This window comes from Trachypithecus francoisi, unplaced genomic scaffold, assembly GCF_009764315.1.
Source record: "Trachypithecus francoisi isolate TF-2019V2 unplaced genomic scaffold, Tfra_2.0 Lachesis_group11, whole genome shotgun sequence".
NCBI classification, from domain to species: domain Eukaryota; kingdom Metazoa; phylum Chordata; class Mammalia; order Primates; family Cercopithecidae; genus Trachypithecus; species Trachypithecus francoisi.
Window position 1 is genome coordinate 97,084,199 of NW_022681456.1, and position 72,089 is coordinate 97,156,287.

General features: G+C 37.9%; 4 long non-coding RNA genes and 3 pseudogenes across 4 annotated transcripts; 3 read left to right on the forward strand and 4 right to left on the reverse strand.

The window, feature by feature from the left end:
* Positions 1 to 2,902: 2,902 nt before the first annotated feature.
* On the forward strand, positions 2,903 to 26,033 carry LOC117090303. Its single transcript, XR_004439968.1, has 4 exons — positions 2,903 to 2,912; positions 7,961 to 7,968; positions 24,446 to 24,450; positions 25,953 to 26,033. It is a non-coding gene; the product is annotated as an uncharacterized LOC117090303 (long non-coding RNA).
* Positions 8,585 to 23,943, forward strand: LOC117090300. The gene is made up of 3 exons (XR_004439966.1): positions 8,585 to 8,597; positions 13,056 to 13,063; positions 23,821 to 23,943. It is a non-coding gene; the product is annotated as an uncharacterized LOC117090300 (long non-coding RNA).
* LOC117090297 lies at positions 10,262 to 26,624 on the reverse strand (annotated as a pseudogene).
* Positions 19,308 to 21,231, reverse strand: LOC117090296 (annotated as a pseudogene).
* LOC117090298 lies at positions 24,821 to 25,661 on the reverse strand (annotated as a pseudogene).
* Positions 26,625 to 28,304: 1,680 nt separating the features above from the next.
* On the reverse strand, positions 28,305 to 35,906 carry LOC117090299. Its single transcript, XR_004439965.1, has 3 exons — positions 35,897 to 35,906; positions 28,658 to 28,660; positions 28,305 to 28,422 (listed from the first exon to the last, which is right to left on the reverse strand). It is a non-coding gene; the product is annotated as an uncharacterized LOC117090299 (long non-coding RNA).
* LOC117090302 lies at positions 30,215 to 52,449 on the forward strand. Its single transcript, XR_004439967.1, has 3 exons — positions 30,215 to 30,446; positions 47,106 to 47,110; positions 52,436 to 52,449. It is a non-coding gene; the product is annotated as an uncharacterized LOC117090302 (long non-coding RNA).
* Positions 52,450 to 72,089: the final 19,640 nt, after the last annotated feature.

The window sequence follows — 72,089 nt, forward strand, 5'->3', positions numbered from 1 at the left end:
GAAATCATCCACATGCAATCTTTAAGATCTTAAACGCTGACATCTCTTTTTCTGACTATACCATTTGTTACCCAGATATCTAATGTCCAGCTATGTTTATATTCGTTGTAAATTCCAGCTTCTAAGAAATAACAATGCTAAATTATTTTAAAAACATATACAATTTTTTTCTTTTGAGATAGGGTCACCCTGTCACCCAGGCTAGAGTACAGTGGGGCAATCTCAGCTCATTGCAACCTCTGACTCCTGGGATTAAGTGATCCTCCCATCTCAGCCTTCCAAGTAGCAAGAACCATAGGTGTGCACCACCACACCTGACTAATTTTTGTCTTTTTTGTAGAGATGGCATTTCGCCATGTTGCCCAGACTGGCTGCCAACTCCTGGGCTCAAGCGACCCACCCACCTCTGCCTCCCAAAGCGCTGGGATTACAGGGGTGAGCCACTGCATCCAGCCAAAAAAGATATTTGAAAGTAAAAAATGTCCATTAAAACCAACAAAATATATATTTATAGACAGGAATGAAATCTCATTCATTTTTACTCCTCCAATCCTGCTTCCAGTAGCAAAACATCTTTCTAAAAGTTTGAGACACCTCGTTTTAAAATTTGGCTTTTACAGATTTTGGAATCAATTTACAAATAATATCTAGATTCTTAATCTAATTTTACTTTTAACTCTTTTTGGGGTCGATTAACCTTCCTTGTTTGGCTTTATTAGCTTCTCTAATCTGCTTGGACAGAGCAGCTTGTCATTAATGCTATAGATGAATAGTATAAGAATAATCTGGGAGTTTATTAAAAATGCAGAATATCAGGTCCCATAACAGATGCATTGAATCAGAATCTGCATTTTTATAAGATCTCAGGGACTTTATTTGCATATTAAAATTTGATAAGCATTAATTTTTGCCATATTTCCACCATGCTCCTAAAAAAGGTAACCACAGTGGTGCCAAGCACAAAATGTGAATACAAATCAGCATAATACAAATTCTGCCTTCACCACATACAAGTCTACCCCAATTTATTGAGCTTTGCAGATACTGAACTTTTTACATGTTTCTAAAAGTTTTTGGCAACTTTGCCTCAGGCAAGTCTGTGGAAGCCATTTTCCAATAGCAAGTGCTCAGTTTGTTCTCAATTTTTAGCGATAAAATATTTCTAAATTAAATTGCATACATTTTTTGGATATAATGCTACTGAACACCTAATAGACTACAGCATAGTGTAAACATAACTTTTACATGCACTGGAAAACCAAAAAATTTGTGTGACTTGCTTTATTATAATATTTGCTTTATTATAATATTTGGTTTATTACAGTGATCTGGAACAAAATATGCAATTTCTCTGAGTTATGCTTGTATTTATTTCATGACCGTGAAAAAGTTATTTCATCATTCTGTGACTCATTGTATGCATCTATAAATTGGATGAACAATTATGGATGGTATAAAGATTGAGCGAGGTCATATGTATAAGTATACTAAACTGTACCTGGCACATAGTAAATATACAACAAATAATAACCACTATTATAATGTTTATATTCTCCTTCTGAATGATTCGATCTTATGATCCCCCAAACACCCTTAATTGTACGTTACTTAAAAATTTCCCTTCAAATCACTGCAACAAGAGAGAATCTTTAATAAATGATGTTGATACAACTATCTATGTGGAATAAGATAAAATATAAAATTAGATCCTCCATACCTCAGACCACACACAAGAATAAACTCCAAGTGAATTAGGGAATTAAATGTTAAAAAAAAATCCTACTAGAAGAAAACATAGGTGAATTATTTTTAAATATCAATTTTGGGAAAACCTCGCTAACCATGACACAAAATCCAGAGACAATAAAAGAAAATGACAAATTTGACTACAAAAACATCTCAAAATTGCAGGGACACAAAACTGTTAAAAAAGTAACACAACTGACAAGCTGGGAAAAAATACTTGCAACCTATATTACATAAAAATTGCTAATATTCCTAGTATGTAGAGAACTCGTTCAAGTTGAGAACAAAAAAAGACCAAAGCTTGTTTAAAAAAAGGGGGACAGCGCATGAACAGATAATTATTAGAAGATATAAAAATGTCCCATGGCCGAGGCAGAGCTTGCAATGAGCCAAGATGGCACCACTGCACTCCAACCTGGGTGACATAGTAAGACTCTGTCTCAAAAAAAAAAAAGTCCCATAGCCACATGAAGTATATTCAAAGTCACTCAAAATTAGAAAAATACAAATGAAACAACACTGAAGTATGACTTCTCATTAATAACTTGAAAATTAAGATGTATGGCATGGCAACATATTCTGTTGCTTAGACCCTGGGGAAACCGGTACTCTCATACATTGCTAGTGAGAATGCTTACTGGCACAAATCTTCTGGAGGGAAATCTGGCAACATCAAACAAAACTACATATGCAGTTAGCTTTGGACATAGCATCCTTATTTTTAAGAACATATCTCCAACAATATAAAGATATGTATGTACAAGAGTATTTGTTGATGCAACGTGTGTAATTTCAAAATAATGTAAACAACCTCCAACATACAAAAGTGATTCCAAAAATTGTGGTACATTCCAAAATGGAATATTATGCAGTTGTAAAAAAAAAAAAAAAGAGGAATATCTATGAATTCATGAGGAGTGATTTACATGCTTTATTTTTAAGTTGAAAAAGGAAAGTGCAAATTGTTATGCTACATTTATGTAAGAAATAAGAAATATAAATATACATGTATCTGCTAACCTGTACAGAAAGAAATACAGAAAAAAAAAAAAAAAAAACTAAGAACTATTGAGATTGGGGGGTAGGAACTAGGTTAAAAGAACAATAGTGTAAGAACAAGTTGAATGGGCTCAAGGAGATGTACTCTGCATACACCTTTTTGTATAGTTCTCAATTTTAGAATTATGATACTTCACTTATTCCCCAAAATAACAATCATCAGCATCATCATTGAAAATGTGGGAGCAAACCAAAATGAAATAAAAACAATAGCGCATTGATATGGTTTGACTGTGTCACTACCGAAATCTCATCTTGAATTGTAGCTCCCATAATTCCCACATGTTGTGAGAGGGACCCAGTGGGTGATAATTGAATCATGGGGGTGATTTTCCCCATACTGTTCTTGTGGTAGTGAATAAGTCTCACCAGATCTGATGGTTTTATAAGAGGAAACCCCTTTCACTTGGTTGTCATTCTCTCTTTGCCTGCTGCCATGTAAGATATGCCTTTCATCTTCCGCTGTGATTGTGAGTCTTCTTCAGCCACACGGAACGGAACTCTGAGTCCATTAACTCTTTTTCTTCTTTATAAATTACCCAGTCTTGGGTACATCTTTATCAGCAACATGGAAATAAACTAATACAGTAAGTTGGTGCTGGTAGAGTCAGGTGCTGCTATAAAGATATCCGAAAATCTGGAAGCAGTTTTGGAACAGGGTAACAGACAGCAGTTGGAACACTTTGGAGGACTCAGAAGAAGACAGGGAAATGTGGGAAAGTTTGGAACTTCCTGGAGACTTGTTGAGTGACTTTGACTGAAATGCTGATAATAATATAGAAAATGAAATCTAGACTGAGGTGGTATCAGATGGATATGAGAAACTTTTTGGGAACTGAAGTAAAGGTTACTCTTGCTATGTTTTAGCAAAGATACTGGCAGCATTTTGCCTCTGCTCTGGAGATTTGTGGAATCTTGAACTTGAGGTGATTTAGGGTATCTGGCAGAAGAAATTTCTAAGCAGTACAGCATTAAAGAGGTGAGTTGGATGCTGTTAAAAGCATCCAGTTTTAAAAGGGAAATAGAGTATAAAAATTTGGAAATTGTGCAGCCTGGTGATGTGATAGAAGAGAAAAACCCTTTTTATAAGGAGAAATTCAAGCCAGCTGCAGAAATTTACATAAGTAATGAGGAGCCAAATGTTAATCGCCAAGACAATGAGGAAAATGACTTCAGGGCATGTCAGAGACTTTGTGGCAGCCTCTCCCATCACAGGCCCAAGGGATAGGAGAAAAAAATGATTTCATGAGCTGGGGCCCTAGGCCCTCATGCTGTCTGCAGCCTAGGGGACTTGGTGCCCTGTGTCCCAGGTGCTCTAGCCATGGCTAAAAGGGGACAAGGTACAGCTTGGCTGTGGTTTCAGGGGGTGCAAGTGCCAAGTCTTGACAGCTGTCACATGGTATTGAATCTACAGGTGCACAGAAGTTAAGAATTGAGGTTTGGGAACCTCTGCCTACGTCTCAGATGATGTATGGAAATGCCTGGATGTCCAGGCAGAAGTTTGCTGCAGGGGCAGGGCCCTCATGGAGTACCTCTGCTGGGGCAGCGCAGAAGAAAAATGTAGAATTGGAGCCCACACACAGCATTCCTACTGGGACAGCACCTAGTGGAGTTGTGGGAAAAGGGCCACCATACTCCAGACCCCAGATGGCAGATCCACTGAAAGCTTGCACCATGTGCCTGGAAAAGCCACAGACATCAGCACCAGCCATTGAAGGCAGCCAGGAGGGAGGCTGTACCCAGTAGTTCTGCCATAGGGCAGAGTTGCCCGGGATCATGGGAACCCATCTCTTACATAAGTGTCACCTGGATGTGAAATGTGGAGTCAGAGGAAATCATTTTGGAGCTTTAAGATTTGACTGTCCCATTGGATTTCAGACTTGCATGGGGCCTTTAGCCTTCTGGTTTTGGCCCATGTCTCTGATTTGGGATGAGTGTATTTATCCAATGCCTATATCTAGGAAGTAACTAACTTGCTTTTGATTTTACAGGCTTATAGGCAGAAGGGACTTGCCTTGTCTCAGATGAGACTTTGGACTGTGGACTTTTGAGTTAATGCTAAAATGAGTTAAGACTTTGGGGGACTGTTGGGGAGGCATGATTGATTTTGAAATGTGAGGAAATGAGATTTAGGAGGAACCAGGGATAGAATGATATGGTTCGACTGTTTCCCCACCCAAATCTGTCTTGAATTGTAGCTCCCATAATTTCCATGTGTTGTGGAGGGACCTGGTGGGAGATAATTGAATCATGGAGATGGTTTTCCCCATACTGTTCTTGTGGTACTTAATAAGTCTAATGAGATCTAATGGTTTTATAGGAAGAAATCCCTTTCACTTGGTTCTCATTCTTTCTTTGCCTGCTGCTATGTAAGATGTGCCTTTTTCCTTCCACCATGATTGTGAGGCCTCCCCAGCCACATGGAGCTGTGAGTCCTTTCAACCTCTCTTTTTTTTTTTAATAAATTACCCAGTCTCAAGTATGCCTTTATCAGTAGCATGAAAATGGACTAATACACACATGAACTTAACTATACTAAAAATGAATAACATCAACACACAATAAGTTGTCCAGGAAAAACACTAACTTAAGTACATTTGGAAAACTTTACTTTGACTATATACTGTAAGGCTAAAGACAAAGAGAACTGAACACAAATATTGCACTCCAGTTAGTACATTTGCTTTTCAAAGGGACATGTGTTAGCAATCTTAAAATACTTTTACATGTATTCTAGAATTGAGAAAAAGCATATTGTGAATAATATATAATAATTTTCTAAGTACTGGATATTGAAATTACAAAAGAGAAAGAAAAGCTAGAATTAATCCTGTGCTCTTAAATTGGAATTTGAGATTTTAGTATAAACTCATAGTTTTTGAAACTGATAGATAGATAGATAGATGGATTGATAGATAGATAGACAAATAGACATAGGAATAGATACTGAGGTAAGTGTATATATGTAGCAATTTTAAAATATGGCCACAAATTATTTGATATTCTTCCTTTGAAAAAGCAGAACATTTCTCTTCCCTTGAGTACAGACTGTGCTTAATGACTCACTTTTAATGAACTGAGAATGTCAGCAGAAGTGACAATGTGTGACTCCGAAATTAGAACATAGAAAGCACGTGGTGTCTTCCATTTCTCTTCTCTTGAACATTTTCTCTGAGAAAAGCCTCTGCCATGTCATGAGAACACTCAAGCAGCCCTGTGGAGAGGCCCATGTGTCAAGGAACTAAGGCCTCTTGCCCTAGTCAGCAAGAAACTGAGGCTTTTTTGCTAAGCGTAATGTCACATGAGTAAACTATATTGGAAACAAATCCTCCAACACTGGATGAACTTTCAGTTGACTGCAGCTCAAATTGATATCTGTATTACAATCTTGTAAAAACGGAGTCAAAGCCACCAAACTAAGGCACTACCAGATTTCTGACCCACAAAAACTATGAGAAAATGTACTTTTTAAGCTGCTAAAGTTTGGGGGTAAGTGGTTATGCAGTAATAGCTAATTAATACCAATATTGACACTAGGAAAGGGTGCTGCCATAACAAAACCTACAATGTTGGAATGACTTTAGAATCAGGCAATAGGTATAAGCTAGAAGGACTTTGAGAAAAATGTTGGTGAAAATCTAAACACTATTTTAAAGATTGTGAGTAGAAATCTGATGGCTTTTGAGAAGGCTGCCAATGAGGGCTTAAAGAAAGTGAGAATATTACTGGAAAGAAAGGGAGTCTTGCTAAGCAGTGGTGGAAAGTTTTGTGACTTTTTTTTTCCGGTGGCAATGTGGAAAGTAGAAAATGTGCCTAAGTGCTTTTAGCTAAGGATTATTTCCAAACAGAGAGGTGAAGATGTACCAGATTTCTTCTTGCTCTATACAGTAAATTTTAAAAGAAGAGAGACGAGGTAAAGTGTGGCTTGTTAACAAGGAACCAGAATTTGATAATTTTGAAGATTCTCCAGATGGCAAACAATATTACACATAGGAAATGGCTTCAAGATCAAATCAAGGGCATGACAGGGAATATTTGGTCTAGGGATAAAGCTAGAAATAAAGGGTAGGACTCTATAATTCATGGGATGACCTTAAAAAAAAGGCAGTATCTCAGAAAACTGTTCCGTCAATAAGTCTTCTTAAAAGCCTAATAGTATTGACCCTCAGAATTTTCAGCAAAAGGTCAAAGTAAAAGATTAACAAAACAGATTTTGGGGTTAGCTTTTATTTAATAAATATCAGTATGATTTATAGAAGATCCACATGTTTTTAAGAGAATTATATTGGTATAAATTGAGCTAAAAGGGAAAGAGGCAGACAATAATATATGTACAAGCCATTTAGACCTCAAAAACTTTATAACAGCAGACATTGGCAACATTTTGTGGTATTTTTATTTACTATTTAATGTCACACTCCTTCAGGCACAAAGATACTCACAGGGCAAGTGTAGATCCTCACAGGTGCCTGGGGCATGATGTGTCCAGCTTCAACTCTCCTTATGCAGAGGCCAAGCCCACACTGCAGGTAGAGGGCAGTAGTGGTTCCTAGGTAGGACATGGGAGTGGACAGCTGAGAACCTCTCCTAGGGAGGTGGGGTGGTGGCACGAAGTGGGATTAAATGTGGGCCAGCGATGCAAGTGCATGCTTCATTGTCCTGTCAAACTTCATTTACAAAACAAAAAATTTAATAACAAATTTATTTTATTTTATTTTTGAGACAAGGTCTAACTGACCAGGCTGGAGTGTAGTGGCATGGTCATAGCCCACTGAGGCCTTCAGCCTTGACCTCCCAGTCCCAAGTGATCCTCCTGTCTCAGCCTTCTGAGTAACTGGGACTATAAGAGTGCACCACCATGTGTGACTAATTATTTTTGCTTTTTTTTTTTATAAAGACAGGGTCTCACAATATTGCCCAGGATAGTCTCAAACTTCTGTGTTCGATCAATCCTCCCACCTTGGCCTCCCAAAGTACTGGAATTACGGGCATGAGCCACACTTCTGGATGACAAATTTATTAAGAATATAAAGATACTGACCACAGAACACTAAATCCAAAATGTGAGGTCCCCTCACAAAGAGTGAATGATGGCACATTTTTTTGTGTGTTGGAGAGAAGAGGATCAAGGAGAAAACCATGTGGCATACCACAGTTTATTGAGTAGAAATATATATAACAAGAAGACTAAAAGGATTGGTCTGAGAGACTGAGGCAGAATGAAAAAAAAGGTAGAAGCAGGAACAACAGTGAATTGAGATTTTCCAGGAAAAGATAGTGTTTACTGGTGCTTAATGCTGCAGAGTGGTTAAATAAAATGAGTACTGATTCTTGCCAGAAGAACTACCATAGAGTCATGATATAAAAGCCTAATTGAATGGATTTTATGGGTAAATGGGCATATCACAGAAGTAGAGATAGCTCATGGAAACTGTTCTTTTAAGTTTGACTATGAAAGAGAAAGATATAATCCTAATCCGAGAGGGGCTTGAACATGTTGTTGAGTGTAGGGAAGAGACCACTGGAGAGAGAGCCTAAAAATAAAGGTAAGGGAATAGTGGATGGAGAAAGAATCTAAAGCAAGGAAAATGTTGGATCCCACAGTGTAGTGTTTTTTTTTTTTTTTTTTTGCAACCTCAACCTCTTGGGCTCAAGGGATTATCGTGCCTCATCCTCCCCAGTAGCTGGTTATTGTGCCTCATCCTCCCCATACATTACAGGTGTATGGCACCATGCCTGGCTAATTTTTATATTTTAAGTAGAGATGGGGTTTCACCATGTTGGCCAGGCTGGTCTTGAACTCCTTACCTTAAGTCATCACTCCACCTTGGCCTCCCAAAGTGCTGGGATTCTAGGTGTGAATCACAGCACCCAGCCCACAGCATGATTTTTAACAAACAAAAAAGAGAGCACAGGTTTCCATCTGGTACAGATTCCTTTTTAAATATGTGGTTAGGAATTTGAATAAATCTAACTTGATAATGTTAATTTTCCTGAAGGACCAGAAGACAAAGTCATTTTCTAACTGTGAAAGGAATGAGGATATGGTGAGGAGCTTTAAAGGGTTATAAACATTTTAGAATAGCCATATTGAGGAATTGAGGAGGGGATTAGGATCTATTCAAAAATTGACAAATAGCACTGTGGCCCAGCTGATCTAGAAAACATGATAGTGGAGGTACCACTGTTTGAAGAAATGAGCTTACACAAAAGACAAGTAATATAAGGCATTTTTTACTTATATTACTATATATATGACACAGGTCAAAAACAAGCAGAAAAACAAAGTAAGGGAAAGCACCACAACAAAAAAGCTTTCCTTAGATTGTATTAAGTAGACACTTGGACGCCAAGTGACCCCATCTCTAGCACAATAATATAAAAGGGAAAATATTATGGATTCTTTGTTCCCTGACCTGGAGGGTTCCTCAATTCTAGCAAACTTCCTAACTTCAGATGCAACTCAGGAGGATTAAAAAATGTTCCCGGAAGCTGTGGCCATTCAGTCACCTTACATTCTTATCTGGTGAAGAGTCTGTTGTTTCTAGTCTACTTGAACTGAAGTGAATGTAATATTAAACTAAATCAGAATTGTCATTTTTACCAAATTCAAACACAGATGAGCCCCCCATCATGTAGCCTAGCTTAGATGAATAGAAATGGAAGTCAAGACATGAAGAAGAGGTGGACAAGAAGACAGTGGGGTGACAAAGTGTTGGAGAATTTCATGAGGTAGAAAAATAGCTATGGACAGAATGAAGAAGGAAGATTTCCAGGGGAAGAGAAACAGGTGGCCAGAATCTGAATTATAGTTTAAGATTTTAGGAAGTGACACTTAATGATAACACCAATAGCGTTGGGCTGCTGAAATAAAAGAGACATAAAAAATTACTGAAACTCTAGAGGTCAAAAAGCAAAAATCAGAGTATTTCATATAAATTGACCACATGAATATTGACTCCGGGTGCTAAAACTTCCTTTGGTATTTGGATTTTTTTTTTCATTGTAGCCTAGATTTTTCTTAAAAACTAAGTAAATGAACAGACAAATACTGAAATGTTTTCTGTTAGTCTAATTTCCTCTATTTCCTTTTCAGGAGCAAAGCCCAGAAAAATTGTTATAATTTCTAAGTCAATACAAAAATCCCTTATTCTTGGCCCATGGAAACAACATAGCACACATCTGGGACTCATGATCTTCATTATTCCATAAGGTACCCTCAACTTATTATTTCTTTTTCTGTCTTTCTTTTTCCTCTCTTTACTATTGTCAGATATTTCCTCTGTATTATGCAGGCTTTACTTTTTCTAGTACTCCAAATCCCAAATTTAACCCTTTAGGAGTCATTTTCTAGATCAGATTTGACTGCAATGCTCATATATTCATTATTTATACTTTGTTACCACTTACACTTTTTTGCAAAATTAAGAAAAATACCATTTTTATTTACACAAAATATGTGTTTTGATTTACTTTTTCTCTTACAATTGCACCCAAACTATTAAGATTTATAACCTCATGTTATTTTCTCATGCCATAGAACTGCTTAAACATATTTTTCTCATATTCTCTGTAAGGAGGCTGAGGGCATATTTGTCACTGATATTTTCTGTCCTTTTCATTGTGTTTGCCATCCCCCTTGCTGTCATTTCAGCATTATTAATAGTGAACTACAGCACCAAAAGAGGTCAGGTCCAATACTTACAAATGTTTTGATTGCATTTCATTTTCATATGGATCTCTGTCAGAAAAGTCATCATTTTTCCAGGAACTAGATCAAATTATCCCAACTAATTTAAGACTTGCTCTTTCACACTATCCCACATATTCTCCTTTTTTTCTGAATGGAACTCCTTATTTCAGTCTGGTTAATCACTGGACCATTTATTCAATAAACATTGACCACCTCCTGCCTGCCAAACCCTTGCCAGCACTGGGAGTATAAAGGGAAAGATAACACAGATCCTCCCTCAAAGAGATCTCAGTTTATTAGGGAAGACCAATATGTAAACAAGTGTTTGCAATACAACTTAAATGTAGTTATTAAAAACATTGTTGTATCATGGTTATTCATATAATTATGTTCTTTCTCCCAAGAGATTATATGCTCCTGTGGGCAGCAATTTCTACCTATTCATCTTGGATCTGAGAGTGTTTAAGCATAGTCTCTGGCCAATGGTAGACACTCTCAGTAAGTGATGAGAATCCACAAAGCTCCTCCAATTCTACCCTTAATTAAACTGAATTTATTAATATTTTAAATATAAATCAGCTTTCTAAACATGTTTCATTACCATAGAGGCATATATTTCTACCATTATGATTCAGCAACTATACTCCTAGTAGGAATAACTGCTGCAGTGGGTACACTGCCTTTATTTCTTCAGCACACTTAGTCTGTATCCCATCACCTTCTGCCTCCCAGCCCAGGCTATATGTGCCATTATGGGCTTCCCTTTCATCCAGGCTTCAGATTGTAGATGATTTTCAGGTTGGATATCTTACTCTACACAAATCTTCCATTTACAGGTCATTAGACCTCTAGTTCTACAACAGCTCTAATGATGGGAAACACAATTGTTGCTTCTCTGCTTTCATTCTCCCCACACAATGGAATCTACTCAGAGTGGCCAGGGAGCCCTGCATCTTCAATAACTGAAGTCATTTGTGGCCTGTAGTAGTTAAATGAAAGAAGGAATTATACGGTGGTCTCTTCCATTTCCAGACAGTTCTAATTTTTATTCAAGGTTTTAAAATTTCAGAATAAGAATAGACTTTAATATTCCACTACTTTATAATAAAAGTAAAATCTGCACTTGCTAAAAAATTAAAAGGTTACAGACAGCTATCAAAAGACAGAGGGGATCTTTTCCTCACACTTGGCTACATGAGGAGAGATTTTCCTCTAGGGGCAACACTGATTCTATTTTCTCCTTTACTCATTCTGCTCTTGAAAAGACAAAATGAACTGTATTGATAAATATGGCTGGAATGAATGGCATGTTTGGCTTAATTCTACCCTCCTCTTTCCTCTTTGGGTCTTTCCATCTTCAAGGAACAGACTGTTCATTGGTTCTCAGGGTGGTTACTCCTGCAGGTGGAAAGGGGTTGGAATGGGAATGGGATTTACCTGAGTAAGCTTGTTCTGAGATTCATTTAGCAGACATATTTGAGCCTCATATTCAACAACTTCCCCCACATGGACCTTTATCTATGTGAAAGTGGGATTTTTTTTTCCTTCATTATTATTTTGTTTCTCAAATTACTGATGGCTTTGTATAAAGAAGGCATCTGTTATCTCCCAACAATGATAATAACTCACCCAATCTGAAAAATAGTCCTCTTTCTACATTAAGGAATAATATGTATTCCCTTCTAAGAAAACAATACACACATATGTATTTGTATTTATATCAATTTTTATATACAGGTAGGATCAGTAGGATTGTATCATTGATTGTGTCCATCATTGTAAAATAATTCATTTTGCGTGGCATATTATATCTTAGTGAGCTTTCCATAACACTCAATGTATATCTATAGCATTTTATTTTTTGTTGTTGTTGTTGAAATGCAATCCAAACTTGGTTTTGTAAAACCAACTTGAGGGCAAGTAGTACTAAAAGCCCTTTCCTAGGCTGCTTCTCTTTTCTCATCCTATTGCATATGGCAACTTATCTTCTCTAATTACCTCTTCCAAACACTTCTTTTTAATATCTCAAATGTCCTCCGAAGCTATAACAATATTATCACTACAAAGATTCCCTCTGCAAACCATTTTATGCCACTCTTCAAGCAATGTCAGAATAAAGGAAGAGTTCTTTAAGAGTAGGATCCAGATTTTATGCATGTTTGCATTTCTTATCACAAAGACAAGAACATGAAAGTATGCATTTCCTTCAGAAAAACCTTATAGATTGCTTAATGCAGCATTTTCTCGTCTCTTTGTACTTTCAAGACAACTTTAATGTAGACAATATTAAAATTGCTAAAAAGCACAAATGAACCAAATACAATTGTACCTTAATCACAAGATCCATATTGCATTGGAAGAAACTGCATCCATCTGGGAGCGATACACAGCTTTATGCCTTACACTCACAGTCCTATGGGTAGGACTGGGTTTCAGATCCATGTTATTTAACATGGACTATTTCAGATCCACGTTACCTTCAAAAGTGTTCCTGATCTAGGACTGGAAGTAGGGATTTAATAATTTTATTGTTCAGTCTAAATAACTTTTCAGTAAGAAGGTTGAGTGAGGAGATTTCAGGGAGATAATTTGGAGACTATTTAGAAAGACTCTGTGCAAATAATATCAATAGTAACACCAGCAGACATTTTTTTAGTACCATTTAATAATTGTATTTAATTTTTACTCTCCCTTTTAGGTGTTTTATATTAATAACCCCCCTCTGGGACAGAATTTATTAGTTCTCTTTTTATGAAGGAGACAATAAATCTCAAAGACTTATTGCTGCATTAACAAGGGACATAGTCAAGATTTGCACTTAGGTTTACCTGGCTCTCCAAATTCATTCTGTTTGTATTGGAGAACAGAACAGTAAGCCACGTGTTAAAAAAAAAAAATTTAAGAAATTATGAAAGAGCTCCATGGATATAAAAGAGAATCAGGTAAAGTTAAAAGTTTCTATAATTTATGTGATAATCCGTTAGTTTAGGGCCCAGCAAAGCACTTCACACAACTTGACGTTTAATAAAGGTTTGAGACTTCCCCTTTTCATGCCTATATCATTATTAGCAGCAAATATTTAAATGCTATCAAATGTTTTTCCAAGAAGGGAATATCAAACAACAAATTTTAAAAACATTTTTGGAGTAATGTGTAAGGCATTGAAAATACAATCCTGAACATGAAAACTATCCCTGTAGTTAAATAATTTAAAAACTCATAAAAAGGATTAGAGGCATATCCTTTTAAAAAAATCTCCATTTTATAACTGAGATGACAGAGAAGCTCGGAAAAGGCTGTGACTCTAAGAGAGTATTTCACAGAAGAGATGGATTTTGAGTTGAACCTGGAAAGAAGAGCATAGCAAAGGCATGGGGCAAGGTTGGGAGAACTAAGATGTGTTTGAAGGACAATTTGGATACAACAGAGGGAAAATTCATGTTGGGAGTAAAAGAAGAAAGATACAAAGAGGTTGACGTCCATTTTTATCCCTTTTAGGATTCTCCCTGGTACCCAGAAGACATCTTCTGTTTCTTTCCTCTCTATTGTCTTTGGTATATGACCGAGAAATTTAAACCAATTTGTGTATCAGGATAAGCAAAATACCAGAAAGTTAGCTAAGCTATGAAAATTACATGACCCAGTTCTAAAGCTAACCACAAATGACTTTTGGATTTTATACTATACTCCATTATTCATTCACTCTCTCCCCTCTACTATGAAGATTTTGGAGAAGTGCCTGTGTATTACAAATGAAAAGGTTTCCAAAAAGAAAAAAAAAAAAAATGAAAACAACAAGTAGCTGCTTTCTAACACCACCACTGTATTCTCATACAAGTATCAAGCACCTCTTTTTTTTAAGCTTATCATTTTGTGAAACATTTGCTTATAGAATAGTTTCTTTGTGGCCTCACATGTTGTAGTAATTAGGAACAGTAGTTTCCGTTCAGGAGAGCATGAGGTAATAATGGCTTTCTGGAAGCAAACTCAGAAATAGTCACTGTGCCCAGCAGAACTCAAAACAGGCAGGAAAGAACTCAGGAACCACACAGGCAGAATCCCTACTTTTGTTGTATCTGTTAATGGGAGGTATGTGTGTGTGTGTTGGGTTGTGTGTGTAGGGATGAGAGTAGATTTCACTTACAAAAGCAAAACTACAATAAAAAACCATTTTTCTTTGTGGAAGGAAAGTTTTACATCAGATTTCTGCTTATCCTGGCATAGGAGACTGAGAGAAATTTGTTAGAGAATCTTTCACAACACTAGCTTTATGCTCTCACCTGATCTCACAAAGTACATTTCAGAAACCCAGATGGGAGCTTTTAACCCCTGGTGTGCATAATCAGCAACATGTTTAAAGGGATATATGGCCCCTTGCCTGACATTCCTTTATTCTATTGACATTGATCGATTTAGGCTTTTGAACTGTCCTCAGTCTCCAGCCCCAAAATCAAAGACTCTTCTGTGTCTCAGTGTTGAAGCACATTTTTGAATTGAAGAATCATGAACTCCCAACCTTTTTTGCCTCTTTTCCACATTAAAATTTTAAAATTTCCCCCCCAAGGAGGCATTCAACACTGTTGCTGTCAAAATAATTGTTGTATAATTCCTTTTCAGGATTATTTATTGAACTGACATTTCAGTATTTTCCTTCCTCTTTCAGAAATTGATAACAGTGTGTCACAGAGACTCAGATAATACATGGTGCACATTGAAATACACATTTATTGATCTAGTATATTAAACGTTGAGAGGACGAATATACAAAAAGACAGTGGCCAGCCTATTTGACAATAGAATTCTGACCTACAAGTTTTAAATCAACTAGTCCAAAATAGTCAGGACTTGGTCAATAACTACCAGCTTGCCTAATGTTTGCTTCCTTTTCCAACTCAGAGCCAGAGAAAGCCAAATATGCTCCTCTAACCAGTCACAAAAGGTGCCCACTTCCACTGCACCTGCCTTCAGCTTGCCCAATGTTAACTATCTCCAAACTGCATCCCTGAAGACTTCCTGTCTTTTATTCTAAGGCTTCTCCACTCCCTGGCCTGACTTTGAATTTACATCAAATTCAAGTGATGTGGCTGACTGCCATAATATAGCAAACTCTGAATAGATAGCCTCTGTTTTTTCTCACTTGAGTTTTCTTTGTTTATGTCCAGAATGTTGTTAACTTAAGGACCTGAACCTATAAGGTCAAACAGCCCTGTAGGTACCTTAGAACACATATTAGGTCTTGAAAATAACTTTCAGGCAGCAAACATGAATTGCTCTTGTCTATCTGCCTTAGAAACAATTAGACTAAAGGTAGTAAGAAATAGAAGCCAAGTTATATTGTTACTCTAACTTGTGTTGATTTCTACTTACATCTTTTTTTAAAATATTTTTTATTTTGATAAATGTTGGGGAAACAGGTGGTATTTGATTACATAAATAACTTCTTTAGTAGTGATTTCTGAGATTTGGGTGTACCCATCACCCAAGCATTGTACACTGTATCCAATGTGTAGTCTTTTATCCCTCACTTTTCTCCTACCCTTTCTCCCAAGTCCCCAAAGTCCATTGTGCCATTCTTATGCTTTTACATCCTCACAGCTTACACACTTAGCAGCTGGCAGAACCCCCACATTGGCTCCCTGACTGGTAGGGTGAGAGCTTTCATGGTGGGAAAGGCCAAATGGAAGCCATTCAAGCTGTCTCTACCTAGAAAAATAGTAAATCAAACAATATTGTATCCCTGTAGGGATTGTGAAGATTAGTGCCACCAGCAAGGACTTGAAAGACACAGGGGTGATGATTCCCATCATATCCCTGTTCAACTCTCCCATTTGGCCTGTGCAGAAGACAGATGGTTCTTGGAGAATGACACTGAATTATTGTAAGCTTAACCAAGTGGTGACTCCAATTGCAGCTGCTGGACCAGATGTGGTCTCATTGCTTGAGCAAATTAGCACATCTCCTGCTACCTGGTATGCAGCCATTGACTTGGCAAATACCTTTTTCTCCATTCCTGTCCATAAGGCCCACCAGAAGCAATTTGCCTTCAGCTGGCAAGGCCAGCAATATACCTCTACTGTCCTACCTCAAGGGTGTATCGACTCTCCAGCTTTGTGTCATCATCTTATTTGGAGATTTTTTTTGCTTCTGCAAAATATCACACTGGTCCATTACAATGATAACATTATGCTGATTGGATCCAGTGAGCGAGAAATAGCAAACACACAGGATGTATTGGTGAGACATTCTCATGCCAGAGGATGGGAAATAAATCTGACTAAAATTCAGGGAACTTCTACCTCAGTAAAATTTCTAGGGGTCCATTGGTGTGGGGCCTGTGGAGATATTTCTTCTGAGGTAAAGGATAAGTTGCTACATTTGGTCCTCCTACAACCAAGAAAGAGGCGGGACTGGCTTTCTGCGATGGGGTCGGGTGCATACCAGAGATAAAAGATACCAAATGCATGGAGAGCTCCCGTGACTGGTTAATAGGGTGATAGACCCGGGATCCATCGAGATGTCTTATTTAAGGGGAACGTGTGGGCGATCTTAGTTCTATGGCCCTGAGGTTAGAACCAGATGTCGGATACAGTTCACTGTAGCTACCCTCACGAGTTATGGGCCCAGAGCGAGGAGAGTAGCACTCTTGTGCGGGATATTGATTTCATGGAGGATGGTGAACAAGGGACATCTAACTGAGGGGGGTATCCGTGGTGACAGGAAATTATTTGACTTAAATGTGCTATGTCCAGCAAAGGATGTAATGTACTATGTACGATAAATAAAGTGCTAGGTCGGTTGATATTCTGGGGGTTGTAGTTGATCTTTGAGTCTTGAAGTTATGTGTTATAGTTGATTAATTCATTAGAGTTCTTGCTTGTAAGCATGTTATTAAGCGTGGTTAGTAGGTGTGTAAAAATATGTGCTATGTACAGTCAAGCATATATAGTACTATATAATATTCATGTTGGCTAGCAGTAATGCACGAATTACATAGGAGCATGTTAAAATAAATTAGTACTTAAGTTGCACTTTAAAGTTTGCACACCATAGAATACAGAAAGTAGTTCAAATTAGAATGCCAGTTTTGAGTGTTGGCAGTGAAGTTAGGTGCTTTCTTTCTGAATTGCCCTAGGGAGAAGTTTCCATTTCCAGTTTACAAGACTGGTGTATTAATTTATATTACAAAGGCAGGTTCATTTGAGTAGGTTGTTTTCTGTTAGGGAGGCAAGTGGTATCAAGACTAGAATTGTGGTGAACTATATCATGGATGCTATTTGTCCAATAATAATAAAGGGTTGATTTACTGGTTAACCTCTGATTCAAGTAAGGGGAAGTAGAATTGTGATTAGGAGCCATAATAGGAATTGGCTAAGTGAGCGGAACGCTATGCTTTGTTGTTTAGATTTGTGGAGTATAGGTATGATTGCTAGGATGAGGATTGATAGGAGGAGTGCTAATACTCCCCCTAGTTTGATAGGGATGGACCATAGGATTGCATATGCGAATAGGAAGTACCACTCTGGTTTGATGTGTGGGGGAGTGCTTAGTGGGTTGGCTGGGGTGTAGTTATCCGGGTCGTTTAAAATGTCAGGTGAGAATAATACTAGTATTATTAAAATAAGAAAGAGAAGGGCTAGGCCTAAGATATCTTTGATTGTGTAGTAGGGGTGAAAGGTGATTTTGTCGGAGTCAGACGAGATTCCGCAGGGATTATTTGATCCTGTTTCATGTAGAAATAGTAGACGTAGAGTTCTGAGGGTCGCGATAATAAAAGATAGGATGAAGTGAAGGGTGAAGAATCATGTGAGAGTAGGATTATCACAATGAGTACCCTCCTCAGACTCATTGAACAAGATTGGTTCCGATGTATGGAATTGCTGATAATAAATTTGTAATTACTGTGGCACCTCAAAATGATATTTGGCCCCATGGGAGTACGTAGCCTATGAAAGCTGTTGCTATAGTTATAAGTAGAAGTGCAATGCCGATGTTTCAGGTTTCTAGAAGAAGGAATGAGCCGTAATATAGGCCTCGGCCTATATGTAGAAAGAGGCAGATAAAGAATATAGAGGCACCGCTAGCATGGAGATAGCGAGTAGTTCAGCCGTAGTTTACATCTTGGGTAATATGTGCGATTGAGGAGAAGGCAGAGGAGGTGTCTGGTGAGTAGTGTATTGCTAGGAATAGGCCTGTGATAATTTGTAGGATTAAACAGGTTGCAAGGAGTGAGCCGAAATTCCATCGTATAGAAATGTTGGATGGGGTGAGTAAGTCAATGAAGGAGTGATTGATTATTTTTATGACTGGATTAGATTTGCGTGTTGGAGTCATTAATGTTTTTGTAGTTGAAGTACAACGATGGTTTTCCATATCATTGATCATGGTTAGAGTCCATGTGGAAACGATGACATACATTTTATTTTTATTAAGTGTACTATTGGTTATGGGGTTTGTGGGATTTTCTTCTAAGCCCTTTCCTATTTATGGGGGCTTAGCATTGATTATTAGTGGTATGATTGGTTGTGTAATTATTTTAAATTATGGGGGTACTTATATGGGTTTAATGATGTTTTTAATTTTTTGGGAGGTATGATGGTTGTTTTTGGTTATACTACTGTGATGGCTATTGAATAGTACCCTGAAGCATGGGGTTCAGGATTTGAGATTTTGGGGGGTCTTCTGGTGGGGTTAGTGATGGAGGTGAGATTGGTTTTATGAGTTTTAGGTTATGATGAATTAGTGGTGGTAGTTAACTTTAATAATATAGAGATTTGGGTAATTTTTGAGGGAGAGGGACCGGGGCTGAGTCGAGAGGATTCTATTGGTGCGGGTGCTTTGTATGATTATGGGCGTTGATTAGTGGTGGTTACTGGTTGGACATTATTTGTTGGTGTATACATTATGATTGAGACTACTCGAGGTAAAAGGTTATGTTATTAGGAGTGGAATTAGGATGAGAGGGATAAGGAAGGAGGGAAAGTAGAATTTAATTATACCTTTTTGGGTGGTTGTGGTGATGGAAGTGATAATGTGGATATGTGAAATCGTTTTAGGTATAGACTTTTCTAGTCAGATTGAGTCTAGTAAAAGGGAAGCTAGATTTTGGCTTATGAGTGGGTCTTGGTAGGGGACTCTTCGATGGATTGTAGTGGGAAAATATCCTAGTATGTTGAAGAATTTGAATATGTGTGATGGTGTGTATATTTTGAGATTATTGGTTATAAGGGTGAGATCTAAAGCTGCTAGGAAGCCCAGAGCAGTGACGTACAGGGCTAAGAGTTTTAGGTGGTGAGGTATTGTTGATTGGGGGAGTGTAGTGGGGGAGATGTTGCTGGTAATGAGAAATCCTGCGAGTAGACTGCCAATTGTGAGGTGTTTGATTGGGTTTAATAGGGTTGGGTTATTTTCGTTAATGTTAATTGAGGTTGGGAAGCGAGATTGTCCTGTTAGGGTGAGGAGAATAGTTCGAGTACTTTAGGCGCTTGTTAGGGAAGTGGCAATGAGAGTGATAGACAGGGCTCAGGCATTGGTATATGACGTGTTTGCGGTTTCGATGATAAGATCTTTGGAGTAGAAGCCTGTGAGAAAGGGCATGCCTGTGAGTGCCAGGGTACCAATGGTTAGGGAAGTTGAAGTGAGGGGTATTGTTTTAAATAACCCTCCTATTTTTCGGATGTCTTGTTCGTTGTTTAGGTTGTGAATAATAGATCCGGAGCAAATGAATGGTATAGCTTTGAAGAAAGCATGAGTGCAGATGTGTAGGAATGCTAAGTATGGTTGGTTGATGCCAATGGTGACTATTATTAGGCCTAGTTGGCTTGAGGTGGAGAAGGCTACGATTTTTTAATGTCATTTTGTGTTAGGGCGCATACTACTGTAAATATAGTAGTAATGGCCCCTAGGCATAGTGTAAGGCTTTGAATTAACGTATTGTTTTCTATTAGGGGGTGGAAGCGGATAAGTAGAAACACCCCGGCAATGACTATGGTGCTGGAATGCAGTAAAGCTGACACTGGAGTTGGGCCTTCTATGGCAGAAGGTAGTCAAGGGTGGAGGCCAAGTTGAGCTGATTTTCCTGTTGCTGCTAAAAGAAGGCCTATCAGTGGGAGGAGACTTGAATTGGAGCCTAGGATAACTACTTGTTGGAAGTCCCATGAGTTATAATATAGGAGAAATCATGTTATGGCCAGGATAAAGCCAGTGTCGCCAATGCGGTTATATAAAATTGCTTGGATAGCTGCTGTGTTGGCGTCTGTTCGAGCGTGTCATCAGCTAATTAGTAGAAAGGATATAACTCCTATGCCTTCTCATCCAATGAAAAGTTGGAAGAGGTTGTTGGCACTAACTAGAATTAGTATAGTGGTAAGGAAGATAAGGAGATATTTAAAGAATTGTTTAATATTTAGGTCTGAGCTTATATATCATAGTGAGAATTCTATAATGCATCAAGTAATAAATAGTGCAATTGGGATAAATTTTATAGAGAAGTAATCTAATTTGAAGCTTAGTGTTAGTTCTATTGTTTGGATAGTTATCCAATGTCAGTTTGAAATGATTGTTTCTTGGTCCAGGAGAATGTATAGGGCTGTGGGAAGGAGGCTAATAGTAAAAGTAAATATTATAGCTGTTTTTACATAGTTAGGGTATGAGTGTTTTTTGTTGGGGTTAATAAGGGCAATAATAATTGCGAGGATTAGGGAGGTTAGGGTTATTATGGTAATGGAGGTGCGCATGGTTATTACTTTTATTTGGAGTTGCACCAATGTTTTTGGTTCCTTTTTTTTTTTTTTTTTTTTTGAGGCGGAGTCTCACTCTGTCGCCCAGACTGGAGTGCAGTGGCCAGATCTCAGCTCACTGCAAGCTCCGCCTCCCGGGTTTATGCCATTCTCCTGCCTCAGCCTCCCGAGTAGCTGGGACTACAGGCGCCCGCCACCTCGCCCAGCTAGTTTTTGTATTTTTAGTAGTGACGGGGTTTCACGGTGTTAGCCAGGATGGTCTCGATCTCCTGACCTCGTGATCCGGCCGTCTCGGCCTCCCAAAGTGCTGGGATTACAGGCTTGAGCCACCGCGCCCGGCCGTTTTTGGTTCCTAAGACCAGTGGATAACTGCTATCCTTTAAAAGAAAGCTGCCGGGCGCGGTGGCTCAAGCCTGTAATCCCAGCACTTTGGGAGGCCGAGACCGGCGGATCATGAGGTCAGGAGATCGAGACCATCCTGGCTAACACGGTGAAACCCCGTCTCTACTAAAAAATACAAAAAACTGGCCAGGCGAGGTGGCGGGCGCCTGTAGTCCCAGCTACTCGGGAGGCTGAGGCAGGAGAATGGTGTAAACCCGGGAGGAGGAGCTTGCAGTGAGCTGAGATCCGGCCACTGCACTCCAGCCCGGGGACAGAGAGAGACTCCGTCTCAGGGAAAAAAAAAAAAAAAGTTAAGAAAGCTGTTTTGTTAAATACGGAAGCATGGATTAGCAGTCCTTGCAAGCTTTCTCGTTAAATAAGAAGTAGTGGGCTTCTGTAATTAGATTCGCAATCTAATGTTTTAGTTAAACCATATTTACAAGGGATGAAACCTAGAATAATATTGGGGTTGAGGGATAGGAGGATAATAGGGGAAAGGTGCATAAATATTAATATATTTTCTCGTGTAAAGGAAGGCTTTATGTTGATGATATGATATGTAAGTATTCCTCGTTGTGTTGTGGTAAATATGTGGAGGGAGTAAAGGGCTGTAATTAGTATATTGAGTCCTATAAGTATGATGGTAACATGTGATCAAGAAAGTGAAGTTATTATTACAAGGAGTTCTCCTGTTAGGTTGATAATAGGGGGTAAGGCGAGATTAGTGAGGTTTGCTATAAACCATCAGAAGGCCATTAGTGGGAATAGGGTTTGAAGTCCTCGAGAAAGTATTATAATGAGGTTATGGGTTCGTTCATAATTTGAGTTTGCTAAGCAGAATAGTATAGATGAAGTAAGTCCGTGGGCGATTATAAGGATAATTGCGCCAGTGAAGCTTTAGGGGGTTTGAATGAGGGAAGCTATGATTACCAGAGCTATGTGGCTTACGGAGGAGTATGCGATAAGTGATTTTAGGTCCGTTTGTCGAAGACAGGTTGAGCTTGTTATGATTATACCTCATAGAGATAGTATAAGAAATGGGTAGGCTATGTATTCTCTTAAGGGGTTGAGGATTGAGGTAAGTAGTATTATACCATTAAGAGTACTGCGGCAAGGACATTGATCCGGCAATGGGGGCTTCAACATGGGCTTTAGGGAACCATAAGTGTAGGTGGGTATTTTTACTATGAAGGCTATCATGCATGCTAGTCAAGTAAGGTTATGGGATCAGGTAGTTGTTAGTTTTTGAGCCGTAAGTGTTAGTAATGTCATGTTTAGTGAGTCTAGGTTATTATAGGTGTGGATTAACATGATAAGTAGGGGAAGAGAGCCGGCTAGTATATAGAATAGGAAATATGTGCTTGCGTTGAGGCGTTCTGCTTGGTTGCCTCATCGGGTGATGATGACTAGGGTGGGGATGAGGGTAGTTTCAAATAAAATATAGAATATAATTAATTCTGTGGTTATAAATGTTAGAATTAGGGAAATTTGTAGGAGAATTATTATGGAAAGATAGAGTTTTTTTGTGGGGGGGATTCATTGTGTAAATGGTATTGACTTCCTATGATTATGAGAGGTAAGAGTCAGGCAGTTAGCACTAGCAGTGGCGTTGTTAGTGGGTCGGAAGATAAATAGGTTGAATAGCTAAGGAGGTTGTTGTTAGTTTGGTTGAAGAATAGTAGGGGGATAAGGCTGATAATCAGACTGTGTGTGGTCAGATTGGTTCAGATTATGTTGTTTTTGGAAAATCATGTTGTTGGCAGTAGTATAATTGTGGGGATAATTTTTTTAACATTGAAGTAAGCTTGGGTTGTGGACATAATCTAGGCCATATGGGTTAGAGATCGAGACTAATAAGGCAAGGCCTACTGCTGCCTCACAAGCAGCGAATACCAATAGGGTGATAGGTATAATATTAGCTAGGGAGAAATGCACGTTTGAAGCTATGAGGGTACTTATAATAAAGAGTGACAGTATTATTCCTTCTAGGCACAGTAGGGAGGATATTAGGTGTGAACAATAGATTAATACACCTAGGAGTGAAATGGTAAATGCTAGCGCAATATTTATATAGATAAGGGACATTTGGTTAGTATGGTTATCATAATCTAATGAGTCAAAATCATTTGTTTTGTTTAAACTACTTACCAATTCAGTTCAATCTAGTCCTTTTTGAGTTCATTCGTAGGCCAGACTAAGAACTAGAATAATAATTAATATGATGGATGATTTAATTATTATGGGGAGGTTTGTTGTTTGGAGGGCTCATGGTAGGGGTAGTAGTAAGGTAATTTCTAAATCAAATAATAGAAAGGTGATGGCAACTAGGAAAAATTTTATGGAGAAAGGAATATGAGCAGAGTCTAGTGGGTCAAAACCGCATTCGTAAGGATTTGTTTTTTCTGTATAAGAATTGAGTTGAGACAGTCAGAACATGATGATTATTAGTAGCAAGGTTAAAAGAGTGTTAATTGTTAAAGCTAATACCAGGTTAATTATTATTTTTCAAATGCTATCAAAACTAATTGATTGGAAGTCAACTGTACTAATTGTATTAAAAGAATAGGACCTTCATCAATAGATAGAAATATAGAGAAACAGTCAGACAACATCTACGAAGTGTCAGTTCCAAGCGGCGGCTTCAAAGCCAAAATGGTGGTTTGATGTGAAGTGATATAATAGTAGTTGATGAATAAGGCAGATAGTCAGGAATGTGGATCCGATGATGACATGAAGTCCGTGGAAGCCAGTAGCAATAAAGAATGTTGAGCCGTAGATGCTGTCGGAAATAGTAAAGGGTGTTTCAAAATATTCTGAGATTTGTAATAAGGTGAAGTAGATGCCTAGTAAAATTGTAACGAGTAGGGCTTGGATTGTTTGTTTTCGATTGCTTTCTATTAAGCTGTGATGGGCTCAGGTGATTGTAACTCCTGATGCAAGTAGTACAGAGGTATTTAAGAGGGGTACTTCTAGAGGGTTTAGAGGGGTAATGCCTGTTGGTGGTCAGTATCCTCCTAGGTGTGGGGTGGGAGCAAGGCTTGAGTGGTAGAATGCTCAGAAGAAGCTGGCAAAGAAGAAAATTTCTGAGATGATAAACAAGACTATTCCGTAACGAAGACTTTTTTGGACGGGTGTTGTATGGTGGCCTTGATAGGTACTTTCTTGGACAATATCATGCCACCACTGATGTATAGTTAGTATGTTGGTTAATAGTCCTAGTGTTAATAGAGTGGTGGAATAAAAGTGGAATCATATAATTAAGCCAGATGGTATTAGGAGAGCTGAGAGGGCTCCTGTTAGTGGTCAGGGACTGGGTTTGACTATGTGGTAAGCATGAGATTGGTGAGTCATTAAATGTTGTCATGTAGATAAAGACTGACTAAGAGTGTAAAAACATAGGCTTGGATAATAGCAACTGCGATCTCTAGAATTGTTAATAATATCAGGAGTATGAAGGTTAGTGAGGTAGCAGGGAAGTTAATGGCTGATAATGCTAGTGCGGCATTTCCAATCAGATGCATTAGTAAATGGCCTGCTGTGATATTAGCGGTTAGGCGTACAGCTAGGGCTACTGGTTGAATAAATAAGCTGATAGTCTCAATGACTACTAATATGGGAATAAGAGGTGTGGGTGTACCCTGTGGCAGAAAGTGAGCTAAAGAGCTTTTAGTTTTAGAGCGGAGACCTGTAATTACTGCACCTGCTCACAGGGGGACTGCTATAGCTAGGTTCATAGATAGTTGGGTGGTAGGTGTAAATGAGTGGGGTAGAAGTCCGAGGAGATTGTTTATGGTAATAAAAATAATAAGAGATATTAGTATTAGACACCAAGTTTGTCCTTTTTTACTGTTAGTTATTATTATTTGTTTTAGGATGAGTTGAATTAGATTTTGTTGAATAGTAATAAGTCGGTTGTTAATGAGGCATTTGGGAGTTGGAAGTAATAATATAGGAAATAGAATGATGGATACTGCAGTAGGTTGATCTAGGATTATTGGAGTTGTGAATGGGGTAAATAAATTTTCATTCATTTTAATTGTCAGGGGTTATTGTGGGGTTTTGTATTAGGGTTTTTTGTGATGGGGTAGTTAGTAATTTGTGTTCAATAGTTTTAATTGTGTGATAAGATATAGTGTGGGGAGTACGGTTGTGATGATTATGAACCATGTAGATGTATCTAGTTGAGGCATTTCACTGCAGAGAGGAATTGTTTCTCTCAATCTTTAACTTAAAAGGTTAATGCTGGAATAGCTGTACAGTGCGTCTGTAAGAGTATTTTAAGGAGTTATGGGGGGGGTGGAAGTGTAGGGTAGGAGGTGATAAATCTATAGGGTAAGCACGGGTCCTATTTCAAAAATTTTTAGTGGAATTAATTCTGCGACAATAGGCATAAAGCTGTGGTTGGCGCCGCAAATTTCTGAGCATTGTCCATAATAAACGCCTAGTCGTATAGCATTAAATGTAGTTTGGTTTAGGCGCCCAGGAACTGCACCTATTTTTAGGCCTAGTGTGGGGATAGTTCATGAGTGCAAGACGTCTTGAGATGTAATTATCACACGGACGGGAGCTTCAACTGGAAGAACCACTAGATTGTCAACTTCTAGAAGTCGAAGGTCTCCTGGGTTTAAGAATAATGGGGGGAGTATATAAGAGTTAAAGATTAATCCTCCATAATCTGTATACTGGTAGGTTCAGTATCATTGATGTCCAATTGACTTAATAGTAAAGGAGGGGTTGTTAATTTCATCTGTTGAGTAGAGGATGCGCAGGGATGGGAGGGCGATTAAGACTAAAATGATCGCGGGTAAGAGAGTTCAAATAGTTTCCATATCTTGGGCATTTGTAATGTTAGTGTTGGTTAGTTTTGTTGTGAGTGTTGAGAATAGAACATATAAGACTAGAAAGCTAATTAAGGATACGATTATAAAAGCGTGGTCATGAAAGGTGATTAGCTCCTCTATAATAGGGGATGTGGCATCTTGTAAACCTAGTTGGACTGGGTGAGCCATATAAAATATATAGAGTTTAATCTATAATTTAGCTTTGACAAAGCTATGAAATAATTTTTCTAATACCTTATTGAAAAAGTTATAGGGGCTATAGGATTGGCTTGAAACCAGTTTTAGGAGGTTCGATTCCTTCCTTTTTTATCTAGTTTTGATATAGGTTGGTCCTTCAAATGTGTGGTAGGGTGGACGGCAGCCATGCAACCACTCTAGGTTAGTAGAGGGTTGTTCGATTAATAGAACTTTGAGGCAAAGGCTTCTCAGGTTATGTAGATTATTAATATTACCGCTACTAGGAAAATGAAGGAGTCCATAGATGATATAATATTTCATGTGGTATAGGCATCAGGGTAATCAGAATAGCATCCAGGTACTCCGGACAAGCCGAGAAAGTGCTGTGGAAAGAAGGTTAAATTTAGCCTATGAATGTAATGGTGAAGTGGGTTTTGGCGCAAGCTTGGTCTAGTGTATGGCCTGAAAATAGGAGGAACCAGTGAATAAACCCCCCTATAATGGTGAACACAGCTCCTATTGACAAAACGTAGTGAAAGTGGGCTACAACATAGTATGTGTCCTGTAGTACGATATCTAGTGATGAGTTTGCTAATACAATACCGGTTAAGCCCGCCACGGTAAAGAGAAAAATAAAACCTAAGGCTCAAAGTATTGCAGGGGACCATTTGATATTACCTCCGTGAAGTGTAGTAAGTCAGCTAAAGACTTTAACGCCAGTGGGAATTGCAATAATTATAGTGGCGGAGGTAAAGTAGGCCGGTGTGTCTACATCTATGCCTACCGTAAATATGTGGTGAGCTCACACAATAAAGCCTAAAAATCCAATTGACATTATAGCTCAAACTATACCTATATACCCAAATGGTTCTTTTTTTCCAGAGTAGTATGCCACAATATGAGAAATTATTCCAAACCCAGGCAGAATAAGAATATAAACCTCAGGGTGACCGAAAAATCAAAATAAGTGTTGGTACAAGATGGGATCTCCTCCTCTGGCAGGATCAAAGAAGGTAGTGTTAAGATTACGGTCTGTTAGTAGCATTGTGATGCCGGCAGCTAATACTGGTAGAGAGAGGAGTAGTAGGACTGCTGTGATTAAGACTGATCAAATAAATAGGGGGTTTGATATTGAGATATTGCAGGGGAGTTTATATTAATGATAGTCGTGATGAAATTGATGGCCCCCAAAATGGAGGAAATGCCTGCTAGGTGAAGTGAGAAAATAGTTAGGTCTACAGAGGCTCCTGGGTGAGAGAAATTTCCTGCTAAAGGGGGATAAACTGTTCAGCCTGTCCCTGGCTTCTACTATGGCGGATGCGAGTAGAAGTAGGAAGGATGGAGGGAGAAGTCAGAAGTTTATATTATTCAAGCGGGGAAATGCTATATCGGGAGCGCCGATTATTAGGGGTACTAGTCAGTTTCCGAAGCCTCCAATTATGATGGGCATAACTATAAAGAAAATTATAACGAACGCATGGGCTGTAACAATAACGTTGTAAATATGGTCGTTGCCCAATAGGTTGCCGGGTTTACCTAGTTCAGCTCGAATAAGAAGGCTCAGAGCTATGCCTGTGATTCCAGCTCATGCGCCGAATAGCAGATACAGGGTTCCAATATCCTTGTGGTTTGTCGGGAATAACCAACGGTTGACGAGCATAGGTGGGGAAAAAGAAAAGGTAAAATGGCTGAGTAAGCTTTAGGCTGTAAATCTAAGGACAGAGGTTAAGTCCTCTTTTTACCAGCCCCGAGGTGATTTTCATGTTGAATTGCAAGTTCAAAGGAGCAGCTTTAATTTCTGCCGGGGCTTCTCCCGCCTTTTTTTCCCTGCAGCGGGAGAAGTAGATTAAAGCCAGTTGATTAGGGTATTTAGTTGTTAACTAAATTTTTGTGGGTTTGAGTCCCATTGATCTAGCAAGGGCAGATCTAGCAAGGGCTTAATTAAAGTAACTGATTTGCGTTCAGTTGATGCAGAGTAGAATTTTGTAGTACTTATATATTCCAGAAATTAAGTAGGGTCTAACTTACTAAGGGCTTTGAAGGCTCTCGGTCTTATTTAACCTAAATTTCTAGAGAATAGCTAGGGTTAGTGGAGAGATTGGTAAAAGGAAAGTGGTAAGGATAATGAGTAGGGGGATAAGAAGTGTAGGTTTTTGTGTTTTCGAATTGTCATTTTATTTTTATATTATTGGATGTAGGAAATAGTGTTATGGAGGTGGTGTAGATTAGGCGTATGTAGAAATACAAGTTAAGTAGGGTTATAATAATTATGATGATAGGAATAATGAAGTTGTTTTTTGTAAGTTCTTGGATAATAATTCGTCTGAGCAGGAAGCCGGTTAATGGGGGTAAGCTTCCTATGGATAAGAGGGTAGATGATGTTAATGGCATTAACCAAGTTAATTTGTTTCAGGTGCGAGATAGTATAAGATTTGTGGTGTTTGAGTTTAGGTTTAAGGCTAGGAAAGCGGTGGTTGTTAGAATAATATATACAGCTAGGTAGAAGATTGTAGTGTCCGGGTTGTATGCTAATGTTATCATTATTCAGCCTATGTGTGTAACTGAAGAGTATGCTAGAATTTTACGTAGCTGTGTTTGGTTGAGGCTCCCTCAGCTGCCTACTATGATAGATAAAGTTGAGAGGGTTAGGAGAATACTTACATTAGTTGATGGGTGGATTTGATATATAATTGAGACAGGGGCTAGTTTTTGTCATGTGAGGAGAAGTAGGCCGGAAATTAAGGGTGTTCCTTGGGTGACTTCTGGAATTTAAAAGTGGAAGGGGGCTATTCCTAGTTTTATAATGAGGGCTATTGTTATGATTAGAGATGAGAGTTGATTAGTGTTGCTTATTATGGTTCAATGTCCGGAGAATAGGTTGTTGGAAATGATTGCTATCATGAGAATTATAGATGCGATGGATTGTATAAGGAAGTATTTAGCAGCAGCTTCTATGGAGCGGGGGTTTGTTTTCTTAATTAGAATTGGAGTGAAGGCCAGTATATTTATTTCTAGGCCCGCTCAGGCGAGGAATCAGTGTGAGCTTAGTGATGTAATGAGAGTGCCTATGATTATGGTAAGGTAAATAATAAGTTGGGCTAATGGATTAATTAGTATGGGAATGGTGTGACCAACATTTTCGGGGTATGGGCCCAATAGCTTATTTAGCTGACCTTACTTTAGGATGGAGTGTGGTAGGTAGCACGGAGAAATTTGGGTTCTCAGGAGTAGGTTCGACACCTATAATCCTAGAAATAAGAGGGTTAGTACCTCTATTATTTACTCTATCAAAATAACTCTTTTGTCAGACATATTTCTAGGTTTGAGGGGGAATGCCGGAGATTGTAATGCTGGAGATTGAGATATATCATATGAGGAGTGCTAGTGTAAGTGGGAGGAAATTCTTTCATAGTAAGTGTATGAGTCGATCATAACGGAATTGGGGATATGTTCCTCGAATTCATAGGAATAGAGAGGTCAAGAGGAGTGTTTTGGTAATAAAACATGTTGTGAATAATTCTGGAGAATAAATGGAATACAATGTCCCTAGGAAAATTGTAGTTGTTAGGGCATTTATCATAATAATGTTTATGTACTCGGCTATAAAGAATAGGGCGAATGGACCTGCGGCATATTCAGTATTAAAGCCTGAGACTAGCTCCGATTCACCCTCTGTGAGGTCAAAGGGAGCTCGGTTGGTTTCTGCTACTGTGGAAATAAATCATATTATGGCTAAGGGTCATGATGGTAGGAGGAGTCAGAGGTATTCTTGTGTTGTGATAAGTGTATGAAGGTTGAATGAGCCGCTTATTAGTGAGACCTACAATAGAATAATAGCAAGGGTAACTTCATATGAAATTGTCTGGGCGACAGCTCTTAGTGCTCTGATTAGTGCGTAGTTTGAATTTGATGTTCATCCTGATCATAAAATGGAGTAGACAGTTAGGCTAGGTGTAGCTAGGGCAAATAAAAGTCCTAGGTTAAAGTTGATTAGGGGGTTGGGTATGGGGAGGGGTGTTCATAGGAGGAGGGCAATGAAAAAGGCTAAGGCTGGTGCAATAATATAGAGAGTGATAGTGGAGGTTAAAGGTTTTAAGGGTTCTTTGGTGAAGAGTTTTATTGCATCGGCAAAGGGTTGTAACAGTCCGTAAGGGCCTATGATATTAGGTCCTTTGCGTAGTTGTATATAGCCTAGTAATTTTCATTCAATGAGTGTGAGAAATGCTATGGCAGCTAGTACAGGTATGATAATGAGTAGGAGGTTTGTTGTGGACATAGTGTTAAGAAGAAGAGTTGAACCTCTGGTTGTAAAGTTTTAAATTTTATGCAATTGCCGGGCTCTGCCATCTTAACAAACACTGCTCTTGGGTTGTGTGTGTGATTTTTTGTTAAATTAACACCAGGTCATCTATGGAATGAGGGCACTTTATGAAGTGGGCCCCATTTCTCTTGTCCTTTCATACAGGGAAAAATATAGAATAGATAGAAACCGACCTGGATTGCTCCGGTCTGAACTCAGATCACGTAGGACTTTAATTGTTGAACAAATGAACCATTGATAGCTGCTGCACCATTAGGATGTCCTGATCCAACATCGAGGTCGTAAACCCTACTGTCGATATGGAGTCTAGAATAGGAGTGCACTGTTATCCCTAGGGTAACTTGTTCCGTTGGTCAAGTTATTGGATCAATTATAGATGTTGGCTCGCTTTGACTTGTGTAGTCTTGGCATAGGTTATTCGGAGGTTTAGTTATACTCCGAGGTCACCCCAACCAAAATTTTTAATGCGGGTGTAGTAGTTTAAGTCCATAGATTTATGTGAGTTTTTGGTTGCATTAATAAATTAAAGCTCCATAGGGTCTTCTCGTCTTATTATTATGACCTGCCCGCCTCTTCATGGGCAGGTCAATTTCAATGATTGAAAGTAAGAGACAGCTGAACGCTCGTGTTGCCATTCATGCCAGTCCCTATTTAAAGAACAAGTGATTATGGTACCTTTGCACGGTCAGGGTACTGCAGCCGTTAAACATGTGTCACTGGGCAGGCAGTGCCTCTAATACTAGTAATGCTACAGTTGATGTTTTTGGTAAACAGGCGGGGTTAGGTTTGCTGAATTCCTTTTACTTTTTTTAACCTTTCCTTAAGGGCATGCCTGTGTTGGATTAACAGTATAAGTAATACTGGCTTGCTTGTATTTATTAATATTGAGCTGTTAAGCATCGGTGAAGTTTTTCGGTCTGATTTAGGCTTATGCGGTGGAGAAGATGTTCATGTTACTCATACTAGCATTATTGCTTCTATGGTGTAATAGATTAATCCAATGTGATGTGAGGAGTTCAGTAAGATGTTTGGAATTTTTTAGGCAGTTGATGTTGAGCTTAAACGCTTTCTTAATTGATGGCTGCTTTTGAGCCAACTATGGGAGTTGGGTTTTTTACTCTCTATACAAGGTTTTTCCTAATGTCTAAAGAGCTGTCCCTCTTTAGACTAACAATTAAGTTTACAGGGAGATTGTGTGGTTCTGTGGGTAAACTTAAGGTTGAACTAAGATTCTATCTTGGATAACCAGCTATCACCAGGCTCGGCAGGCTTGTCACCTCTACCCATAAATCTTCCCACTATTTTGCTACATAGACGAGTGTGCTCTTTTAGCTGTTTTGGGGTAGCTCGTCTGGTTTCGGGGAATTTGGCTTTAGTTCTCTTTGTGAAATTGTCTCTAGTTAATTTATTATGCCGAAGGTATAGGGGTGAGTCCTTGCTATTTTGTGCTTGGTTAATTTTTTTATCGTCTTTCCCTTACGGTACTGTGTCTATAGCGCTGAGGTAAAATTTCTATGGCCTATACATTTGTATGGGTAAATGGTTTAGTATGTATTAATTTGGTAGTAGTGTTGCTTAAATTTGGGCTAGTGTTAGCTCAAGGCAATCAAATAATACTGGTATCTTCTGGGTGTAAGCTGGATGCTTTGTGTTAAGCTATGCCTTGGTTTATCCAAGTGCACCTTCCAGTACCCTTACCATGTTACGACTTATCTCCTCTATATAAATGCTGGAGTGTTTAGTTAAGTTAGTCCTTAAATATATTTGAGGAGAGTGACGGGTGGTGTGTGCGTGCTTTATGGCCTAATTCAATTAAGCACTCTACTCTTAATTTACCACTAAATCCTCCTTGGACTCTTAGGTTTCATAAGAGCTATTGTGGAATTTTCTGGGATAGAAAATGTAGCCCATTTTTTCCCATCTCATAAGCTACACCTTGACCTAACGTTTTTGTGTGGGCGTTTGTGCTTACTTTGTGACCTTTGTTAGGGTTTGCTGAGGATGGTGGTATATAGGCTGAGCAAGAGATGGTGGGGTGGATTGGGGTTTATCGATTATAGAACAGGCTCCTCTAGGGGGATGTGAAGCACCGCCAAGTCCTTTGAGTTTTAAGCTGTTGCTTGTAGTATTCTGGCGAGTAGTTTTGTTATTTTAACTATTGAAGTTTAAGGCTAAGCATAGTGGGGTATCTAATCCCAGTTTGAGTCTTAGCTATTGTGTGTTCAGAAGTTTTAAAGCCACTTTCGTAGTTTATTTTACATCAGCTAAGGTTTTACAATTTAGATGTAGTTTAGCTTTATTGGGCTAGATCTAAAACACTCTTTACGCAGGTTATCTATTACTTGGGTTAATCGTATGGCTGCGGTGGCTGGCACGAAATTAACCAATCCTGAATACAGCATAGCTTAGTTAAACTTTCGTTTATTGCTAAAGGTTTGTTTTGAGCTGCATTGTGTATGCTTGATACTTATTCCTCTTAATCATGGTGATTTATAGGGTGTCTTCACCAGGGCGGGGATGCTTGCATGTGTAATCTTGCTAAGAGTTAACAGAAAGGCTAGGACCAAACCTATTTGTTTATGGCGTGTGCAAACCCGTCTAGGCATTTTCAGTGTCTTGCTTTAGGCATATTAAGCTACATAAACGGGGCAAAAACAGGTAAATACAAAGTGCTGTCTTTAGGGTTGTGGTGACAAGGGTGTGAATTTGGTAGTGGGTGAGTACGTAGGGAAAAAGAGGGAGAGTTGGGGTTAAGAGTGGTAGGGTGAAGTAGATTTATATTAGTTGAGGGGTAGCAGTTGAAGTTGTGCATAGCTAAAAGATGAGAATGCAAGCTCTGGCCAATGAAATATATATATATATATATATTATATATATATATACACACACACATACATATATATATACACACATACATATATATATATATATATATATATATATATATATATATAATGTGATTTTCTTTATCTACTTTTTCTTTATCCACTCACTGATGGATGGGCATTTGGGCTGGTTCAATACTTTTGTGATTGTAAATTGTGCTGCTATAAACATGCATGTGCCAGTATTTTTTTCATATAATGATTTCTTTTTCTCTAGGTAGATACCTTGTAATGGCACTGCGGGTTCAAATAGTAGATCTATTTTTAGTTCTTTAAGGAATCTCCACACCATTTTCCATAATGGTTGTACTAGTTTACATTCCCACCAAGAGTGTAAAAGTGTTCCCTTTCACCATATCCACGCCAATGTCTATTTTTTATTTTTACTTTTTGATTATGGCCATTCTTGTAGGAGTGAAGTGGTATCTCACTGTGGTTTTGATTTGCATTTCCCTGATAATTAGTGATGTTGAGCATTTTTCCATATGCTTGTTATCCATTTGTATATCTTTTGAGAATTGTGTATTCGTGTCTTTAGGCCGCTTTTTGATGGGATTGTTTTTTTCTTGCTGATTTGTTTGAGTTCCTTGTAGAGTCTGGATATTAGTCCTTGGACAGATATATAGATTGTGAAGATTTTTTTCCCACATCTGATAACTCTACTGATTTTTTTTTTTTTTGCTGTGCAGAAGTTTTTATTTTAATTAAGTCCAATATATTTATCTTTGTTTTTGTTGCATTTGCTTTTGAGTTCTTGGTCATACAGTCTTTACCTAAGCCAATGTCTAAAAGGGTTTTTCCAGTGTTATCTTCTAGAATTTTTATAGTTTTGGGTCTTTGATTTAGGTCTATTATTCACCTTGAGTTGATTTCTGTAATGGGTGAGAGATGAGGATCCAGCTTCATTCTTCTACATGTGTTTGCCAATGATCCCAGCACCATTTGTTGAATAGGGTGTTCTTTTCCCACTTTATGTTGCTTTCTTGAAGATCAGTTGGCTGTAAGTATTTGGCTTTATTTCTGGGTTCTCCATTGGTCTATGTGCCTATTTTTATACCATTACCATGCTGTTTTGGTGACTATGGACTCATAATATAATTTGAAGTTGGGTAATGTAATGCTTCCAGATTTGTTCTTTTTGCTTAGTCTTGCTTTGGCTATGTGGGCTCTTTTTTGGTTCCATATGAGTTTTAGGATTGTTTTTTCTGGTTTTGTAAAGGATGATGGTAGTATTTTGATGGGAATTGGATTGAATTTGTAGATCGCTTATGGCAATATAATCGTTTTTGCAATATCGATTCTCCTCTTCCATGAGCATGGGATATGTTTGCATTTGTTTGTGTCATCTATGATTTCTTCCAGCAGTGTTTTTTACTTTTTCTTGTATAGGTCTGTCAAGGAAAGGCCTTGGTTAGGTATATTTCTAAGTATTTTATTTTTATTTTTGCAGCTGTTGTAAAATTGGTTGAGTTCTTGATTTGATTCTTAGCTATGTTGCTGTTGGTGTATAATAGAGCCACTAATTTCTGTGCATTAATTTTATATCCTGAAACTTTGCTGAATTTATTTACCAGTTCTAGAAGTTTTTCTTGATGATTCTTTATGGTTTTCTTGGTATACAATCATATCTCAGCAAACAGCAACAGTTTGAGTTCCTCTTTACCAATTTGAATACCTTTTATTTCTTTCTCTGGCCTGATTGCTCTGGCTAGGACTTTGTTTGGACGAACGGAGGCAAGATGGCGCACTTCCGGGTTCTTCATCCCCCAACTTTTCCCGTGCGCGCGAAAATGCAGCCGACACCCGGGAAGGTGCAGACCAACTGGGCATGCGCCAGGTGACATCAATCTGAAGAGACCAAGATTTACCTGGTCGCACCTGCGGAATGCCCCCGGACACGCCCGTGCCCCGCCTATCGCCCTCCCACTCCCAGAAAAGCCGCTCTGGGCGAGTGCCACGCGCGGACTTCCCAGCTTCCCCACTGCGGTCGGGACTGTCGGAACTCCGTCCGAGGGCAGCACGGAGAACTCTGTGGGCCTCATTTGCTGGAGGCCAACAGACCTCTCCTTACCCACCTTCTTCCCCTGAAGCTAGGTGACCAAAATAAACTTGCAGTTTTGCTCCTACCCTTGCCTAGTCGCTGGTTCCTTTGCGCCCGATCTGGTGGTCTTAGAAAAAACAAAACAGTTGGTGCCGAACCCGGGAGGAGACCCCTCCTCGGGGCCCCCAGGGTCTGGGGAGCCTCCTCCTCCTCCTCGCTCCACGCCGCAGACGGACCAGGACCTGAGACCCGCTTCCCTCACTCTCACGGCCTCTCTGGGGTAAGTGCCCTTGTCTCCTCTTTACCTCCCTCGGCCAGAAATCCTGCGCAGGTCCGGGGTCCATTTGGAGCCACCAAGTGGCTCGGGAGACCCGTTCAGGATGGAGACGTCCGCCTGAAGGTAATCTCCACTTAGGCTTCAAGAGCCTCTCGTCTGTCTCTGCTGGTTCCAAAGGACGCTTTGAAGCCAGGCAGAGATCCATTCCCATGTCCATTGGGTCCATTGTGTCGGTAAAGAGGAAACAAATGGGAAACCCCCAGTCCAAATTTCCAAAGAGCACCCCCTTGGGGTGCCTCCTAGCCAATTTAAAAAACCTTACAGCTTGAACAAGACCTTAGGAGGAAGCGGTTAATTTTCCTTTCCACTGTGGCGTGGCCCCGATACAAACTAGACAATCAGTCTCAGTGGCCACCAGAGGGCACCCTAGATCGCAATGTTCTGACCGACCTCAGCAATTTCTGCCAGCGGTTAGGCAAGTGGTCTGAAATTACGTACATACAAGGCTTTTGGGCCTTACGCTCTCGTCCCGACCTGTGTAGCCGGTGCTCTTCGGCCCAAGTTATGCTAGCCAAGGACGCCGGCTCACAGGAACCCGAAAAAGAGGAGTCTTCATTCCTTTCTGTTCAGCCGGAGGATCTAGGGTCTCCCTCACTTCCGCCCTATACTTCTCCTCCCTCCGCCCGGACTCCTCCTTCCTGTTCCTTACCTACTAGTAATCCACTCAGTCCCGTGCTTCCTTCGGGGCACCCAACTGGCTGTCTTGAGTCTCCTGTCTCTGCACACACCCGCTCTAAGTGCCCTGCTGATGCCTCCACTCCTGCCCCACACCCTCCTACAGTGTTAGCGCCTTTGCGAGAGGTGGCTGGGGCGGAGGGGGTAGTCAGAGCACATGTCCCTTTTTCATTGGCCGATCTTTCCAAAATTGAAAGGCGTTTAGGGGATTTCTCAGCTAATCCCACCGTTTACATAAAGGAATTTAGATATCTTTGTCAGGCCTATGACTTAACTTGGCATGACCTTCAGGTTATCCTAACCTCCACCCTAAACCCTGAGGAGCAAGAGCGCATCCTAGTGGCCGCCAGGCAGCACGCCAACCAACTACATTTAACTGATGCCACCATCCCACTAGGGGAGCAAGCAGTACCCTCGGCAGACCCAGACTGGAACTACCAAGCAAACCAGCCTGGGCGCCGTAGGCGAGACATAATGGTTCAGTGTTTGTTGGCTGGTATGCAAACAGCCTCAAACAAAACTGTAAATTTTAACAAATTAAAAGAAATTATTCAAAATCCAGAAGAAAATCCAGCCGCATTCTTAAATAGGCTGACTGAGGTTCTAACCCAATATACCCGGTTAGATCCGGCCTCCCCCACAGGGGCCACCATTTTGGCGTCTTATTTCATTTCTCAATCAGCTCCTGACATTCGTAAGAAACTTCAAAAGGTAGAGGATGGTCCTCAGGCACCAATACAAGATCTGGTTAAATTAGCCTTTAAGGTCTATAACTCCAGAGAGGAGACGGCTGAGGCAGTGCGACAGGCACGCCTCAAACAGAAGGCCCAACTCCTAGCAGCGGCTTTACGGCCCAATTGTAACCCCAGACCAGAGAGTACACACTCCGCAGACTCCAAGGCTACAAAAGGAGCCTGCTATAAGTGCAGCAAGGCGGGACACTATGCCAATAGGTGTCCGCAAGGTCCCCGAGCCCCAACGCAGCCTTGCTATAAGGGCAAGGCATCAGGACATTGGGCCAGTGAATGTCCTAACCCTCGTCCACCAGCAACCCCCTGCCCTGCTTGCCAGCAGGGAGGACACTGGAAGTCTGATTGCCCCACCCTGAGAACAGGTGCTGCGTCTCCACGTGACCCCCTTTCCCAGGATCCTGGGAACTCCTTCCAGCTCCTACATCTGGACGACAACTACAACTGAAGGTGCCGAGACTCGGGGACCCCCATCACCCTCGCAGAGCCGCGGGTAACTCTCCTGGTAGCGGGTAAGACAATCAATTTTTTAATCAACAGCGAGGCTACCTATTCTGTTTTGCCGTCCTTCTCTGGACCTAGCTTTCCATCCAATATCTCTATAGTAGGAGTAAGCGGAAAGCCATCCACCCCACGAAAAACTCCACTCCTCAGTTGCTGCCTGGCCAACAACTACTCTGCACACTCATTCCTCATTCCCAGCTAAAGAGGGCCCCCACCGGGAACAATCAGTGGACATCAGTTCAACTTTCCCCCACTCGCCTCAAACTTACAAAACTTTCTTAACTAGTTCATGCTCCCTGACCCCTGGCACTTAGCTCGCTTTCTCACCATCTTCTACATAAACCTATCAGACTTTCAATACATAACCCCAGACCCATATCTACCTCCAGACAATAGTCCAGAGCAGTGGTTCTCCCATCTCCTAACCTTCATTGAACATCTCCAGTGGCAAGGGACACTCCGTGACTACACGGAAAATGAAGTCTCATTTTATACTTATATTGCTGTTTCACTCATACACTCAGACCTTTGCTAGTCCGCCTACTGTATGGCAATTTTTTTCTCATCACTGAAACTTGGCCACAAGACAGCCTAACACACTCAGTAGTACATAGTTCTGCCAGTTGTCTTCCTTAAGGCTATCAAACTTCTCTCCACACAATAGAGACCCCTTTCTCATGGCTCGCACTTATCTGCCAAAGGCTAGACTTAACCTACACTGTGAATATAACCAATCTCTCCCACTGCTTCCTCTGTGAGGCTTTAGAAGGCCCCCACCTAGTGGCAGCCCCCTGCCCATGGCCTTCAACAAAACTGGTCAAACATCCCACAATTCACTTACACTCCAGGCGCCACTATACCAGAAATCCAAACTGCCCAATCCTTCCTTTCCGTTATTCAACTCCAAATTCATCCTGAGGTAATCATACTCAGGCACCCAATGGAGGCCACACAGCCCCCATTGAAGGCTATATCTCGTCCAAACTGCCCAATCCTTCCTTTCCGTTATTCAACTCCAAATTCATCCTGAGGTAATCATACTCAGGCACCCAATGGAGGCCAAACAGCCCCCATTGAAGGCTATTTCTCCTGCAACTGATCTCTCTCTAAAACTCTTAACCATACAGCCATTAACTGATCCCTCTATGTCCCCATGTCCTTGGTCCCCAGTCTAACTTTATACAGCCAGGCAGAAGTAGCAGAGCTTTTCCAGCAACTTTCCATGCCACTACGCCACCCCCGTAAAAAAAACGGGCTGTTTTCCTCCCTCTAGTTATTGGAATCAGCTGAAAGCCTGGCTTCCCTGCAGCGCCGAACTACCTCAATAGCCTAAGTAGCTGCCCAAAACAGGCGAGCCCTAGACTTGCTTACAGCTGAAAAAGGAGGCACTTGTCTCTTCCTTGGAGAAGAGTGCTGCTATTATGTTAGCAAGTCAGGCCTAGTAGACACTAATATTCAAACCCTCAATAAAATAAAAAACTGAGATACAAAACCTTAACACCCCAACCTTGCCGGGACCTTCCTTCTGGGTTTTGCCCATATTCCGGCAAATGCTTCCATACCTCGTTCCTATACTAATACTGTGCCTTATTTTATTCTTCATCCGTACGTCCAAATGCCAACCATGGGCCCCGACCTTAACGACGCCCCTTAACAGCAGGAAGTAGCCAGACAGACCACGGCGCCCCTTTATCACTATTACCAATAAAAGGTTGGACTGTTTGGACGAACGGAGGCAAGATGGCGCACTTCCGGGTTCTTCATCCCCCCAACTTTTCCCGCGCGTGCGAAAATGCAGCCGACGCCCGGGAAGGTGCAGACCAACTGGGCATGCGCCAGGTGACGTCAATCTGAAGAGACCAAGATTTACCTGGTCGCACCTGCGGAACGCCCCCGGACACGCCCATGCCCCGCCTATCGCCCTCCCACTCCCAGAAAAGCCGCTCTGGACGAGTGCCACGCGCGGACTTCCCAGCTTCCCCACTGCGGTCGGGACTGTTGGAACTCCGTCCGAGGGCAGCACGGAGAACTCTGTGGGCCTCATTTGCCGGAGGCCGACAGACCTCTCCCCACCCACCTTCTTCCCCTGAAGCTAGGTGACCAAAATAAACTTGCAGTTTTGCTCCTACCCTTGCCTAGTCGCTGGTTCCTTTGCGCCCGATCTGGTGGTCTTAGAAAAAACAAAACAGACTTCCAGTACTATGTTGATTAGAAGTGGTGAAAGTGGGCATCCTTTTCTTGTTTCAGTTCTTGGGAAGAATGTTTTCAGCTTTTTCCCCTCAATATAATGTTGTCTTTGGGTTTGTCATAGATGGCTTTTATTACCTTAAAGTATGTCCTTTCTGTGCCAATTTTGCTGAGGGTTTTAATCATAAAGGGATGATGGATTTTGTCAAATGCTTTTTCTGCATCTATTGAGATGATTGTATGTTTTTGTTTTTAATTCTTTTTATGTGGTGTATCACATTTATTGGCTTGTGGATGTTGAAACATCCCTGTATCCCTAGTATGAAATCTACTTGATCATGGTGGCTTACCTTTTTTGATATGCTGTTGGATTTGGTTAGCTAGTTTTTTTTTTTTTTTTTTTTGAGAGTTTTTGCATCTATATTCATCAGGGATATTGGTCTGTAGTTTTCTTTCTTTTTCTTTTTATGTCCTCTTCTGGTTTCGGTATTAGGGTGATACTGGCTTCACAGAATGATTTAGAGAGGATTCCCTCTTTCTCTATCCTGTGGAACAGTGTCAATAGGATTAGTACCAATTCTTTTTGCATGTCTTATAAAATTCAGCTGTGAATCTGTCTTGTTCTGGTCTTTGTTGGCAATTTTTAAATTAGCATTTTAATTTCACTGCTTGTTATTTGTCTGTTCAGAGTTTCTCTATGTTCCTAGAGGAAGATATAGATCAACGCTTCTAGGAGGGTTGTATGTTTCCAGGAATTTATCCATCTCCTCTAGGTTTTCTAGTTAAAGGTGTTCATAGAAGCCTTGAATTATCTTTTATATTTCTGTGGTATCAGTAGTAATATCTCCCATTTCATTTCTATAATAATTGAGCTTATTTGGATCTTCTCTCTTCTTGGTTGATTTTATTAATAGTCTATTAATTTTATTTATCTTTTCAAAGAATGAGCTTTTTGTTTCATTTATTTTCGTCTTTTTGTTTGTTTGTTTCAATTTCATTTAGTTCTGCTCTGCTCTTTGTTATTTCTTTTCTTCTGCTGGGTTTGGGTTCGGATTTTTCTTGTTTCTTCAGTTCCATGTGGTGTGACCTTAGATTGTCTGTGCTCTTTCAGACTTTTTGATGTAGGTATTTAATGCTATGAACTTTCCTCTTAGCACTGTTTTTGTGTATCCCAGAGGATTTGATAGGCTGTGTTGCTATTATCATTCAGTTGAAAAAAATTTTAAGTTTCCATCTTAATTTCATTGTTGACCCTACAATCATTTAGGAGCAGGTTATTTAATTTCCATGTATTTGTATGGTTTTGAGAGTTGCTTTTGGATTTGATTTCCAATTTTATTTCATTGTGGTCTGAGAGAGTACTTGATATACATTCAATTTTCTTAAATGTACCAAGACTTGTTTTGTGGTCTTTCATATGGTCTCTCTTGGAGAATGTTCCATGTGCTAATGAAACAAATGTATATTCTGCAGTTGTTAGGTAGAATGTTCTGTAAATATCTTAAGTCCATTTGTTGTAGGGTATAGTTTAAGTCCGTTGTTTCTTTGTTGACTTACTGTCTTGATGACCTGTCTAGTGCTATCAGTGGAGTGTTGATCCCTTAATATTTATTATTGTGTTGCTGTCTATCTCATTTCTTAGGTCTAGCAGTAATCATTTTATAAATTTGGTAGCTCCAGTGTTAGGTGCATATATGTTTAGGATCATATTTTTTTTGTTGGATAAGGCCTCTTATCATTATATAACATCCCTGTTTGTCTTTTTAAACTGCTGTTGCTTTAAAATTTGTTTTGTCTAATATAAGAATAGCTATTCCTGTTCACTTTTGTTGTCCATTTGCATAGAATAACTGTTTCCACCCCTTTAGCTTAAGTTTATGTGAGTTCTTCTGTGTCAGGAGTTTCCTGAAGACAGCAGAGACTTGATTGGTGAATTCTTATCCATTCTGCCATTCTGTATCTTTTAAGTGGAGCATTTATGCTATTTACATTCAATGTTAGTATTGAGATGAGGTACTATTCTATTCATCCTGCTACTTGTTGCCTAAATAGCTTTTTTTTTCATTGTATTATTGTTAGATAGGTCCTGTGAGATTTATGCTTTAAGAAAGTTATACTTTTGTGTATTTCAAGGATTTATTTCAAAATTTAGAGTTTTTTTGTTTATTTGTTTTTAACAGCCTTGTAGCGCTGCTTGGTAGTGGTAAATTCTCTCAGCCTGTATTTGTCTGGAAAAATACTGTATCTTTCCTTCATTTATGAAGCTTGGTTTTGCTGCATACAAAATTCTTGGCTAAGTATTGTTTTGTTTAAGGAGGCTAAAAATAGAACCACAATACCTTCTCACTTGTAGGGGTGATAGGAGGAAATGTGAGCTCCTGAGAATAATAATTAGGAAAATTTAGACCTATGGTCTTATATAGAAGACCATAATGAACTATAAAAAAGCTATAAAAAATATAGACCATGGTCTTATATTGAAGAAGCCAAAGACTTTTTTTTTTTTTTTTTTAGTGAAGTGTGTAATAAAAAAATACTATTCCCAAAATAAAGAAGATTTTGAGTTCCTTCAAAATGAATATTATGGAACTAACTAAACAGTGATGTTAGACTTTCCATAGTGGTTACATTATAACATTGTTCCTTCTTCTACTACATTTCTCCCTGAGAAACCTAAAGTTTCCCCAAGGAAGTTATATCTGAAAGAGATCAAATGAAGAGACTAAGAGGCAGAAATGAAGTCCACAGGCAAACAGCCCAGGCGGCGCCCTGACAGCCCGGGTGGTGCCCTGAGCCTAGTTAAAGATCGACCCCGGACCTAACCGATTAAGGTTATCTATAGACTCCAGACATTGTAAGGACAAACGTTGTGAAAGTCTCTGTCCTGCTCTAATTACCAGTGTCTGCCACATATCTTAGTCCTGGGCCCAGTACAAACACAATCCTCTATTTTGTCCCAACTTCCTGGGCCCGACACAAACACATGAAGAAAAACAACACCTGGGGAATCTCCAATAAGGTTACAACCGTTTGTAAAAGCGCAGGAACCGATAAGAAGGCTGCTAAAAGCATAACTTCACATTAACATGTAAACCAATTGTAATGCTGTAGCCTAGAGAAATGCCTTGTTCCTCTGTAACCTGACAAGTCCTGTTTACCTCGAGCTATAAAAAGCAAGCGCACGCATTGTTCCAGGCCCTCTTATATGTTGTGGAACGGAGGGACCAAGTTCGAACTTGCATTAAAGATCCTTGCCACTTGGCTTTGACTCTGGACTCTGGTGGTCTTCTTCGGGGAACAAACGGTCTGGGCATAACATATCGAATGATTTTGTTGAGGAGGTAGACAAAGAAGGAAAAATGAAGCTAGAGATCAGTTTTTAATAAGTAGAAAAATTATTAATTCCTAACACTCTAGAATTAGATATATTTCTGGAGCAAGGAGAAGAGTTGCAGGGTAACACAGAAGGGGTAGTTTTTTTTTTTTTTCATCTTAAAAAGACAAAACAGAATATCTGTTGAAAGTCTACTTTCTGAAAAATCTAACTTGGTTAATGTGCTATATATTTTTGTATCATTATGATATTCTTCAAAATACTAAAAAATATAACAACTTGATAGGAAAAGAAGGTAACTAAACTGTACATAAATTTAGAAGTAAAATTCAAAGAGAAACAGAAGAATTAATGGAAGTTTATCAGGAATCACCAGAATACTGCTCAAAACTTGGCTCCTTTCAGTTCAGATAAATGAAACACTTTACCAGCTATCTATAATGAAAAAAAAAAAATCAACTGAGATGGTTTCTTTTATACTTCTGTGCACAAAATGAACTGCTTTTTAAAAAGTTTATTCTCCTATGAAGTAGCTATTTTTCACCTCTCTTTTCTCACCATAGTCTAAAAATACCACCTTGGAGAAAAGAAAAATAATCAATTTTTGTGTGTGAGTGTGTGTTAGTGCTCCGATGTGCTCAGATATATCAAAGAAGTGTTGTTTTTAAAGGTTTACTACCCAGGACTGGTGGAAACAAGAGATTGAGGTTAGATTGCCTTGGTTTTCACTTCTTTGGTTGTACAGAATGATATAGGTGGATTAAAGGGGCCTGGTGGGAAGCACATAAGAGACACTGGCATTATGTGTCATCCATCACTCAACCTGAATGTCCATTGTTGCATAGCTGACTCTATGTGCACTGTCTTTGCCAAATGGTCCATGCAGCCATGAGAGATGCTATCACTTTTGATGGTGGGTAGATTAGATAAATTGGGAAAATCCAATTAACACACCAGATAAACATATTTAGTCTTTCATGAGCATTACTCTTTCCTGAGAAAGTTTCTTCATCCCTCTATGGTAAAATAAATAAATAAATAATAAAAAGTAAAATACCTACAAGGTTATTTTCACCAATTGGCTTGCAAAAGTGTTTATATCCTTAGATTTATGTGTTCTCACCATTGTAAAAAATAATGACAGAAAATATATAAATTCAAAAATAGTTCAAAATTATTTTTACAGGTAGAAAAAAAGAATGCTTATCTAGATAAGTATGTTATTATTTTCCTAAATTACATCTTTGAGTTCCTATAAAGAAGTTTATGGAAGAATACCAGTAGGTTACGGAAACATTTGATTCAAGTTCTATGTTAGAAATAAATTTTTGGTGCCGCAAAAGAAATAGCACTAGTAATTTTCTCCGCGGCAGTTTCTCTTCTATAGAAGGGTGTGACTCATGGATGGAGCAATGGCGAGAGGACACCTGAACAAGGGAGGGGAAAGGGTTTTTATTCTTGATGCAGATAGCCCCTACTGCTGTGTCATTCCCCTGTTGGCTAGGGTGGACCACACAGTCTAAACTTATTCCAATTGGCTGTTTTAAAGACAGCAGGGGTATGAGTCAGAGTGGCGGGGTAAGTAGTTTGGTGGGAAGGACGGTTACAGAACAGGTGACTCAGGATGACTCAGGATGGAGCAGATGACCGGGGATGACACAGGACGGAGCAGGTGATCAGTGGTGACTCAGGACAGAGCAGGTGATAGAGGCTAGGAGGAGGTTGTTTACTAAAACTAGGGGCAAGGAGATGAAGAGAACGAATGAGGAAGTTAAACTTTAATATGAAGAACAAAGAACAGGAGAGCTGAACATACTGATACATTGGTTCATTGGAGAGCACCTCAGAACTCATTGTACTTAACAATTTACAGGGTAAAACCTTTAAAGAGGAATTGATTATATCCTACATTCTATAATAGAAATATTGAATAAAAAGACATTTGGTTTACTGCAAAATATTCTAGGCAAAGAGAATACCATGTACAAAGACATAATAGAGAAAAATTCTAAGGTATGGTTAGAAAGCTATGAATTATAGGACAGGCATAGTGGCTCACACCTGTAATCCCAACTCTTGGGGAGGATGAGGTCGCAGGATCTCTTGAGGTCACAAGTCTGAGACTAGCCTGAGCAACATAGTGAGATTCTATTCTCTATAAAAATAAATAAAGAAATAAAAATAAATTAGCTGGCCACACCTGTAGTCCCAGCTACTTGGGAGGCTAAGGTGGGAGGATGACTTGAAACCAGGAGATCGAGGTTTCAGTGAGCCATGTTTGTGCCACTGTACTCCAGCCTGGGCAAGAGACCAAGCGCCAAGACACTGTGTCAAAGAAAAAAAATCTATGAATTATATTAATTACAGATGCTCCTCAACTTGCAGTGGGAATAAATCCTGATAAGCCGATTGTAAATTAAAAATATTATAAGTTGAAAATATATTAAATTGAAAATATATTTAACGTACCCAAACTACTAAATATCATAGCTTAGCCTAACGTCCCTTAAGCATGCTAGGAATACTCATATTAGCCTACATTTGAGCAAAATCATCATTCCATTTATTGAACTTGGTACTGAAAGTGAAAAGCAGAATGGCTGTATGGGCATTTATGTATAGCTTCTACTGAATGCATATTAAGAAATTGTAAGTCAAACTATTGTTATTTGAGGATGGTTTGTATTTGATATAGAGAATGGCTTGTACCAAGAGCCCCCAGTAACAGTGAAAACAGGATTTGATCCAACAGGACCTTAATATATCACGGTGATATGAATGAATTTTGTTCTGGACAGAAAAGAAAAGAAAAGTCTTTGAAGGTTTTTAAAAAGAGAAGCACTATGACTGATATAAATGTCAAAAAAATCATTTCAGTAGTAGAAGACATTCGAAGGAAAAGAGACTGGGCCGGGCACGGTGGCTCAAGCCTGTAATCCCAGCACTTTGGGAGGCCGAGACGGTCGGATCACGAGGTCAGGAGATCGAGACCATCCTGGCTAACATGGTGAAACCCCGTCTCTACTAAAAAAAAATACAAAAAACTAGCCGGGCGCGGTGGCGGGCGCCTGCAGTCCCAGCTATCGGGAGGCTGAGGCAGGAGAATGGTGTAAACCTGGGAGGCGGAGCTTGCAGTGAGCTGAGATCCGGCCACTGCACTCCAGCCTGGGCTACAGAGCGAGACTCCGTCTCAAAAAACAAACAAACAAACAAAAAAACAATATTCTTTGGTGGTAACATTATAGAGGCAGCTAAGAAACATACCGTTGTCATCACATAGCAATCTAGAAAAGAAAGAGGACAGACTATAACAACCCGTTTGTTTATACAAGGACATATATTAACAGCACTTCAAATGCTTTGCAAACAAGTTTGCATGTGGGGGTGGCAGTTGCGGAGGAGTTTCCCAAAGCAACGATTAGAATTATTTCCTAAGGAGGTAAAGTTTGAATCAGGTAGCAACTGAAAAAAGAGAGGAGTATGAATTGATAGATAATGAGAAAAATGGTGATAAAACGAAAAAAATGTATTAAATCATTTATTCCTTCCTTCAGTCTATCACTGATTTCTTCATTTTTCCAAGCATTCATTATAGATTCAATGCCATCCCCATCAAGCTACCAATGAGTTTCTTCACAGAATTGGAAAAAACTGCTTTAAAGTTCATATGGAACCAAAAAAGAGCCCGCATTGCCAAGACAATCCTAGGTCAAAAGGACAAAGCTGGAGGCGTCACGCTACCTGACTTCAAACTATACTACAAGGCTACAGTAACCAAAACAGCATGGTACTGGTACCACAACAGAGAAATAGACCAGTGGAACAGAACAGAGTCCTCAGAAATAATACCACACATCTACAGCCATCTGATCTTTGACAAACCTGACAAAAACAAGAAATGGGGAAAGGATTCCCTATTTAATAAATGGTGCTGGGAAAATTGGCTAGCCACAAGTAGAAAGCTGAAACTGGATCCTTTCCTTACCCCTTATACGAAAATTAATTCAAGATGGGTTAGAGACTTAAATGTTAGACCTAATACCATAAAAACCCTAGAAGAAAATCTAGGTAGTACCATTCAGGACATAGGCATGGGCAAGGACTTCATGTCTAAAACACCAAAAGCAACGGCAGCAAAAGCCAAAATTGACAAATGGGATCTCATTAAACTAAAGAGCTTTTGCACAGCAAAAGAAACTACCATCAGAGTGAACAGGCAACCTACAGAATGGGAGAAAATTTTTGCAACCTACTCATCTGACAAAGGGCTAATATCCAGAATCTACAAAGAACTCAAACAAATATACAAGAAAAAAACAAACAACCCCATCAAAAAGTGGGGAAAGGATATGAACAGACATTTCTCAAAAGAAGACATCCATACAGCCAACAGACACATGAAAAAATGCTCGTCATCACTCGCCATCAGAGAAATACAAATCAAAACCACAATGAGATACCATCTCACACCAGTTAGAATGGCAATCATTAAGAAGTCAGGAAACAATAGATGTTGGAGAGGATGTGGAGAAATAGGAACACTTTTACACTGTTGGTGGGATTGTAAACTAGTTCAACCATTATGGAAAACAGTATGGCGATTCCTCAAGGATCTAGAACTAGATGTACCATATGACCCAGCCATCCCACTACTGGGTATATACCCAAAGGATTATAAATTACTCTACTACAAAGACACATGCACACGTATGTTTATTGCGGCACTATTCACAATAGCAAAGACTTGGAATCAACCCAAATGTCCATCTGTGACAGACTGGATTAAGAAAATGTGGCACATATACACCATGGAATACTATGCAGCCATCAAAAAGGATGAGTTTGTGTCCTTTGTAGGGACATGGATGCAGCTGGAAACTATCATTCTTAGCAAACTATCACAAGAAGAGAAAACCAAACACCGCATGTTCTCACTCATAGGTGGGAACTGAACAATGAGATCACTTGGACTCGGGAAGGGGAACATCACACACTGGGGCCTATCATGGGGAGGGGGGAGGAGGGAGGGATTGCTTTGGGGAGTTATACATGATATAAACGTTATGCACATGTACCCTAGAACTTAAAGTATAATAAAAAATAAAAAATAAAAAAAAAAAAAAAAAAAAAAAAAAAAAAGACATTTTAGATTACTATAAAGAGAAAAAGAATTAGATTACTGATCCCTGACTACTTATAAGTTGCTTTCAAAATCTGAGGCACAGATTTTTCATCTACACTGTTTAAAATAAAATTTTCTCATCCATGAGGATCAAATTAGATATTCATAGTCATCAAAGCCCTTCCACATTGAACTGAAAGGTGCTCAGTTAACATGTGTAAACCCCAGTTTTCATGTAGATAACATAAGTAAAACTGTTATAAAAAGTATAAGGCCCCACATAAAGTTATTATGTATTATTCTTGTTATTTCATTACATACTTTGGGCACAGCATGGCAGTAAGTTCTGAAGGGAAAGTAAACGTAGGATAAAATGTGTTTGTTGCACTCCAAAAAAAAAATGTACCTGAAATAATTGATTTCTATAGTAGGTAATAATAGCGCACATCAATATCTGATAAAGAGGAGAATAGAGGCATAAAAACAACACATGATTAAAGCTTTGTCATCTAGGGTCCTTGGAAAGACCATATGGAGGAGTTAGGATTTGAATTAGGGATTAAAATCTGAATGGAGTTTAGTTAGGTAGATACATTGTAAAATATGATGACCTTGCAGATTTTCCATTAATGCCTTTAGAGAAGGGCTTGTTTACCTTTTTAAAAAATTTCATTTTCAAGTCTAATCAGACACTGCATATCTAAACCACTCTAGTATGTTTCAAAGGCAACAAAAATTGATCATTGGGTGAGGTTCAACCTAATATAGCTGTAGCTAGTCAAAGACTTAAATCAAAGGTGGAAAAAGATCTTTGAGTCACCCAAGTTAAAGACAGAATCATAAAGGGAAGTCTTCATTTGAAATAGAATGCTAAATTTCCAACAGAACTGTCACAGTGAATGTTCTTAGCATGAGGTAAATTGCACTTTAAGTCATAAAACATAAATAGGGACATGGTATAACTATAAAATTTTCACTGTAAGAAAATTGGTGTTCAACTTTTATTTAAGAATGATTTCAAAAATGCTTGCTGTCTGCGAAACCAAGTTTTCCACTTGCCCCAATAGCATTGCTATCCGATGTACCATTCTGAGATTATGTAAGAACTTATCATGGGAGCTCAGTCTCATTGTGTTGCTAAGCAACAAACTTTCCCTTTCATACATCTGACAACTTTGCAGGCAGGAAAACTTTGTTTAAACTTCACTGTTTTTCATTTAAAAAGAAATTGGGAGACCAATAAATTGTTCTCTGTTCTCTACTGAGTTATTGTTATAGTATGTAGTTAGCCATTTTCTCTCTGCTGATTCTGCAAGGAGACTATTTCTTTTTATGAAATCATGATTAGAATTTAATTTAATTTTTTTTTTCTTTGAGATGAAGTCTTGCTCTGTCACCAGGCGGGAGTACAGTGTTGTGATCTCAGCTCACTGCAAACTTGGCCTCGCGGGTTCATGCGATTCTCCTGCCTCAGCTTCCAAAGTAGCTGGGACTACAGTTGCTCACCACCACGCCCAGCTAATTTTTGTATTTTTAGTAGAGATGGGGTTTCATCATGTTGGCCAGGATGGTCTCTATCTCTTGACCTCATGATCTGCTTGCCTCGGCCTCCCAAAGTGCTGGGATTACAGGCATGAGCCACCATGCCCAACCAGAATTTAGTATTTTTAAGTAACACTATGTTTGGTTTGTTTAAAAATACAGGAAAATTTTCTTCTAAAATAAGTCTATTATAATATAGTTCAAGTATGGCATGAATAACATGATTCTTCTTAGCTAATAATAAGCACTAAAATGTATTTGGTACTTACTACATGCTGTGTATTGTGTTAGGCATATTATCTTCATTATTTTGGTTTTCTGCTTAAATGTCACCTTATCAGAGAACACTACTCTGTCCACCTTAACTATTTAAAAGAGCACACTCCTCTACTCATAATTATTGGTCCCTTTACTTGTCTTGCTTTCTTCATAGGACTCTTTTTTACCACCGGATATAGTATATGTTTAGCTGTTAAATTGCTTGTCATATGCTTACTCTGTCTAGAACTATGCTGTCCCATACCATAACCACTGGACACATATGGATATCAAGCTTTTCTATAGAGTCTTTATAATAACAAAAGCAATAGGTATATCATGCTGCTTCAATCAGTTTGGGATGCTATAATGAAAAACCCATAATCTAGGTGGACTAAAATGAGCAGAAATTTAATTTTCACAGTTTGGTAGAGTAGGAAGTACAAAAATCAAGGCAGCAGCAGACTCAATGTCTGGTAAGGGCATGCTTTCTGGCATCTAGATAGGCATTCTTCACTCTGTCCTCACTTGACAGAAGAGGTAAACAACTTCCCTCAGGTCTCTTTCATAAGGGCACTCATGCCATTCATGAGGAAAAAGCCCTCATGACGTAATCCCCTTGCAAAGGCCCCACATCCTAACACTATCACCTTTGACATTAAGAGTTTCAATACATGAAGTTTGGGGGTATACAAACATTCAGATCATACCACACACAGCATAATATTAGTGAAATGGATGCATGTTAGTTTAAAAGTTAGCTCCATTATATGAACATGGTTAATGATAATAAAGTTTATGATTTCAGTGTCTGAGTATGCCAGTTTTGTAACCCATGATAATTAAAAATGTATTCTTAACCTTAATGTTATATTATAAAATGTTATGAGTGACACAAGAACACAAGAGACAGCAATCTAACAATTTTATAAGTGGAAACCCTGATCTCTTTTTCCTACATGAAAAACTCCTCAAATTCACGTTCTTGCCAATGTGATAAAAAGAGCTTATTCATTATGTTAATAATAGTAACATAGTCATGTATTAAGATGGGGATAGCTTTTATTTGTTGCACAAATTCTCCTAAAAGATTTCTTATTTGGGAGATGTAGGGCAACACCTAACTCCAGTAAGACTCACTTGAGGTAGTAATAATGAACTGGCTTTCAAAATCTTTGAAATTATTGCTTCATTTGTGTAAAGATATTAAGAGACTAGGAGTTGTTAAGAGGAATTCGTTTTCATCAATCCACAAGATTCACATCTTTAATAGTTAAGCCATTTCTACCGGTCTTTTCAAACTACATTTTGAATTTTATTTATCTATGTTCTCCTGAGAGGAATATAGAATATACTCTTTATATATTAATATTCAGACTATGAAAAGAGCAGAGATCACTTGAGCCTGGTAAACCCTCCCTGACAGCACATCCTGTTCCTACTGCTGCCCACCATCATTGTAGATAAGATTCTTTAATCAGAAATGACAGCTATAGTCTTGTGAACAGTGACTCGCAAACACTCAGATAAGCAAAGAGAGGAAATGTCATCAGATATTTGGGTCCCAGGAAAAGAAACTAGCCACAAACTTAATAGACCAAAGAACTGATACTGTTGAGAGAGAAAAACAAACACAAAGTTAAATTAAGTATAATGTGTTTGAGGTTTTATAAGGTTTTGAGTAGATTTTAAATCCGTGAAAAAGAAACAACTAGAGACAAAGGAATTTAAAATATAATTTTTAAAGTCTCATTAGTTGTCTTCAATTATAAAAATAGAGCTAAGAAAGAAGTTATAGCTGGAAATGAACATGAAAGGTTTCCACAGTATGAGGTGCAAATGTACAGACTGATAGTAAAAGGTTATATACATGAAGAAAAAAATCAGAAGTTTTGAAATCTATCTGGAAGCATATACAGAATTCAAAGCAGAGAATGAACAAAGGCAAATAATAAAATGGAAAAAGTATTTAGTGGCTATGTGGTAATTTAGACAGAAATGCTTTTTAAATCTGTGAATAGGGGGTTAAAAAGATGCCAGAATATTTAGGATAAATGTCAGAGTAACAGGAATAAAACTGAAAATTTAAAAGCTGCTATGGGGGAATAAAAATATTGAAACCAATAATAAGTAAAATATGTCCACAAAGAAATAAAAAACACAGTGGCATGAAAAGCCTCAGTGATCACATTTGCGATAGAAGATAATAGAGCAGCAACTTCAAATTCCAAGGCTGAAATTACTTTGACCATAAAATACATATTCAACTAAATTAGTGCAGTGACAAAATAAAGAAATCATTAAATATGTGAGGATCTATAAATTTTCCACAGATGTCTTTGAAGAAATTAATGGGACAAATAATGGAGAAAAATGGAAAATAAGAATGAGGAAGATGTAGTAGACAATAAATGGTTGTAAGGAAATAAACCAATGTAATACGTGTTAAAGCTTAATGAAATATTAAATTTAAAAAGAAACAACCTGATATTTACCACTCAGATGATCTAAAAAAGGACTGAGGAGTAAAGAAAATAACACCCTTTTATTAGGGGAGAATATAAATACTAATTATCCTTGGTGTGTTCATTTGTTAGGGCTGCCATAACAAAGTACCACAGACTGGGTGACTTAAACACAGAATATTTTTACTTTCTCACAATTCTGGAGACTAAACATCCCAAACCAAGGTATTGACAGTGTTGTTTCTTCTGAGGTTGCTCTACTTGGCTTGTAAATCATTGCCTTCTCCCAGAGTCTTCACAAGATCCCTCCATCTGATATGTGCCTGTATCTAAATGTCCTCTTGTTAAAATGGACAGTGGCCATTGGATTAGAACCTACCTTAATAACTACATTTAACCTTAATTGCCTTTTTAAAGACCTATGTTCAAATAAATTCACATGCTGTAGTATTAGGAGTTAACTTATTAGGGGAACTTCAACATAAAAATTTTGAGGTGTGGCGCAATTCAATTCCTAACTATTGGAATGGGTGAATTTATATGACATAGTAAACAAAGTAAACATGTATGATACAGTTATTGTTAGAGAATCAAATATATATAACTTTCAAACAACTAGAGAAAAACATTGAACAAACAACATTGAGTTAACAAAATAAGAAGTAAGAAAAAAGAATTAAAAAAAAAAAAAAGAAGCAGCAAGTACAGCTGACCCTTGAACAATTCAGAGGTTATGAGTACCAACTGCCCTCATAGTTGAAAATCTGTATATAATATTTGATACCCCTGAAATGTAACCAATAGCTTACTACAGATTGGAAGCCTTACCAACACATAAACAGTTGATTAGCATATATTTTGTATGCTATCTGTATTATATACTGTATTCTTACAAACAAGTAAACTGGAAAATGGAAAATTTACTAAGAAAGTCATAAGCAAGAGAAACTATATTTGCTGTTCATTAAGTGGAAGTGGACCATCATAAGGTCTCTGTTCTCATTGGCTTCATGGCGAGCAGGCTGAGGACTGGGAGAAAGAGGAGGGTATACGTGTATAACTGGATCTGTGCAATTCAAACCCATGTTGTTTAAGGGCCACCTGTATTCTAATACAAAATATAAAGTATGATAGTATAAATTGATCCAGACACCAGCAATTCGGCTACAGTAGCCAAAATAGCATGGTACTGGTACAACAACAGGCACATAGAATAATGGAACAGAATAGAGAACTCAGAAAAAAAAAAAAAAGTACATCTACAACCATCTGATCATTGATAAATCTGAAAAAAGTAAGCAATGGGGAAAGCATTCCCTATTTAATAAATGGTGCTGGGACAACAGGCTAGTCATATGCAGAAAGTCGAAACTGGACCCCTTCCTTACATGTTATACAAAAATTAACTCAAGATGGATTAAAGAATTAAATGTAAAACCCAAAACTATAAAAACCCTAGAACAAAATCTAGGCAATATCATTCAGGACATAGGCATGGGCAAATTTTTTTTTATAAAATCGCAAAAAGCAATTGCAACAAAAACAAAAATTGACAAATGGGATCTAATTAAAATAAACAGCTTCTTCACAGCAAAATAAACTATCATCAGAGTGAACAGACAGTGTACACAATGGGAGAAAACTTTTGCAATCTATCCATCTGACAAAGGTTTAATATCCACAGTCTACAAGGAACTTAAGCAAATTTACCAGAAAAAAACAACCCCATTAAAAAGTGGGCAAGGGACACGAACAGACAGTTCTCAAAAGAAGACATTTATGTGGCCAACAAACGTATGGAAAAATGCTCAACATCACTGATCATTAGAGAAATGCAAATCAAAAGCAGGATGAGCCATCTCATGCCAATCAGAATGGCAATTATTAAGAAGTCAAGAAACAACAGATGTTGGCAAGGTTGCAGAGAAATAGAAACACTTTTACAGTGTTGGTGGGAATCTAAATTAGTTCAACCATGGTTCTTAAAGAACCAGAAATACCATTTGACCCAGCAATCCCATTACTGGTATATATACCCAAAGGAATATAAATATATTATAAAGATACATGCGGCCGGGCGCGGTGGCTCAAGCCTGTAATCCCAGCACTTTGGGAGGCCGAGACGGGCGGATCAGGAGGTCAGCAGATCAAGACCATCCTGGCTAACACTGTGAAACCCCGTCTTTACTAAAAAATACAAAAAAGAAAAAAATTAGCTGGGCGAGGTGGCGGGCGCCTGTAGTCCCAGCTACTTGGGAGGCTGAGGCAGGAGAATGGCATGAACCCGGGAGGCGGAGCTTGCAGTGAGCTGAGATCCGGCCACTGCACTCCAGCCCGGGCGACAGAGTGAGACTCCGTCTCAAAAAAAAAAAAAAAAAAAAAAAAAAGATACATGCATGTGTATGTTCATTGCAGCACTATTCACAATAGCAAAGACATGGAATTAACCAAAATGCCCATCTACAATAGACTGGATAAAGAAAATGTGATACATTTACACTATGGAATACTATGCAGCCATAAAAGAGAATGAAATCATGTCCTTTGCAGGAACATGGATGAAACTGGAAGCCATTATCCTCTGCAGACTAATACAGAAACAGAAAACCAAATACTGTATGTTCTTACTTATAAGTGGAATCTGAACAATGAGAACTCATGGACACAGGGAGGGGAGCAACACACACCAGGGCTTGTTAAGGAAGAGCAGGGTGGATGAGAGCATCAGGAAAAATAGTTAATGCATTCTGGGCTTAATACCTAGGTGGTAGTTTGACAGGTGCAGCAAACCACCTTGGCACACATTTACCTACGTAACAAACCTACACATTTTGCACATGTATCCCAGAACTTAAATAAAATAAAAATAATTAACCTGTCATATTAAGTATGCGTGTTTATTTCCCTGTTAAAAGACAAGAACTCTCAGAATTTGTTTAAAAATATTCTAGCTATATATTATATGAAAGACAGACACCTAAAATAAATAGAAAGAAAAAGGTTTTACATGAAGGGATAGCAGAAGAAATAACAGAAAAAAAGTTGATAAAAAGAGATTTAAGAATATTAATATAACAACAACAACAACAAAGAATATCAGGATGAAACAAAAGGAATTTCAAGGTTAAAAAAAAAAAAAGTCCCTAAAAAAAAGTGGTCTGTCTTCCTAAGATGGCTGAATAGGAACAGCTCCAGTCTGCAGCTCTCAACGAGATCAATGCAGAAGATGGGTGATTTCTGCATTTCCAATTTAGGTACATGGCTCATCTCTGGGATGAGATTGGGACTGGTTAGACAGCAAGTGTAGCCCACGGAGGGCAAGCTGAAGCAGGGTAGGGCGTTGCCTCACCTGGGAAGAGCAAGGGGTCAGGGAACCCCCTCCCCAAGCCAAGGAAAGCCATGACGGACGGTGCCATGAGGAATGGTGCACTCCAGCTCAGATATTATGCTTTTCCCATGGTTTTCACAACCCGCAGACCAGAAGATTCTCTCCTGTGCCTACACCACCAGGGCCCTGGGTTTCAAGCACAAAACTGGGTGACTGTTTGGGCAGACACCAAGCTAGCTGCAGGAGTTTTTTTTTCTTTTTTTTCCATACCCTAGTGGTGCCTGGAATGCCAGTGAGACAGAAGTGTCCACATCCCTGGAAAGGGGGCTGAAGTCAGGGGGCCAAGTGGTCTAGCTCAGTGGATCCCACCCCCACAGAGCCCAGCAAGCTAAGATCCCCTGGCTTGAAATTCTTGCTGCCAATCCAGCAGTCTGAAGTCAACTTGGGACACTCAAGTATGGTGGGAAGAGGGGTATCCACCATTACGGAGGCTTGAGTAGGTGATTTTCCCCTTACAGTGTAAAAAATGGTGGAAATGGTATTGGGAAAACTGGCTAGACATATGCAGAAAACTGAAACTGGACCCCCTCCTTTCACCTGATACAAAAGTTAACTCAAGATAGATTAAAGACTTAAATGTAAAACTTAATACCATAAAAACCCTAGAAGAAAACCTAGGCAATACCATTCAGGACATAGGCATGGGCAAAGATTTCATGACTAAAATACCAAAAGCAATGGCAACAACAAAAGCCAAAATTGACAAATGGGATCTAATTAAACAAAAGAGCTTCTGTACAGCAAAAGAAATTATCATCAGAGTGAACAGGCAACCTACAGAATGGGACAAAAATTTTTGCAATCTCTCCATCTGACAAAGGGCTAATATCCAGAATCTACAAGGAACTTAAGCAAATTTAAAAGAAAAAAACAACCCCATCAAAAAGTGGGCAAAGGATATGAACAGACACTTCTCAAAAGAAGACATTTATGTGGCCAACAAACATGAAAAAAAGCTCACCATCACTGGTCATTAGAGAAATGCAATTCAAAACTACGATGAAATACCATCTCATGCAAGTTAGAATGGTGATATTAAAAAATCAGGAAACAACAGATGCTGGAGAGGATGTGGAGAAATAGGAATGCTTTTACACTGTGGGTGGGAGTGTAAATTAATTCAACCATTGTGGAAGACAGTGTGGCAATTCCTCACGGATCTAGAACTAGAAATATCATTTGACCCAGCAATCCCATTACTGGGTATCTACCCATAAGGATTATAAAGCATTCTACTATAAAGACACATACACACATATGTTTATTGCGGCACTGTTCACAATAGCAAAGACTTGAAACCAACCCAAATGCCCATTAGTGATAGACTAGATAAAGAAAATATGGCACATATACACCATGGAATACTATAAAACCATAAAAAAGGATGAGGTCATGTCCTTTGCAGGGACGTGGATTAAGCTGGAAACCATCATTCTCAGCAAACTAATACAAGAACAGAAAGCCAAATACTGCATGTTCTCAGTCATAATTGGGAGTTGAACAATGAGAGCACATGGACACTGGAAGGGGAACATAACACACTGGGGCCTGTCAGGAGGTTGGGGACTAGGGAAGGGTTAGCAGGAGAAATATGTAATGTAGATGACGGGTTGATGGGTGCAGCAAACCACTATGGCACGTGTATACCTATGTAACAAACCTGCACATTCTGCCCATGTACTCCAGATCTTAAAGTATTTAAAAAAAAAAAAAGTTACCAACAACAACAACAAAAAAAGGCCAAATGGATTCACAACTGATATCTACCAGACATGCAAAAAAGAGTTGGTAACAATCCTGTTGACACTATTCCAAATGATAGAGAAAGAGGGAATCCTCCCCAAACAATTTTATGAAGCCAATATCACCCCAGTACCAAAACGAAGTGTTTTACACTAGCCTGAGCAACATAGGAAGACCCCACCTCCACAAATAAATAAATAATAAATAAATAGCCAGGTATGGTGGTCCACGCTTGTGGTCCCAGGTACTCTGGAGGCTGAGGCAGGAGGATTGACTGAGGCTGAAGTGAGCCGTGATCAGGCCACTGCACTGTAGCCTGGGAGACAGGGTGAGATTGGGTAGCAAACAAATAAACAAACAAAGGAAAAAAAGAAAAGGTGCTCAGTATCATTGATCATCAGATAAATACACATGAAAACTAAAATGAAATATGATCTCACTCCAGTTAAAATGGCATTTTCCCCCAAAAAACAGGCAATAACAAATGCTGGTGAGAATGTGGAGAAAGGGGATCCTTGTAAACTGTTGGTGGAAATGTAAATTAGTACAACCACTATGGACAGCAGTTTGGAAGTTCCTCATGAAACCAGAAGTAGAGCTACCATATGACCCAGCAATCCTACTGCTGGGTATATATCCAAAAGAAGGGAAATCGGCATATTGAAGTGATATCAGAACTCCCATGTTTATTGCAGCACTGTTCACAATAGCCAAGATTTCGAAGCAACCTAAGTGTCCATCAACAGATGAATGGATTAAAAAATGGATATTGCATATAGACAATAAAGTACTATTCAGCCTTGAAAGAAAAAAAATGAGAGTCTGTCATTTGCAACAAAATGGATGGAACTGGAGACCATTATGTTAAGCAAAATAAGTCAGGCACAAAAAAGACAAGCTACACATATTCTCACTTACTTGTGTGAAGTAAAAATTACAACAAATGAACTCATGGAGATAAGAGTGGCTGGGAAGGGTAGTGGGGGTTGGGAGGAAGTTGGAATGCTTAATGGGTACAAATAAATAGTTAGAATGAACAAAACCTACCATTTGATAGTACAACAGGGTGACTATAGTAAATAATAATTTAATTATACATTTTTAAATAACTAAAAGTAAAAAAATTACATTAAATAAAATGACTAAAAGTATAATCGGATTGCCTGTAACATAAAGGATAAATACTTGAAGTGAGGGATACCTTATTTACCCTAAAGTGATTATTATGCATTGAATGTCTGTATCAAAATATCTCATATATTCCCAAAGTATATACGCCTACTATATCTCACTAAAATTAAAAATAATTAAAAAATAAAAGAAATAACCATGTAGTTGATATTTATACAGTTGTCTTTTTAGAAAACTAAGGAGAACCAACTAAAGATATCATTAAAATATTAATATGAGAATGTTAAGTGAAAACTTTCTAAAAATCAGTATTTGTATTATATGCCAACTGAAGCAAACTAAAAACCAAAACAGAAAACAAAACAAAATATTCCATTATTTGTAATCACAAAATATTAATTATCTAGGAATTGACTCATAACAAATATGTGGAACCTATTTTAATAAAGTAAAAATCTTTACCTTTTTTTTGTAAAAACTTGATTTTCTGGATTCAAGAACTTACTACTGTAAATATTTTAATTCTTCTCAAACTAATTTGGTTGGTTTAATATAATTACAACCATGATCTCAATGACTTTACTTTTGCAACTTAATGTGTTGTAAGGTTTATGTGAAAAAATAAGTTTGTGATTTCTATCAGGAAGAGAGATGTTAAGGGTCACTAAAACATAAAACATATTATACAATTGTAATATTTTAAATAGTATATTCCTGTGGTGATATTAGAAAATTGTATCAATGGGTCAAATTGGACAGCCCTCCAAAATTCTAGAATGTAAGAGGTTTTGCATTCTTATTTGGTTAACATGCCATTGCAAATGCATAAATGTAATTAAATAAATGGTAATAGTGAACTTAATTAATTTATTAAAACTGAGAACAACAAATCAATATTATAGTATGTACTATTATTTTATTAAATGCTAACTGAAAATGTTAATAGATAAACTAAAACAAAATGCTTTCTTATTACATAGACTTGTTACTACATACCAGGGAAAACTTGTGCCCACTGTCTGTTATTGTCAATGAAGTTTCATTGGACATAGCCACGTCCATTCATGTCTGTATCATCCATGATCGCTCTTGCACTAGAATGGCAGCACTGAAGACTTGTGAAACTTGCCTGGCCCACAAAGCCTAAAATACTTACTATCTGTTCCCTTACAGAAAAGCTTGTCAACTCTTTGTCTATGTTTTTTGAAAGAGCTATTTTAGACTTCCTTAGATATAAGACTTTTAATCTGTAAATTTTTTTCTGTAAATATGAAAATATAGTATAAATGTAACAAATTATTTATTACATGAATAAAACTTCTTGCCATTTAAAATGTAGCTCTTTTACCAGGCGCAGTGGCTCATGCCTGTAATCCCAGCACTTTGGAAGGCCAAGGCGAGTGGATCATTTGAGGTCAGGAGTTTGAGACCAGTCTGGCCAACATAGTGAAACCTGATCTCTACTAAAAATACAAAAACTTGCCAGGAATGGTGGTGGACACCTGTAATTCCAGCTACTAAGGAGGCCGAGGTGGGATAATCACTTGAACCCTTGGAGGCAGAGGTTGCAGTGAGTCGAGATGGTGCCACTATACTCCAGCATGGGTAACAAAGCAAGACTCTTTCTCAAAAAACAAACAAACAAAAACAAAAAATGAATAAAGTATAGCTCTTCAAGTTTCCTTTTTCACTCAGGGTTGTTGATATCTGTTTTTTTTTCTTCTTCATAATAGTGTCCTCTGTTCATCTAGAACTTCAGTAATATGGCATTTCTTAACATATGTCCTATTTTTTCTGGTGTCTTCTTCCAAGATTCTGATACCCACTCCCCAAGATTAAAGTTGACACTGTCTTGATCTTACCAGATAGAATCAGGTGAGGATTGTGCCCAACAGTGATGGTAAGACCCCTTTGGTTCTATGAGGAATTCTGCTTTCAGAGATATTAAAATGTGAAAAATGAATGTTTTAGCAATAATGAAATAAAGTTGACTCTTTCTTCACACTATCTGAGAGTAAATTCTAGGTGGAAAAAAAAGTTAAGCATAATAATGAAGTTCAAAAGAATCAGAAGAAACAAAAGTGAGTATGTACATAATCTGGTAGTGAGGGGAGACTTTTCTAAAAAATAATAGCATTAGAAGAAACCGTAATGCAAAACATTGATATACTTGTACTGTGATCTCCGGCAGGAACCTATCTCTGTGCCTCACTTTCCCTATCCTTAAGATGAGAACAACAATATTATCTACCTCACAGGGCTACTATGAGTCTTAAGTGAGTTGATAAATCAAGCACTTAGAATAATGTTTGGTATATATATAGTAAGGGCTATATAAATTTGAGCTTTCACTGTTTGACAAAAAAAAAAAAAAGAAGACTGATGTCTATAAAAATATGACCATATGCATTTCTGTTGTGTATAGATTTTCTTCCATAAGTATATAATGTTGACTTTGCCCCAAATGAAGATGTCTTCACTCTTTGGGTATAATCGTGTTTTAAATACATGAATTAGATTTTTCATAACTGAAAGAGACATTGACTGGTCAGCTTTTAACATGCCATATCAATCTTTATTAAGTTAAAATTCCAACCCCTTAGATATTCCTACATTTCTTTGCTGTTCACTTGAGTGCAACATTTTCTGCATCCCTATTTCTTACTCATATTGAGAGTGACTGACAGTTAAAGGGAGATGTGGAATCCTGTGTGGGTCTATGTTATATGCGTGTATGTATACACATGTGGGTATATGCAGCAGCCTATAACTAAGCTGTTTCTCATGCAACTGGAGAGGTTGCCTTAATCCCTTTCTTAGACATTTCACAGAGTGGGAAGGCAGGGGTTGTGACTGACAATCCACTCACAGCTTTCACAGGGATTAGTTCCATTATATTACGCAAAATTCCTATCTAGGCAATCCTATTAGAAGGTAAACAAATCCTCTCTCTAAACAAATCTTCTCTATAAATAGATCTAAATAACTGAATGGAATTTGCATATTTTACTCATGTTCTCTCAGTGCAAGCAGGCAAATAAGTTAACATAGGGAAGAGTGCTTTTTGGCAAACCTTATCTAGAGACAATTATTGCAATATAATATTCTCTATCCCAATGAGTAAGGGAAAATGTTCATGTTCTGACATCAAGAGACTTTCAGTCCTCATAGGGGTTTCTGTAAGAATCTACCCTGGCACGATGCATTAATTTTTTAAAATACCCTATGTAAGATTAAAAGACAAATTATAAGTTGGGAAAAATGTTTAAAATATATGTGGTGGATAAAAAAATATATGTGGTACTCCTTTGGGTATATACCCAGTAGAGTACCATTTTAAACTGCATTTATCTGACCACTAGGGTGGTTACACATATTTTCAAATAATTTATTGATAATTTGTTTTTCTTTTTTTCCCCAAACATTCTTGTTTTATGTGCTCATCTTGTCCTAAATGTGGTGTTCATTGTTTCACTTTTATTATATCTTTTTGTATGAAGAAAAGCAAAGTATTATCCACCACATGTATTTTAAACATTTTTCCCAACTTATAATTTGTCTTTTAATCTTACATAGGGTATTTTAAAAAATCTAAAAAAAATAAATCATGCTGCTATAAAGACGCATGCACACGTATGTTTATTGCGGCACTATTCACAATAGCAAAGACTTGGAATCAACCCAAATGTCCATCTGTGACAGACTGGATTAAGAAAATGTGGCACATATACACCATGGAATACTATACTGCCATAAAAAAGGATGAGTTTGTGTCCTTTGTAGGGACATGGATGCAGCTGGAAACTATCATTCTTAGCAAACTATCACAAGAACAGAAAACCAAACACCGCATGTTCTCACTCATAGGTGGGAACTGAACAATGAGATCACTTGGACTCGGGAAGGGGAACATCGCACACCGAGGCCTATCATGGGGAGTGGGGAGGGGGGAGGGATTGCATTGGGAGTTATACCTGATATAAATGATGAATTGATGGGTGCTGACGAGTTGATGGGTGCAGCACACCAACATGGCACAAGTATACATATGTAACAAACCTGCACGTTATGCACATGTACCCTAGAACTTAAAGTATAATAAAAAAAAAATAAAAAATAAAAAAACAATAAAATGTGGTACTGTGTTTCCCTTGTCATACTTGTAAATATTAACAATAATAACGACTCCCAATATAGCAATGAATTCTTTAAAACATAATTTCATACACTGTTGTTGGTATAACTATTCTTTAAGGCTTCTTCTTGTATCTACCAAATGCTTTAAAATGTGAATATACTTTGATCAATTTATTCTATATATAAAATATACCTTTGAAAAATAACAGGAAAATTGAGCAATATACAGGAAAAATTTATTTAATCATTATCTGAACAGTTGAATTATTGGAGATAACGTAAATTATCTCAAATAAGAAACTGTTAAAATTTGTTACATATTCTGAGTGCTTTGTTTCTTTTTTTCTCAGGGGCCTGGGGATGGATTTGGGTAAGGTCAGAGTAATCAAGCATAACTGCCCATATACCTTAAATCACATTTATCACATCATTATAATTATATCTCTCAGTCTGGCCCAAGCTGTTAGACTTCTTTCTCAAGGTAATTTCTTTGACTTAGGGGTTGTCCCTTTCTCCAAGTTGCTTCCTTAAATTATTTATTTATTTATTTATTTGTGTCTATAAGGTCATACACAGAGCTGCACATAATCTCTTTGGCTAAACTTAAGTTTCTGTAAAGGCAAGAAGTGAATACTAATGCTGTAACTGGGCATGAACATTGAGGGTGTACCCTAATAACCACACAGAATTATTTGGCAAGGAAAAGAAGCCTAATTTGTTCAAAAAATTATGAAAACCACTCACCATGTAATAGCTGACCAATAAGCTAACTGAATAGAGACTTCATCATCATTGTCAAATTATCAAAATCCAAGGACAAAGTGAAAACTTTAAAGTGCTGAGAGAACAATAATGTATCACATACAAAAGATCCTCAAAGGCTGGGCACAGTGGCTCAAGCCTGTAATCCCAGCACTTTGGGAGGCCGAGACGGGTGAATCACGAGGTCAGGAGATCGAGACCATCCAGGCTAACACGGTGAAACCCCGTCTCTACTAAAAAATCCAAAAAAAAAAAAAAAAAAAACTAGCCAGGCAAGGTGGCGGGTGCCTGTAGTCCCAGCTACTCGGGAGGCTGAGGCAGGAGAATGGCATGAACCCAGGAGGTGGAGCTTGCAGTGAGCTGAGATCCGGCCACTGCACTCCAGCCTGGGTGACAGAGCGAGACTCCGTCTCAAAAAAAAAAAAAAGAAAAAAAAAAAGCTTCTCAAAAAGATTAACAGCTGACTTCTGATCAGGAACCAGGGTGCTCAGAAGGCAGTGGAATTTATTTAAAGTGTTGAAAGAAAAGGGTTAACAACTAAGAATTCTAAATCCAGCAAAACTATAATTGTAAAATGAAGGCAAAATTAAGACATTTCTGGATAAATAAAAACCTGAAAACTTATCACTAACAGATGTGCCCTAAAAGAAAGTAAAAGAGAGACACCAAGACTGAAATGAAGGTACATTAGACAGTAACTTGAATCCACAAAAAGAAATAAAGAGCATCAGTAATGATAATTATCAAGGTAAATATAAAGATACAATCAACATATTTTTTTCTTGTAGCTCTTCTGATTTAAAAGAAAACTGTACAAAGCAAAACATATAAAACTATGTGGTTAGACTTCTAATGTATAAAAGTCTAGTTTGTTTTGCAATAATCTCACAAAGGTGAAAAAAATGAAGCTATTGAACAAAACTTCTGTATGCTACTTAAATTAAGTGTTAATCATAATGAGGTTGATTGACCTTAAGATGCTAATTGTATATACTCAGAAATATATAGTAAAAGAACAGCAAGAAAAGTAAAATGATACAGTAGAAAATTATCTATTTAACACAGAGGAAGGCAGTGTTGGAAGAATAGAGGGAAAAATTAGGACAGATAGAAACAAAAAGCAAAATTGTAGAACTCCTACCCTACTGCTGATTACATTTAATAAAATTGAATTAAGCATTTCAATAACAAGGTAAAGGTTGGCAGAATGAATTAACAAAACCCACAATCCAACTATATCCTGTATAGAAGAGACATGCTTAAAGGCAAATACTGAAATAGATTAAAAATAAAAAGATAAAACTATATATATACTACACAAACACTTACTAAAAGAGGAGTGGCTATTCTAACATAAGACAAAATAGAATTTAACACAAAAGTTAATAGAGACAAAGAATATTTTATAATGATAAAAGTACAAATACATCATGAAAGTATAACAACTATAAACACATATGCACTGAGCAATGAAGCTCCAAAATTACATGAAACTAAAATGGACAGGTTTTAAGCAGGGGAAAAGACAATCCAATAATGAGAGTTTGAGACTTCAATATTCCACTTTCAATAATGACTATAAAAGTAAGCATAAGACCTACAGAAAAATATAATACTTGAACAACACTTAAGTCAACTAGATCTATAGAATACTACTCCCATAACAAAGAAATACACATTTGTCTTAAGCAAACATAGAACATTCTCCAGGATAGATTATATGTTAGTCCATAAAGCAAGGCTTGATAATTTAAAAAGGCTGAAATCATACAACATATGTTATTTGATCACAATGTAATTACATTAGAAATCAACAATAAACATTTCTAAATAAGCAATGGATCAAAATATAATGAGGTAAACTAGAAACTACTTTGAGATTAATGAAAACAAAATTACAACATACCAAAACATGGGGTGCAGGTAAAGCTGTGCTTAGAGGAAAATTTGTAGCTATAAGCACTGATATTGTAAACAAAGAATGCAAATCTCAAGTCAATAACCTAACTTAATACTTTATGCAACAAAATATGTTGTATATTATACATAATATAATAACATAATATGTACATATCATAGATGCACATATGTATGTATGTGTATGACATGTACATATACTCTCTAACTTTCTGTCTTTCCTTTGCCCTTCTTTCCCATCTCTTTCTCTTTCTCTGCCTTCTATCTATCTGTCTATCTATGTATCTATGTATCTATGTATCTATCTATCTATCTATCTATCTATCTATTAATATCTATCTATCAAGGCTTTGCTTGTGCTGGGAACTGTTCTAGGCACTATAGATGTAAAGAAATTCATGTGCAACTCCCAAGTAGCTTATGTTCCAGTGAGTAAAGTTCCACTAGGTATCTGGGACCTGAGCAAAACAAGGAATGTTACTTTTCATTTTTCAATGTCTCTAAATACTATGTGACATGTAAGATAAACCTTGGACTTTGTAAAGTAGTTGGGTTGTTTGTGTCTATGTCCAGATGATACATAAAGACCATTACTTCATCCCAACCCTAGCAAATCTTCTCTGGTTCAGTTAAGATTCTTAAATGTAAATAACAAATTATTCTACAATAAAAGTAGGGTGTAAATAATTTGCTGAAATTTGGCAGGGGAAATTGAGGAAGAAGAATTTTAAGGCAGAAAAAGTCATAAAAACACAAAATCATGTAACATATTCTGGAAATATCAAATAGTCCAGTTTTGCTGGTAAAAAGTAAAGGTGAAGGGGAGCACTATTGTTCAGGATTTAAAGTCTAATTGAAACAGGAAAATGACATTTTGTGAACATGGATGAAGAGAATGAACCTAGCCCCTTGCCTGCTGAATGTGTTGGAGCATGGAGTGATTAGCAGAATTATCATTTTTCAGCTCTTGCAATACTTCAAGCAGGTAAGGTAAGATGGGGAAGGGAACAAAGGTAAAGTCTAAGTGGAGAGAGAGGACCATTGAAAGGAAGAACACAAAGATGACTCTATAGTACATTACAGAACTTTCTCTCACTCACAATCAAAAGAATCTTCTTTGCTAGATTAGTAATAACTCCCTTGATTCAAAGGAATGATACTTATCTAAACTAACAAAAACTCTAAACAGAAATTTACTATCTAAGAACAAAGAGGTATCTCCTCATATAGTCCAAGGACAGTGATAAAAAAATGGGTTGAACCCTGAACCTAGAACACCATGATGCCCCATTTTTAAAATTTCTTTAACTTTTGCAATTCCGTAAGTTGGCTTTATTCTCTTTCCATTTCTCTCTCTGTAGAATATTTCTCTCTCTTTTTCTTATAAAACAACAACGTAATAAAAAATACAAAGGCCTTTGATAGATCCTGAATTTACAAGTTTAGGGGAGTTGAGTAATCCTAAACTCTGTTAATCCAATATTTTCAAAGCCCACCACTAGACAAATCAAATTTCACAACAGGGCACTCTCAAGTTAAAAAGCACGATTCTCAGAAATTTCTCCAAAAATAACCAAAGGAATTTATTCAAAGATCACTGTGATCTTGGGACACAATTCATGCTGTCTAATATTTTACTATAAACACAATCTGTGCTCTTTGAGTTACTCAAATATTTGTTTCTATGGTATAATAAACACATCATGTTAACTTATGAAATCCAAATTTGTAGTAAAAAAACTCTCTTTACTTTTTCAATTTTAATTCTCTTAACATTTACTTCTGAATCCTTAGAGTGTGACAGATACTATAAGAATCTGATTAATGGTGAAATTAATACAATAATTACTTTCTGACTTTTGCATGTTTGCACACCTTTTAGTATATCCAAGTTATATTTTTAACAATAGCATTACATTTTTCCCCACATTCAGTTGGTTATCATTTATTTTTGTAGTCATTTATCATCCCTTGGCCTTTTCTCATGTTTCAAATATCTTCCTTCAACTTGTGTTTATGGTTTTGTCTTGTTTTTGCCATCAAAATATTTTACTTAATTGAGACAGATCTATTTCCTAATATATTATACCAATAGGTTAATTTAAATTATGTTCTCATTTGCTTGGAGTCCATAATCATCAGCTACTTTGAAGAGAATTTAAAAAGAAAGTATAAGAAGAAGAAAAAAGAGAGATTTGGGCCTGGACATGTTCCTTGTAGGAACCATTTTATTCTCCCTTAGTATCTATCATTATTATATTAATATTATTATTCAATGTTGATTTAGTGAAAGATTAATTTATACTTAGTTTTTCCATTTATTCATCTCCCATTTACTCCTCAAACTAGAGCCCATATATTTCTCACTCCTCGTCAAAAACACACAAAAAACTCAACCTATCAAAAAATAAACACTGGGTAATTTTCTCTCTCTTTCATGATCCTTCAGCAATATATGGCAGGTTGATTCTTTTCTTAACTAGCTTTCTTCATGCTTCTATAACAGTTTATTGTTGTTGATTATTTTGTAGGTTACCTATTATCTATCTACATTTTATTAATATTTCCCCAAAGCTTTTCCTGGCCCCATTCCTAAGCTCCTGGAGTGATTTCATGAACTCTTGTCATTTCTGTCATAAGAGTATAGAGTATTGAGACAATATAGAGTTATGGTTAAGAGTAAAATCTCTAGAGTAAGATTTGCTGGTTTCAAATCCCAACTCTAGGCAAGTTAATCTTGACATATATCAATTGTCTCTTCTGTGTAAGAGGAAACAAAATAGTAACAATCTCAGGTTTGTTGTGAAGACTAAATTAATATATGTAAATAGTTTTTAAAATTCCTGGTATATAATAAAATAACATAAATATTAGATCACATTGAAACTACTACTTTTTATGTTGATAAATTTCATTTATCTATCTGTATTAGTTCATTTTCATGCTGCTGATAAAGACATACCTAAAACTGGGAAGGAGAGGTTTAATGAACTTACAGTTCCATGTGGCTGGGGAGGCCTCACAATCATAGCAGGAGGCAAGGAGGAGCAAGTCACATCTTACATGGATGGCAGCAGGCAAAAAGAGCAGGTGCAAGGGAACACCTCTTTTTAAAACCATCAGATCTCATGAGAATTATTCACTATCATGAGAACAGCACAGGAAAGACCTGCCCCCATGATTCAATTACCTCCCACTGGGTCTTTCCTGCAACACATGGGAATTCAAGATGAGATTTGGGAGAGAACACAGCCAAACCATATCACTTTCTATCCCAAAATTTATCATCTCAGATTTTGTTCTTCTTTTATGATCATTCCATTTTTTAATGCACAAATATAGTCTATATTTTAAAACAATGTAACATATAAGAATTATCTGTCTCAGCATTTAATATTCATTTAATATTTCTGTCAGCTACATGATGCATACTCCCAGTCAAAAATCAGAGATTCATAACTTTATTTTTAAATGAGTGAACAGTGTTCTCGTATGTGATACACTGCACTTTAATCTTCTACAGTTGGACATGTGTATTGTAATCCAGTGTATTTCTATAATAATACTTTATTAATTTTAAAAGTATTTGTTGAATATTAATGGTTAGAAAATTGATAGACTAGAGAGCTATTCATTTTCTTACTGTTCAAGTACACAGTTTGCAATGTAGACCTCAAAGACCAAGAATACTACTACAGGGGCAGCACACTTGTGTAGATATTGGTTGGGAAGGCAGCACTGCTATTGAAGATGTGCTTAAATGTCAAGCCCCCAACTACCTTTGATCTTAGAATTACTTGTAGCCATTATTCCATTCCTGCAAGAATACAGTATAAAGTGAGATACAATAACAATTATTTTAGTTTGTTTTGTACAGCAAGGTACCTAGAAAGATAAGAATCGCCATAAAACATGAATGTTTCAAAGATCTGTGCAGACTTCTGGCAAGGACATTTCCTGTTTTCAAAGATGAACTGGCGAATCTGGTAAATAGAGAAATTCAAAGAAGATATTCAATACAACTTTCTAAATTAGGTTTTTGAGAGTTTCTAAGGCATGACAGAGGCTTGGAGTACTGGAATAGCCGTGTTTCATAAAGCAGGCAGGCACTGATATTTTTAAAGTAAGAATGCTAAGGTGGCCGGGCGCGGTGGCTCAAGCCTGTAATCCCAGCACTTTGGGAGGCCGAGACGGGCGGATCACAAGGTCAGGAGATCGAGACCATCCTGGCTAACACGGTGAAACCCCGTCTCTACTAAAAAATCCAAAAAACTAGCGGGCGAGGTGGCGGGTGCCTGTAGTCCCAGCTACTCGGGAGGCTGAGGCAGGAGAATGGCGTAAACCCGGGAGGCGGAGCTTGCAGTGAGCTGAGATCCGGCCACTGCACTCCAGCCTGGGCGACAGAGCGAGACTCCGTCTCAAAAAAAAAAAAAAAAAAAAAAAGTGCTAAGGTGACTCATTTTGTTGAGGCTGCAAGGCGGATATCTCAGCTAGAATGCCTTGGGCGACTGCAAAATCTCAACGGCAGTGGCAAGATACTGAACATGGCTTAACAGTTTCTAAAAATAAGTCATTAAGCTAATTCTTAAGTAATATAAGCTGAATATACAGTTAACCGATCAACCCCTCCCCTTTCTTCCCCATCCTCAGCTTACTCAATAGGAAGACAAAAAAGATGAAGACACTTATGATAATCCACTTGCACTTAATAAATAGTAAATACATTCTCTCTTTCTTAAAATTTTCTTAATAAATTTTGTAAAAATACAGCATATAATACATATAACATGCAAAATATGTGTTAATCAACTGCTTATATTATCAGTGAGGCTTCCAGTCAACAATAGGCTATTAGTAAAGTTTTTGAGGAATCAAAAGTTATAGGCAGATTTTCTACTGTGCAGGGCTCAACACACCTAACCCTAAATGTTCTAGGGTCAACTGCAATTATTTTTCTCCTTTATAGATTGATTACTTGCCAGGCAACATACTGTCTCTGAGGACCGAAATGTAAATAAGATATGGTTGTATTTCCATCATAATAAGTACAATTGAGTGTTTTTTATACATTTCTTTTTTCTTCTTTTACTAACGAGCTGTTCATAACTCTTGCCCATTTTTGTATTTTTTTTTCTCATTGACTTGAATGAACTTTTAAAATATACCATGGCTATTATTTGTTAGATGTGTTGTAAATGTTTTCTCTCAATTTGTTACTTTTTCATAACTTTGTCAAGATGTCTTTTATTATGTAGGATGTATATTTCTTTTTCATAATTCTGAAAAGTTTTAAGAAAGTCATTCCTACCTACAAGACAGCCTAACATTTAGGCTAAAATTTTCTTTTTAGATTTATTACTGAATATTTTTTAAAATTTCATTACTCCTGGATGTTGAGTGAAAACAAGAAAGCCTATCTTATATTTGTTAATGGAGGAATTCACCTATATTTTTACAGTGCTTGATTAGATTTTCTTAGGATTTCAATATTTGGTTTTTCTTGGTAATTTATTTGTATGTCTGCAGTGAATAATGGATCAATTTAACCTTTATATGGTTATCCAGTGCCCTAACTTTATTTATTAAAAATCTGTCTCATTCACAGAAATGACAGTATCCACTTAATCATATGTGTATCTTTTGAGTCATATCATGTCACATATCTATTTCCGAACCTTCTATTTCACTGGTTTGTCCACTCATGTGCCAGTGTCACACTGTTTTAATTATAAAGGCTTTATATGTTTAACATATGATTGAGTGAATTCCTCTCCGATAGCCTTTCAATATTTTCCTAGTTATTTGTGCGCATTTATTTTTCCAAATAAAATTTAATATTAATTCATCTAGCTTTTCAGATATACTATTACAGAGTTTTCAGATATACTATTACATCATTAACATATATGTCAATATAATAAGATAAATTAGCCAATGCAGTTAGATAAAACAAATGAA